At 36.4% G+C, this 72089-nt stretch overlaps 1 long non-coding RNA gene across 1 annotated transcript; it reads left to right on the top strand.

Moving 5' to 3' along the window:
• The first annotated feature begins 18009 nt into the window (after nt 1–18009).
• Nucleotides 18010–43994, top strand: LOC139044953 (uncharacterized). The gene is made up of 3 exons (XR_011502432.1): nt 18010–18265; nt 32723–32861; nt 37888–43994. It is a non-coding gene; the product is annotated as an uncharacterized lncRNA (long non-coding RNA).
• The last annotated feature ends 28095 nt before the right edge of the window (nt 43995–72089 follow it).

Here is a 72089-nt window from a genome sequence, read left to right on the forward strand (position 1 = left end):
TTCTACTTTACTGTTTAAGTGTTGTGCGGGATTTCTTATATGATTATCTTATGGCTTATTAAGCACTTTTACTTTTGATGAACATTATAATTACTACCATGTTCACTTAACACGGAAATAAGAAGCTTGTATATATCTTTGTGTATTTCTGCAATTTTATCTTAACTGAATAAATTTCTGTAAATGGGATTTCAATAACAAAGTGTAAATGCATTCACATTTAGACATATTGAAAACGAGAATTTTTCTGTAATTATTTTTCATTTATCCTTATGGAATATTTCTAGAGAGTGCAAAACATTCTCTTGTGACCTCTTATCCCTACGCAAGAACTTTAGCCAAAACGTCCTCTGAAAGTGCTGAGTGAGTCTGCACCCCCAACAAGAGGTACAGACAGGGCAGCTGTCTTCCCCAAGGCTTCACAGTCCTGGTACGCTCACCGGTCTCAGTCCTGTTGATGTTGTGGAAGAATATTCCATCATTCCTTGCCTTTAATTAGGTTTAAGATTGATCATCTTGTGGGGCCAGACTGGTGGTGCAGTGGTTAAGTTCATGTGCTTTGCTTTGGTAGCCTGGGGTTCACTGGTTCGAATCCTGGGCACAGACCTACGCACTATTTGTCAAGCCACGCTGTGGCAGGTGTCCCACATATAAAGTAGAGGAAGATGGGCAGAGATGTTAGCTCAGGGCCTACCTTCCTCAGCAAAAACGAGGAGGATTGGCAGCAGACGTTAGCTCAGGGATAATCTTCCTCAAAAATAAATAAATAAATAACTTTTTAAAAAAATATTTAAAACATGAAAAAAGGAAAAAAAAAAGATTGGTCATGAAACTAGTCGCATTTGGCCCTTTTTTTATTGCAATTTTTTATGTTTTTACTGATTCACAGAAAATCTTTGTAAATTAAAGAAACTAGCTCACCTTTTGCTACACTAACCTCAAGTACAGTTTTTGTATTTGGCTAAGATTTGTCAATTTCATTGATCTTTTCAAAGAATCATCTTTTAGTTTTGGTGATTGTCTAAATTTCCTTCCTATTTTCAGTTTCAATGACTTGTGCTCTAATTTTTATTATTTCCTTTCTTATAAATTGTTTGAGATTTACATTGCTTTTCTGACTCTAAGTCCTATAGTGGAAGATTTGGTTACTGATTTTAGACCTTTCTTATTTTCATATATATATATATACATATTTTATATATATATATATATATATATATATATATATATAATTTCCCTCTAACTGCTGTTTTCACTGGATCCCACAAATTTTGATGTTATATTTTCACCCCTTCCCCACTTTTTCTACTTCATCCGGACAGGAGGTTTAGGCCAAACAGTCTAGTTATTCATTTTTGGATATTCCATAATTCTCAATTTATTGGAAATATGACCATTCTTATTTCCAAATTAAACTTTAAATAAATATACACACAAAAAAATTACCATCAAGATTAGACACATGTAGAGTTGTTCATGTAGAAATGTCACTAATAAACAATAATTGTTAGTTTCTATAATTTCTAAATTGCTTTCTATAAACTCAGGTAAAGGTCTATGTTTCCAAAAACATTTGTACCTTCAATGAAATATTATTTAAAAAATAATATTTTTCTGAAGTTAATGATTTTATTGTATAGAACTTTATAAATCACCTTACAAAAGTGAGGATTAGTGTCTAGGAATTCTTGCACCATCTTGGACACTTCCAAATTAACATCACACCACATACCCAGCTTAGCGTTTATTCTAAAAGTGAAATGTTTTTAGAAAAAAATAAAGAAATGTTCAGTCAGCATAGTGCACATTTGCTGAAAAATCCCTTAAAACACAGCAAATCAACCAAAAGAATTAAAATTAAAAAAGGCAATGTTAGCAGGGGAAGGGAGGGATGGGGTGGCCACATTGGTCTAGCATCACTTCTGAGAAGGAGCTACCATAACAATATAACATGCATCAAATTGCAGGAGCATGCCTGGAGTTAACAGACAGTGTCACTATAGGAGATCTGTGTATATGATGTTGAATTTAAGTAGAGTTCTTTTTATAGATTCATTCTAAGAATCCTCACAAGAGAGGTGTGGAGTTAGAGGCATGGCAGGTGTTTGGAGAAGTGAGGATTAACTTTCTGAAGGTCTGTGTTATCAGTGAGCTCCAGACACGGTGTGAATTGTGAGGAGAGGTCATATGATTATAAGCACCATCTTCTTCATCTGCACTTAGCTTCTAAAAGGATAATGTCCAGGATTAAGATTTCAAGACAAGAAACAAATTCATAGTTTAGAAATATCTTTAATTTTGATAATGAAATTAACCTATTCATAGACAATTTTATGCCTTATACAAATAAACATAGCCATAAACAGCATAAGTTTTATCCACATAAATTTTGCCACAGTAGCTGGCTCATTCGAAAGTAGCAAAATAGACCAAAACACTAAAAGTCACTGTCTAGAAACCCCAATAAAAGCTTTATTTGATTTGATCCCTAGTAGAGAGATTTCCACTGATTTAGAAGCCACACATATGGCAGGAAATTTCTCAAAATGCTTCCACATCTGGTTCCAAGCCCCCACCTTCAATCCCTCGGGCAGCTGACTGACTGAAAAATTAGAGAACACAACAATTTCAAATTCAAGTTAAAGAATACTATCCAATCAAAACTCATACTAAATAAGTCTTAGGTAAGGAGATTATCCATCCTCCTCTGTAACATGGTGGGCCTCATCCAATCATTTGAAGGCCTTAAGAGCAAACTGAAGTTTCCTTGAAGAAAAATTCTGCCTCAAGACTGCAGCCTCCCTCCACCCGGAGAGTTTTCAACAGCCAGTCTGCCTTGTGGATCTGTAACTTGCCAGCCCCCCCAATTCTGTAAGTCAATTCTTTGAAACAAATCTCTCCTACATAGGTAGATAGATAGATAGATAGATAGATAGATAGATAGATAGATGATAAAAACAGGCAGACAGACAGTCTACTGGTTCTGTTTGTCTTGAGAACCCTGATACAGTGGGTATAAAAGATAAGCAATAAATAAAGACCAGGAATATTGATTGGCATATCTGAAAAAAAATATATTCAGAGATACAATAAGTATAATTTTTTCCTAAACTGAAACAATATATGTGTTTTCATACAAATATATCTTACTTTGGGTAAGGAAAAATTAATGAAAGACAATCAACTACGAGATATATCCTCATGCAGTTGTTCATGAAAAGGTTTAAAGAAAGAATGCTGTAGGTATCCTGGCAGATTAACTGAATCAACTACAAAGAAGAGAAAATCAGGATGACCACAGTCCTCTTAACGTGAGATGCCAGAGAAGATGAGCCAAGATGGATAGACTTTTGATGGGAGGAAATTAGGTAAAACATGGACTTGGAAAACACAAAGTTTTTTTTTTGTCATTGAAAATAATAGAAATATATTATCATATGGGGGAAAAAAAGGAAGTCTGTTACTCACATACCTTTCCTAAAATATAAAATCAGAGAAAAATCTATACTTCAATATCTTAGTCAATCCTAGTCTTTCTATGTGTAAAACATCTAAAAACAACTAGTTTCTGCTAGAAAAATAGCTCTGGAAAGCCCTAGATTAAAGATGAATCCCAGAAAATATGGAGATGAAGATAGACAGCTTTTATCATTTAAGGTAAAAGTTAATTTAAAAATTTAAAAATCCAAGAAAGCCCAAAATAAAGAATTGTTAAAAAAAGATTAAGTAGAAAGAGTGGCAAATATTTTAATTAGAAAATAGGTAAAAGATAAAAATAGGTACTTCACAAAAAAAAATACCAGTGAACTGCACATAAAATAACCTCTTTAAAACTCAAGAAATCCAAGGAAATAGCCATACATAGCTTTTTGCCTATAAAATTAAAAATTATGAAATGCTTGTCAACTTCAGTGTTGGCCAGGCTGTGAGGTAACAGGAATTGTCTTCGAATCACTGATAGGTGGATAAACAGATGCAGTCTGCTTGAAATCCCTTTTTGCAATATATATTTGTTATTTAAGTTTAAAATACGAACACTTCTTGCCTCAGGGTTTCCAATATTAGAGAAGTAGGCCATGGTAAATAATAGCACAAACTTGCAAAGATGCATGGGCATCGCTGCTCATGGTGCGATTTAAAATAGTGAAAGGTTATCGGTTGTTAATTGGTTAACTAAGTTATAATAGATCCATAGACTAGAATGTAATGTAGGCATTATAATTATCATGGATACCTATATCTGTTTATGGAAATAACCACAAATATAAAGTTACATTGAGAAAAAGAGGTTTACAAAGCAGCTTCTCTGGAAGAACAATATTACTTAAAAATGTATATAAAGTACAAGAGGTATCTGAAACAATGGTCACCTAACTTTCTTCTGCATCATTTTTATATTGCTTACATTTTCTATACTGCACATAAATGCTTTTTATGATCATACATATGATCTATTTAAAGAAACCCTGTAAATATTGTTGGAGAAAGGATTGCTTGATGATTTAGATAAGCGAATTATATGGAAATTGTATTTTTTTTATTTTTTTATTTTTTTTTAAGGATTGGCACCTGGGCTAACAACTGTTGCCACTCTTTGGTTTTTTTTTTTCTGCTTTATTTTCCCAAACCACCCCCCTCCCCTGGTACATAGTTGTATATCTTACTTGCAGGTCCTTCTAGGTGTGGCATGTGGGACACCCCCTCAACATGGCCTGACGAGCAGTGCCGTGTGCGCGCCCAGGATCCGAACCCTGGGCCCCCACACCGGAGCGCGCGAACTTAACCACTCCGCCACGGAGCCGGCCCTGGAAATTGCATTTTATAACACAAAACACATGCTTTTTTAATCTAGCCTTAATGTGACATTCCATTAAATAGTGAAGCATTAAGGAGCTGTGGGAAACTACAACCTAACAATACGTTTTCTTATGTTTAGTCTTATTGTGCTTACAAGAATGTTAGTAAAGAATTCTAAATTTTGGTGGAAAAATCTCCCAAAATGCTTTCCCCAAAACTCTGAAATGACGAATGGAAATGATATAGAACCAGTACAAAACATACTAATACTGACAAAACAAAGACTCATGTTTTAAAAGTTAATGAGGTAATATTCTAGAAAGCAAAAAACTATAACCTGAGAGGATATCATTTTGGCTTTGTGTTTTGTGTTTACAGAAAGACTATTGTTACCTATTATTTGCTCCATCTTTTTGAAAAAGATGGAAATTACATGAAGCCCATGTCGAGACATTAAGATCTAGTGTATCTGCTGAGGTTGGCACTTTTTTCTCTCATAGTCTATCAATTTATATTCGTCAAAGCACAATATTAAAACAGAGTCAAACTGGAATATAATTTAAAAGGCAAAATATTTAATTATATCACACACTCATCAAGAGAATAAAAATGATAATTCCAAATCACAAAAGCAAGAAAACATCCAGGATTATTCAAGAGTAAGGAATCGAAGAGACATGGATTTTCTAGTTACTGAAAAAGTCAATTTACTGGGAAGAAGGAATGAGTCATCTGACCACCTCACACTATACCATCGTGCGTCACTTAATGACCAGAATACCTTTTGAGAAAGGCATTGTTAGGTGATGTCATCATTGTGTAAACATCACAGAGTGTACTTACACAAACCTAGAAGGTAAAGCCTACTGCACTCCTAGGCTATGTGGTATAGCCTTTTCTCCTAGGCTACAAAGCTGCACAGCATGTTATCTTCCTGAATATTGTAGGCAATTGTAGTGCAATGGTAAATATTTGTGTATCTAAACATGTCCAAACATAGAAAAGGTACAGTAAAAACACAGCATAAAAGATAAAAAGTGGTACACCTGTAGAGGGCACTTACCATGAATGGAGCTGGCAGGACTGGAAGTTGCTCTGGGTGCGTCCGTGAACGCGTGGGGAGTGAACTCGAAGGTCTAGGACATTACTGAACACTGCTGTAGACTTTATCAACACCGCACACTTAGGCGACACTACATGTATAAAACAAATTTCCTTTCTTCAATAGTAAATTAATCTTACTGTAACATTTTACTTTATAAACTTTAATTTTTTTTAACTTTTTGACTCCTTCGTTTTAATACTTAGCTTAAAACACAAACACATTGTACAGCTGTACAAAAATATTTTCTTTCTTTATAACCCTATTTATAAGTTTATTTCTATTTGTTTATTTTTTTTACTTTTTAGTTAAAAATCTTTTTTAGTTTTTTGAATTTTTTTGGTTAAAAATTAAGGCACAAATACACATATTAGCCAAGGCCTACACAGGGTCAGGATCATCAATATCACTGTCTTCCACCTCCACATCTTGTCCCACTGGAAGTTCCTCAAGGGCAATGACATGTATGGAGCTGTCATCTTCTAGGATAACAATGCCTTCTTCTGGAATACCTCCTAAAGGACCTGCCTGAGGCTCTTCTTGAAGAAGACTCACTCTTTTCAGAAATATTTCCATGGTGGTTTGCTTGGTTTCTTTCTTTTTTTGATCTTAGATTTGCTTGTAAACAGATAATACACCATGAACATTCCTCTCTATTAATGAAAACCTTTTGGTTTTGAGGTCCATGTTTTCAAACTTTTTAAGGAGCTGGTTGAGGTCTGCAAGCTGTTAAACTCTTCACTGTGAATTTTTTGGAGGGTTCTTCTTTTCTTTTCCTGCAGTTTTCTTTTCTCTTGCCTCTGCTTCAGCTATGCATTCCTGTTCCAGTTCCAACAAATCCTCAGGAGCCACTTCTAAGAGCTCCTCAGTCAACCTCATCCACACCTGGGTTAAAGTCGATTGCCCTCTCAACCACAGCCTTATTGACTTTTGCAACCTCCTCATCCTTGGCAAATCATTTGAAGTCATGGATGAACTTCTTGAGTATCTTCTTCCAGACGCCATTCATACACTCCTTGGTGACTTCACCCCAAGCCTAAGCAAGGTGCTTAATGCAGTTATAAATGTTGTAATCCTTCCAGAATTGCATCAGAGTCTTCTCGGTATCTTCCTCAGTGGCAGCAATAGCCTGGGCAAAGGCCTTCCTCAGGTAGTAGGCCTTAAAAGCTGCTATAACTCCTTGATTCATTGGTTAGATCAAAGAAGTGGCATTTGGAGTGAGAAATACCCTTTGATATTGGGATGATATCACCACTAAAAGGAGCATTATCAACAATAAGCAAAACTTTAAAATGTATGTTATTTTCCAAACAGTATTTCTCCATTTTGCTGTCATAGCAATTCAGGAGGGCATCTTGGGAGAAGATCTGTGTCATTCATAACTTATTTTTCCTGTAGTATACTGGTAGTGTGTGCTTATTGATACGCTTGAAGGCCCTTGTGTTTTCACTGTGCCAGATCACAAAGAGTTTCCATTTGTAACCTGCAACATTGCCCCCAAGCAAGACTATTGCCCTATCCTTATAAGCCTTGAAGCCTGGCATTGACTTGGCCTCCATATGTATGAAAGTCCTTTCAGGCGTCTATTTCCAGAATAGAGAGGTTTCATCCATATTGAATATTTGCTCTGGCAAGTAGTTTCCCTCCACAATAAGCTTATCCAGAGTTTCCAAAAATTCTTCAGCTGCCTTCACATCAGCCCTTGCAGACTCACCACCCACTTTCACACTACGTAACGAACAACGATTCTTCAACCATTTAAACTACTCAGAGCTAGCAGCAAATTCAGCATTGTAGTCAGGTCCAGTCATTTCTTTCAACATTACAAACTTTTTGCTTAGGTCATGATCGTCATAGTGCTGAGAGGGATAAGCTTCTGTATCTGGTCTTCAATCCAAGTCATTAGAAGTTTTCCATGTCTGACATAGCCCCTTCTCAAATTTTTGTTAGTCTCATTGCCTTCTACGAAGCAAATCCTTTAACAGCTTCCATCACTTTGTTCTTATTCTTCAAGATCATAGCTATGATGAAATGGGACAAGCCTGACTGGTGAGTAATAACCGCCACTCATTTTCCACCTTTGCAGTTCCTAATCACTTTTAATTTTGTTTCCAGGTCAATCACTTGACATGGCCTCTTTTGGGCAACATTAACAGTGGATTTTGTACACTTAGGGGACATGATAAATAAAATACAAGATTAAATCAAGCACAAGAGAAGATGATGCAATCACAGGACATGTAAACCCAGGAAGTATGAGGCTGCTGCCAGTGCAACATAGCATACTGTTTTACAGTAAACTTTTTTTATACTTATAAGGAGTATACTCTAAAATAACAATAAAAAGTATAGTATAGTAAATACATAAACCAGTAGCATAGTGGTTTATTATCATTATCAAGTATTAGATACTGTACATAATTGTATGTGTTATACTTTTATACGACTGGCAGCACAGTAGATTTATTTATACCAGCAAGTAATGCTTTGCTCTACTACTTTATGATGTCTAGGATGTCACTAGGTGATAGGAATTTTTCAGCTCTACTCATCTTATTGGATCATCATCATATATGCAGTCCGTTGTTGACCCAAACATCGTCATGCAGTGCCTGATTGTAGTTGAAATATCACTCAAAATTATTCTTTTGTTACACACTAACATCTCAGCAAAATCTATTGAGCAATAGAGAGAATTTAGACAACATTTCCCTGGCCTAGAGCTTGCAAACTCACAATCTTTTCACCTATATTTTCAGTAATTTCTTAGTTGACTTAACACCTCTCAGAGGACAACCTTTTTTAATATTTTGCAAGTTGGTGGGGAAGAAGTGTCTGACTGTTAACCATGTAAACCACCAACACCAAGTTGTCAGGATCAAGAAACTGTGGCCCACCCATAATAGCCTCATAATGACCCAAGGCAATTCTGACCAAACAGATCCTGATATTCCATCTGGACCAGCCATATAAATGTAAGTGTGTCTATTAGCAGACCTGGTCCAACAACTTCAGTAAGTTAAAGAATTGAAAGTCAAATATGATGTACAACCCCCCCCCCTAATTTATAGGCTCCTTATATAAGAGGACAAAAAGAAAGGTGGAAGAATGTGGTTGGGTTGAATCGGTTTACTGAGTGTGAAGGTGGCCTCTTGCACAGCAGGGGGTCAGCCAGTAGTCTGGAATCTATGCTTTAAGTGTAAAGCAGCCTTTTCACTGTGCCTCAGGGGTCATTTTAAAGGTGTTCTATAAACATTTTATAGGTATTCTCTGGCTGTTGCTTTTTTATAACTGTCCATCTTATTTCTCTTGGAGATGCTGACCCAGCAGGGGGTGAGGTAATGGCCAGTTATGAAGAACGGAATGGATTGATTTCTTCACCCACTCATCTTTCACCTACTGTTTAATGACCACCCAGCTATTCCCAGCAGACAAAGAGAAATCAGCAGGAGTAGCTTAGCTTTGCAAGGACAAACTGGAGGATGTTTAGACCTGGAGGTCTCCCCAATGCCACTCAGTGAATGAATGGCCAATCCCTCTGTGCTTCTTTGAATATAGGCAGGGTTGTATTTAATCCAGGAAAAACACAACTAAATCTGATATGAGAAGAATGATGGGCAAAAGACCTGGAGAGATTCCCTCCCTTGTCATTCTGAGGAGTAAGTAAAATTCTTTGTGTAATGCTCACATAATGGTTAAGAAAAACTTCAGTGCCCACAGCACAATTTTGAGATTGTGTGTCTACTCAATCTATGCTATGGAGGGAAAAATGATGCTGAAACTTATAGGCTTTTCTTAAAATACTGAGGACTTCACTTTCTTTAAGTCTGGCTCTGTTATATTTTAAATTTCACTGAAAATGTAGTAAATAATATAGATAAAAATGTACAGCAAGAAGAGAAATTTTGGTTATTGTGATGGCTAGTCTTACATATTAACTAGGCTATAGTTCCCAGACATTTAATCAAACATTAATCTAGGTATTACTGCAAATGTATGTTGTAGAGGTGATTAACATCTACAATCAACTGACTTTAAGTGAAGGAGATTACCCTTGATAATGTGGATGACTCTCATCCAATCAGCTGAAGACCCTAGGAGCATAAAACAGATTTCCCAGAGAAGAAATTCTGCCTCAACACTTCAGTTTAAAATCAACCCGAGTTTCCAGCCTGTTGACTTGACCTTCAGGTTTTGGTTTTTTAGCCCATATAACTGCATGAGTCAATTCCTTACAATAAATCTCTTTGCATATTTCTATCTATCTATTTTTATTGATTCTATTTCTCTGAAGAAACTTGACTGATGCAGTTATTAAATTTTAAGTTTGTCAAAAGATATACATAAATATATATTAGGATATACAAAGTATGCATATAAGACATTCTAAGGAATCCACACACAAAAACAAAACTATTAGAGCTAATATATGAGTTCAGCAAAGATGCAGTATACAAGATCAATATACAAAAATAAATTATATTCTATACTGTAGCAATGATATATTTGAAAATGAAATTAAGGAAAAAATTCACTTATAATAGCACTGAAAATAATAAAATATGTAGGAGTAAATTTAACAAATGAAGTACAAAGGTTATACACTGAAAACTATAAAATATTGTTGGAAGAATTAAAGAAGACCTAAATGGAATGATATCCCATGTTCATGAATCGGAAAACTTAACATTGTTAATGCCAATACTTCTTAAATTGATCTATACCTTCAAAGCAATCCCCATCAAAATTCTAGCTAGTTTCTTTGAGGAATTCATGAGCTGATTCTGAAATTCATATGGAGGAGTCCAGAATAATAATTGTGGGAAAAAGGACAAAATTGGAGGATTCACAGTTCCTAATTTCAAAACTTAAGACAAAGCTACAGTAATCAAGACACTGCTATGTTCTCACCAAAAATGAAAGAATTTTAAAAAGGTAAATGTGTGAGGTGATAGATGTGTTAATTAACTCAATGGGGGAAATCCATTCACAGTGTATACATATATCAAATCATCATGCTGTACACTTTAAATATCTTATAATTTTATTTGCTAATTATACCATAATAAAGCTGAAGAAATAAGGATCAGGGTATTAACAAAATTTTTAAAAAACAAAGAAAAGACATTGTGGTACTGGTAAGCACGGATACATAGATCAATGGGATAGAATTGAGAGTACAGAAATAAACTCTCATATTTATGGTGAATTAATTTTCAATAAAGGAGTAAAGAGAATTCAACGAGGAAAGAATAGTCTTTTCACCAAATGGTGCTGGGACAACAGGATATTCAAATGCAAAGAAGGAAGTTGGACCCTACCTCATATTATATACAAAAATTAACTAAAAATTGATCAAAGGTCAAAATTAAGAGCTACAACTCTAAAACTCTTGGAAGAATACATATATTGTATGTTCACATCTTCGGTCTACGTAACAGTTTCTTAGATATGACACCAAAGCACAAGCAACGAAAGAAAATTAGACGGACCTCATCAAAACTTAAAAACTTTCTGCTTCAATAGATAGTATCAAGAAAGTGAAAAGACAACACATTGAATGTGTGAAAATATTTGCAAAGGATAAATCTGAAAAGACACTAGTCTCTAGAATATAAAAAGAACTCATTATAACTCAACAGTAAAAAGACAACCCAATTAAAAAATGGTCAAAGGAGTTCAAGAGAAATTTTTCCAAAGAAGGTGTACAATTAGCAAACAAGCACACAAAAAGATATTCAGCATCATTAGTCATTAGGGAAACGCACATCACAATCGCAGTGAGACACCAGGACACATACTTCATGTAATTAAAAAGACACACAATTGTCCATCAAAAAGACAGATTAAAAAAAAGATGGATAATTACAATTGTTTGAGAGAATGTGCAGAAATTTGAACACTCATACATTATTAGTGGGAATACGAAATGACACATCTGCTTTGTACAATAGTTTGACAGTTCCCCCAAAAGTTAAACATAGAGTTACCATATGACCCAGCAATTCCACTCCTAAGTGTATACCCGAAAGAAATGAAAACATATGTCTGCTCAAAAATTTGTACACAGATGTTCATAGCAGCATTATCCAAAAGGGCAAATAAACTGTTGACAGAAATAATCCATAATCAATCTATAAATCAAAATTGCGGTGAGTTTATTATGAGCCAGATCTGAGGACTAGCCTGGGGCCTTCCTTCCCCAAGGAAGGAAGGGCACCAAAGAAGTGGCTGTACAGAGTGGTGATAAGTCTTCTGGAACAAAGAGCACACATCACATATGTAGGAAGGTCTCTTTTACAATTGTCATGAGGTGCTTAGCTGGCACTGCAGATCAGTGAGCACAGCAGGCTGGCGGTCACAAGGTGAACCGTCACAGGTTGAGCAGAGCAGGTCAGTAATTAATCCTGAGTTTAGGGAGAGATGCTTAACAGGCCACATCAGACCCTTTTGGAAAAACAAGGTCAGGCCGAATTAGTTTTACGTCAAATGGCTTCCGCGTGTACTCCAATAAGTCCTATTGCTTCTCATTGATTTATCAAAACCAAATGTCCATCTGTCAGGAATAGATAAACAAAATCAGTATATCCACACAATGAAATATTATTCAGCAGTAAAAAGGGATGTAATGCTGATACATGCTACAATATGGATGAACCTTGAAAACATTATGCTAAGTTAAAAATTCAGACACAAAAGCCCACATATTCCATTTACATGAAATGTCCAGAATAGATAAATCCATACAGACAGAAAGTAGCTCAGTGGTCACCAGGGCCTGGGGTGGGAAGGGGAAGAAAAGAAATGACTGCTAACTGGGTAAGTGGTTTCTATTTGTGTGAATAATAGAGCAAAAGAGTGTTGTGATTTTGATTAACTCACCTTCCACCACCTTCAATTTGAGATATCTTGAATGCCTTTTAAATTATTTTAGATAGGTAACAAAGATTAAATTTAGTCAGATTTCTTATTCTTCATTTTTTGGAATTGTCACTGGAAGGCATAGTCATGATATGGCTCCTATTTACACAATTTGGCTTTGATGTAATAGTGTATTCTATCATTTTTCTCCTCTCCCTCTCACCTCCAATTCCACCTCAGCATTCCTCATCATGCCCGCTAGCAACAGCGCTTTCTAACGCAAGCTGAGGAGAGCAGTAAGGCACATGTGATATGCTTCTGGTACTTGCTCCAGTCAACCTCTTTTCTCTGAAGTGTTCCCTAACCTTTTTGAAAATAAGGGAATGAGGAAAGAAGAAACAATAAAAAGTGACAGAATTAGGTCGAACGGCTTTAATATGAGAAATTATGACAGTTAGTCGTTGTTCATCGCAAATATACTGCTGGCAACCCTTGCAACAGGGTAAAGACTGTTGTCTCATTCTCAGAAACCCTCTGCCTGGGGAACAAACTGCCCTCTGCCCACACCTTGCTAGGTGTTTGTGTTTGCCTGGTTAGAATCTCTCTCAGTCTTCTCTCTCTCTCTGTCTGTCTGTCTCTCTCTCTCTAACTCTCCCTCTCTCTCTGTCTCTCTCTCTCTCTCTAACTCTCCCTCTCTCACTTCCATTGTCTCTTCTTTCCTCCTTCTCCTATTTTCAAAAAGGTTAGGGAAAAGAGGTTGACGAGAGAGACAGAGAGAAAGAAAGAAACAGAAAGAGATAATAAGAGAAATTGGAAGGGATACAACGTTGATGTCTAATTTAAGGAGTTAGAACACTAGCAAAAACATAAATATCTCTGCTTTGGTTACTACTTTATATTTTACAAAGCATGTTTATCAGCCACAGAATGCACTCTCTCTTGTTCCACCCGCTGTTCTCTGACCTGAGCTCAGCAAGGGGATTTATCCAGGGTCACGTGCTTCTCCTGGAGCTACACCCAGGCCTATGGTCTCCAAATCTAACGCTATTTTCATCAGACATATGGGAATGGCAGAAATAAATATTTTTCTCATCAATTTCCAACTTTAATTGAGTTTATTTGTGGCAAAACATATATTAGAATTTTTTTTCTATCTTACATCATAAAATGGAGAATTTCATAGATTAAAAATCACTGAGTTATTTTCAGGGATGGTACTTTTCTTGCCCTTTGTCCCTAGTGTCAGTTTTCAAGGTATCACTCCATTTTAAAATGAAGGTTGTGTTATTATTCAGGTCTGGTGAGGCCAGATCAGGAAAGGACTGCCACTGAAAAGATAATTTGTTACTATTACTAAAGGGAGGGAGCACACCATGCTAAGGAAGGCCACATGGATTTGCTTAAAAAATGCAAGGCCAGAGGAGAGTTTAAAAAGATTTAGACGACAAATACAAATCTTCATTTGAATGATAACTCCCTTCCTCCCTGGGGAAGCACTAGAGTCCCTCGGAGGCAGAGGGAGTAACGGGAAAACCTGCGGGGTTTGCGGGAAGGAAGCAATGAGGCCAGGTAAGGCGGGTTAGGGTTGACTAGTTTGAACGACCTCAGCAGACTCAGGGGCACAGGAGCATTCTTAATTGCCTGGTATCTGCCCCTGGGGTGATGAGGACAGGGGACCATTGGCCCAGAGTGTAAAAGCCCCATAGAAGAGGTGGAAGGAGGGTGTGCGCTCTGAAGTGGTTAGCTTGCTAGAAAAGGAGCGCCCACAGTCCAGTTCTTCACTCTCTCCAGGAATTGGCTAGCCCTGGGAGGGGCAGTCTCTCCAGGGTCCAAAGGCTGAGATATTAAAACATCGGAATGAAAAAACATGTTTAATACGCCTTCCTTGCTCTCTTTACTTTAAAATCTACCCTCTGATGCTTTTACTCTAATGTTTAAGTGGCTGACATATTAAAATGTTACCGTCCCCAGGAGAGCGCACACACAGGCAGGCCTCATCAAATAGGTGAGTTAAGTACATGCTATATAGCAGGTTCTTCCAGAGGTTCCTCATCACCTGGGAGTCGGACTGTTCTACTCCGTTTCCAAGAATAACAACTGCAGGCGGAGCGAACACAGTGTAAAGCACACTACAAATATTGCCTTGTTGTTTGTTTATTTCATGACTCTCCTTTGTGATATTTGGACAGCCTTGTAAGTGAGAGTCTAAGCCAAACGCAAACCAGCATTCTCAAATAAATATGCAAGCAATAATACAAGGCTTATCATTAGTTAACCACCAAGCAAATGTTTTTAAGTTGTCTCGGTGACATTAGTCAAACACAAAACTTCAGAGAACCAAAAAATCTCCCCAGGCTTCTGGCCCTTCTCTTCCCTTCCTTTAAAATGTTTGTTATCTTTCCCTTTTTGTCAGGGAACACTTTAAAAAAACGTTTTCCCTAGACTCTTTATAAGAACTTAAACTGCAGAAGTTCTATTGAAATTTTTCTGCCCACTATTTCCATCTTCATTTTAGTTAAATTTAGAGAATCAACCCAGTAAAAGGTGGCATCCTGTATCACAGCATAATTGAAAGAACAAAGCAGACGTGTTTATAGAGTGCAAGGCCAGATGAGACTGTAAATTTAAAGGTCAAATAAAAATTATCATTTGAATGTATTAATAACCTTATTCCTGTTACTGCACAAAGGACACAATCTGCTCGCCACAAGACAGAAGCCAATCGTCAAGAGGCAAGATAGTGGCAGAGAAAGGGAATTTATTAAGCCATGAGGCAGCAAATTGGAAGATGAGTGGACAAAGTGTCCTAAAGAACCATCTCAAGGAGGGTGCAGAAACTTGAAGCAGTTATATAGGTCAGTGGGTTATAGCGGAGGAGACTAGGAATGTTGACCCTCTGGTGTTACAGACTGGGAGTCTCCACACCAGGTAGACTCTCTGTCCAGGGGTCATGACATTCCTAAGGAACTCAAAAGCATAAAGTCATCATCTTATTGCAGCTGGGAGGCACATACACAAGGAGGGGTTATAAAATCTACAGAGCAGGTAGATCTGGAGGGTGCATATCCAGTTGGGTTAGTTAATCAGAGGTCATTCAAAGCTACAATATGGTTTCTTTACAATATGGCTTCCCTTATGTCAACCTTGTGTTGAACGGGTATCATTCCCTCTCTCAACTAAAACATCCATATTTAAATATGTATATGCACTATGGTAAAATTTGTATTCTTGTCTAGCCATAGTTTTAATTTAATTCTCAAATATGAGAGCTTTCCTTTTAATTGTCCACTCATAAAATTTTATTAATCAGCCAAATTTCTAAAACATGACAATCGTACTGCTGAAAATCAGCCACAGTTTTGATTTACAGGTCTGCAAAGAATTACTTGGTAGCAATCAGAATGAATTGCACAGCTCATGGCCAAAGCTTTCTCATATGGTATAAACACAAGCAAATGGTATGGTAATTCTCCTTGATTGCGCTAGTTGGGGGAATTTAGCAGAAGCAGCCAAAAGCTAGCTAAAGGTATGCTATCTGCTGGACTACATGTCATAAAATAGCTAAGCATGTGTACTGTCGATTATATATATATATATTTAAATTAAATATAGAGTTTCTTTCTAAGCCATGTCACTGAGAAACAAGTGCTATTAAGAATGCAGAGCCATCTGGTATACAGATACTGAATTTCAGGATTTGCTTGAGCTAAGGTGGAATTCAGCATATTTAGTATAGCTTTCCAATTCTCCCACAGCATAGTGCTGTTCTTCCATGAGTTTTGTTGTTTATAAGTATTGTGGATATTCAAGGACAATAGAGGAATAAAATGAATAAAAGAGAGTTGACTTTCTCATTTTAGAAATACAATTCTTGCTCCATATTATATGTCTGTTAACATGTTTTTGTAGCCAATTTTATGACTTTTGCACCAAATCAAACTTCCGGAGAGCACCCCAAGGTGCTAGCAGCTCATACTCACTCTGAAAAAATTAATATCTTTAACAATATCAGCATAAATATCTCTAACTCAAAGTGTAAACACTAATAACATGGTGCTTGGGTTCAAAGTAGGATTTCAACTTTCAAAATATATCTCTGCCCATCAGCTGGAGTTCTAAAGAATCGGGTCACTGATTTCATGATGTCCTTAAGAGTATAAGGAAAGAACTACAATTCGTAACTATTAGAGTTTTCATATTAGGTTAAAAAAAGAGTGTAACAAATCATAAGCATGACAGATATATGACTTAAAAAGACTTCGGGTGAAGTTTCCATCTACTTCTGGAACTAAGGCTGCTTCATGGGTCCTAGGGTGCAGGGGGGTAGTGACAATACACTAACACTGTAGGAAAAAGCTCCTCCAAAGTCTATGAAAAGAGTGATGCTGGATTCTACTCTCCCATAAACGAATAAAACAGCAACAATAACAACAAAATACAAGATTATCCAAATGCATAGCATAAGAAAAGACAAAAGGTAGCAACTTAAAGTAAATTAGCACTTTTAATGCTGAAAATAAGCTCCTTATCTATTTTTAGCCTTTCTGTTGGGGAGAAAAGATGAAAAACCAAATTCCTAATATTTAATGTGTACATACCATGTACCAGACCTTGTGTAAAGAAAATTATAAACATTATGTCATTTATTCCTAGAACAACTCTAAACCATAGGAACTGTTAATGTCCTCTTCTTACAAATGAAGAAATGGCATCTTAGAAGAATAAGTAACTCCCCCAAGTCCAACCTACTGAGTGAGTGAGCCAGGATGGGAAGGGCTCAAAAGCTGTTTCTAGGGGTGACAGTTAAAAATACCTCTAAATGCTGTTGATAATTTATGCTTCATTTAGAATAAATTTCAGAGCATTTCTGAAAGTCTTTTTCATATTGTTAATTTTTACAAAATATGACTACCGGTGTAATTTAATTTCCCCTAACGCTATATAAATAGCCACGTTGAGACAAATCCCTCGTCACACAGCTAAAACTATAAGGAGGCATCTTCAGTAGTTTTTTAAAAAGAGGTGGTTCATTTACCATCAGCAACTCCTGAGTCAGCTCACATCAGAAAGGCTGCCTGAGTGAGCAGGGGATTGTTTTTCCAGGGGTAGAGGTTACAGAGGGGGAGGAAACAATAGAAGCTGGAGAGTTTTGTCATGATGCTGGTTAATGCCTTATATGGGAAATTTCTCTCTTCACAGGAACAAATTTTAACCAGGGTCAGTGGAAAATAACTTTGAATCTTGAGAAAATTGCAGGGTTTGTCTTACACTCTTGGAAGGTACATCTGTCAGGACACTCAATCAAGCCATCATGTTATTGCTATTTCTTCAGAAAAGCTAAGTAAATAAGAATACAGAGATTCCATCAATTCAAGCACAAGTTCTTATCCAAGGCTCAATACTGGATGAAAGCAGTCTGGAACTTCCCATAAGGCAGATGTTGTTTCTACTCTAATGGCTGACTTGACAACGGAAGGGAAGAAATGAAGATAAGGTGGAAGGAAGGTAAAGTTTAGATTGTCCTGGTTTGCAGTTCTCTCAGTAATGACCAAGGATGACATCTTAGGTAGGATATTATTTAGTCTGTCTGATAGATAGGGTCCTCATTTATAAAAAGAGTATACACAATATTAAAAGTTGTTATACATATATCATAAGTTGTTATATATTTATGTTATTGTTTATTGTCATATTTATGTAAATTGTTTATACATATATACATATAAAGGTTGAGAGCTTCGAAACTAGTAACTATTATTATCAAAGCAAGTGAAGCCTTAGCTGCATAGCTATTTTTAGTGGTTGCTTTGGGTGTCCCTTTTAACAGAGCTTCCTGAAACTTATTTCTCAAGTCTTTGAGAATAAAATTGGGTTAAGCTTTCAACCTTCTGAATTCTATAAGAAAGCAAAAGCTTAGGAAATTCTCTTTTCCTTTCCTTTAATTCATGTAGCCACTTCTGACCGATATTCAAATAATGGAAGTAGTAAAAACCCAATTTCTTGCCCATAAGCCTGAAGAGACTTCAGAGTTAAATAAAGGATAAAATCCCAAAGATAAAAGGGTAGAAAATCTCCTTATCTCCATCCTGTTTATTTACTATATAAGAGAATCCTTTGATATAAGAAAAAGTCTATCCCAGGCCAGGGGGCGGGGGGAAAAGAAAAGGTTGGATATTTTATTTCTGTAATGGGTAATTATTACAGGAACTAAAATAAAGAACAACAACAACAACAAAAAACTGTTAGTAGAAGATTGGGGGAAGAACATGTAACCTAAAGCATATATTCATTCTTTTGATAAAATGAGTGCCTGGTATTATTCTAGGTGCCGGACATAGCACAGTTATGAAAACAAAAGCCATTTTTGCATGTGCCTTAATATCTGCTTATTTTCCTTAGAAATCAGAGACATAAGGTAAAAAGAGTAGAAAGATCATACCTGGGAGAAGACAGTGGAAAGCTAAGGGTCTCGAGATGTCAATATTTATATTGTCCTTCCTTCATTAATAGGTGTTTCCCACAGTGTCAAATGATGCTGCGAGAGTAAGGAGAGGAGAAAGATATGAACACACTGACAACAGTATTTAGTGCGGTGGGTTGAAAAGAAAGTGTTAGATGAAGAAATGAACACACTGTTTGTGAACATCTCATCTGAAAAGTTTGCCTCTGAAGACAAGAAGAAACTAGAGCAGTAACTGGTGTGTTTATTTTATTTTAATTGGACAAATGCAAGTGTTTAATGGAGAAATTTAAGACTTAAAAAGTGAGTGCAGAGAATTGTAGTTGAGAGAGAAATTAAATACGCTGGGAAGAGAAGGAACAATCTTAGTGTAAATTTCTGAGAAATTATGGAGAGAAAAAAGTGAAATTTGCCTTAAACAGGCAAAGAAACTGCTTTTCAAAGGAGAAAAAGAAACGATGCCTTCTTCATTTCACTACTTCTCTAACTTTAACATGTACAAAAACAACTAGGGAGCTTGTTAGATGCAGTTTTCCATTCAGCAGGTCTACAGTTTCTAACATTTCCAAGTGATGCCCATGCTGCTGGGAAGCAGAGCACATTTGGAGTAGCAAGGCTTATTTCTATGTTTAGTACTGAGGAATGAGGAGCTCCCAGCATCTGTGTATAATTTTCTATTAATTAGAAATGGTCATCAAACATTTGGAGACAGGAGAACAAGGATAGTCAGAGCAACAGTGGTTAGAGAGTTGACATAATTTTTCAGAGAATGAGTGAGTTGATTGGACTTGAAAAACACGGCAAAAATTATAAGCAGTGTATTGAGTGAGTGGTCGTCAGTTTATAACAGAACTTGTCTCCGTTGACGCGCCTCTCCCCACGTGCTCTGTTGCAAGGCCAGAGAAAATGCATGGTTGGGATCATCCAGGGTTAGGGTTGTGTGGGGAGATATGACATAAAAATGACAGACAGGTGAGAGTGTACGTGTAAACTAAGCTAGTTAAAGAGGGCAGTTACGAATAGATGGTGCTAATGAATTGAGAGCAGTAAAGGGATCAATGTATATAGGTATTACTAAAGTCAGAGAATCTTTTTTATTTTTGGTTTTATATTTTACTCTTGCCATATGCTTATACAGTGCTATTTAAGATAAGCTCATTAGAGTCTGATTCATTCAGCAGACATAATTAAGAAACATAAAGCTGGGAAATTTCCATTTCTGTTATGTTGATTAGTAAAGATCTTTAACCTAAAGGCCTAGATTCTAATGTTATTCTGCTCATGTTCAGAATGTACAAGGTAGTTCTATGAGGTTAGCATTCTGATCAAAGATCTAAGGCATTGGTTAAATGCCTACAAGTAGAATATTGGGAAAAGGATGGAACTGTTAATAAAAAAAACGACTGTTGTCAGAATCAACTAAGAATGTTTATTAATATTAATCAGCTAAGCAGGATTCAGAGTTCATAGTACAGAATAGAGTTCATTACCTGGAGAGAAGCTTTACTTAAACTGTATTTAGCAGATACAGCTGGGAGAATAGATCATGCTACAGGTCAGCATACCAAACACCACAGATCTGCTAAAGACCACCAACAAAGACTTTGGTCTTCTCTTCTGAGAAGCACTGACCCATGAAGATCATGTGTGAGTCAGGCCAGATTGGATAGCAAAACAAAACTGGGCATCAGAAGAAAAAAAAATACTGCTCAAAAAATCCTCGAACAAAAGTCTCCTTACTAATGTTCTACTGCTGATATTTGAAATACAAGATTCTCTTTGTGCAAGGCTAACCACCTGGGATTTACCAATCTCTTTTCTCTTCTTTGAAGTACTCTTCCTGTAAAATAGACACACTCCATTCATCACAGAATAGTAGACACAATTTAACATAAAAATATTTTATTAAATCATAGGAATTTCAAGGTATTACATAACAATTAGGTAGCCAAAAGTTAGAATATTTATATTATTAAATTAATTTGGGTTAAAAGGGAATCTCTTTCGTTGAAGTTTTGAAAACATGGGAGCCACTCTGTGTCAAAAATTCCTAAGACCCTGTCCTATGGATCTGTGTCCACTACTCAAATTTAAATAAAATCTGGTTTCAAACCCACATGTATGCCTATTCTGTCCCAGTAGAACTGGATTTTTCATTCAAAAATACCTTAACCTCTTTTGTTTTCCAACACCACAAACAAGTTTTTACTTTTTATCTCTGCTGTTTTTATTTTCTTTATTCTTTATCAATACTTATGAACTTAGAACTTACCTGAATGATGGTATTACATTGGGTTAAAAGCATAGATTATGGAACTAGATAACCTGGGTTAAAACCTCAGGTCTGTGCCTTCCTGGTAGGGTTAACCTTGAGCAATCGACTTAATCACTTTGGGCCTCAGTTCCTCTTCCAGAAAATGTAAAGATGAAAGCAGTGCCTAGTTTATGAAGTTCTGGTTTTCACAGTCTTGGCAAGCTGTGAATGCTATGTAAGTGTTTTTAAACCAAAAATTATATTGTACAGAGTTGAACAAGCAAGGGATAATTTATTCAAGGCTGTTGCAATAGGAGCGAGAGACCAGAACTCAGTTTGAACTCAACTCTGCTGAAATAAAAGTTGGGAGAATTTTTAAGCACCGAGTTGAGCTAGTGAAGACGTACTGGAGGACCCGGAAGACTTTAGTGAGGGAGATTGGTCAATATGTTGAGCATGTTGAGTTGCGGAGTTATTCCTGAGTTTGAAAATGCTTTTTCTTTCCCCTCTGTGATTAGACCATCTTTGTTAATTGGCATCCATGGAAATTAGGCCCTACAGAGACTGAGAAATCAGAGTTCTATCTTCCTTGATGATTTCATTTAAATGGGATGGCCTCTTGATCCTTGAGGAAGTTATTCTTGGGTTGGAAGAGTGGCAAGAGGCTTTTAAAAATATTTACATCTCAAAGGGATAGAGCAAGAATTTAAAATTACTAGTTTTCTGAAGTAAGGAGATGTCAGGGCCTGGAGTCAGGAAGAAGGCTATCTAAAATCCAGTCAAGCTCAGGGGAAATTTAAGGTCATCTTGGTCAGTGTCCATTGTTGCTTTAATTATTATCGTCTGTTTGAAAGTCTGAACTAACTTTCTCCACCTGGGTATTGAATGCACAAAAACAGATTTTTAAAATATTCTTGGGGTGCTATCAAATGATATTAAGATAATATTTTTTTTTCAGGAAGCCCAGAAATGTCTGAATTTATCCCAAAACCCTTATCTTTACTAAAATTTCCAAATATATGACATAGGCATGAAAATCAATGGCAAATAGAAACCAAAATATCACATGATTGTAGGTGTAAGGGGGGAAGACAATTCCTCTAGCCTGTAGGTAGTTCTGGCTGGTCTAAGAATTAAAATGATGTGAGACAGAATAACAGGGGAAAATAAAACAAAGTTCAATGACATGTATATATGGGAGAGAGCCAGGAAAGCTGAGTAACTTGCCAGAATGGCCAAAGCCTGTCAAGTTCAATACCATTTTCAGCTAAAGACAAGGGAGGATGTTGGGGGTACTGGTTGGGGCCTTTAAAAGGGAGGAAGGCAATTTACATGGAGATGGAAATGCAAATACACCAAGGATAGGCAAGGTGCCCTAGGAGACACTGTTTGCATTACACTACAGTTATCTTATGGATTACTTCCTTTCTGGAACAGGACTTCTATCTTAAATTCTTTTAGGCAGTTATGGAGGAAGGTCAAAGATTCTTTGTCAGAATGTTTTGTCCTTAAAAATAATCAAGGCCAGGAGAAACATTTTGGGGTGGCCAATTCTGATCTGCCACAAAGGATAAACCAAAATCCCAAAGTAGAGAACTCTAATAAATAAGATTAAGTCTTATGGAATAACCCTGTTTCCTAAACAATTAAACCTAAGTAGAATTTAATTAAAGCAGACCATGCAGCTGAGGACTACTCTGTCTTTTCCAGCTAAACCTCATTTACCTTGGAAGAATAAATAAATAAATTAAATAAATAAATAAATAAAATGTAGTTTACAACTTTACCACACATTGGCCACCAAAAAAATAAAAGTACACATTACAGAGAAAGTTTGGCCTTTGACAACTCCTGTCATGAGTGAATAAGATAGGATGAGAAGACACATCTATGTACTCTGGCTTTTTAATATTAAATGCTCCCTAGAATCCAAAAACTCTGTAGCATTTCACCTTCTATGGAGAGACTATTAGACATAAGGGGAGTTGGTAGAGGGCAGAAAGAAGGTAACACCTGTCGATGAAAATAATCCATAACCAATCTATAAATGAAAATTTGGGTGAGTTTATTCTGAGCTTAAATCTTAGGATTATAACCCGGGAGAGTCTTTCCACAAAGGAACAGAGCACTCCAAAGAAGTGTACACAGGGTGGTTATATATCCTCAAAGAGGGTGTTTCACATATATTGAAATGTCCCTTCCACAATAGCCACAAGATTGCCCTCTTGGCACAGCACTTGAAGGACACAGCAGGTAGTGGGTCGGCTATCTTGGTGGGCGTAGCAGGAGGCAAGTCTATTGTCTCCAGCTGGGCGGTCACAGGTGAGTGCAGCAATCAGTTTCTAGCCTAAGGAAAGATACTTAATCCTTAAGGAGACGCCAACATTGGGAGGGGGAGGGAAGTTGCACCTTTATCTCAAGGGCCTTTTGCTCTTGCCATAGGGAATCTCTAAAGCAGATATACAATGCATGCTCAAGGGCCTTGGTCAGCTCCTTTTGGCAAGACAAGGTCAGGCCGAATCAGGTTTACACAAAATGGCTTCCTCATATACTCCAATATATCCTATTACTTGCCAATTTTATTTGTCACACCTCTTTTTTTAAAGCCGTGACCCCTTGATTATCATTATTTCTCTTCTTTACCCCATTGTACTCTTGGACCCATTGGCAGATGATAGGCCAATATTTAAAGAAATAAAGTCTTGGATAGCCCTTCTTGTCTTCAAAGAGGGCTAGTCTAGAGTTTAGGCTTTCAATGTCTTGCCTAAGCCTCTTTGCTATTTCAACTCATCAGTTTGTCATCTTCTACTGTTCTTCCTTTCTCACAAATGTCCTTGTCCAGGATTCCCAAGTTCTCTAGACTGCTGGAGTCATTTTGTTCTTTAAGATTAAGATAACTGCTCACATGACCATCTCATGAATGGTTTTCATTCCTCCTAATATTACCAGCAATGTTTGAGGACTTATGTTTCTTCTCAGCAACTCAGTATGTGCTTTTATGTTCCCACTAAATTATCAAATTCTTTCCTTAAACTAACTATAATTTGTGACCCACAGTCTGAAGAGGATCTCCTCCAAAGAAGACACAGGCAGTGGTATAAAAAGTAAAAATTGCAAATGGAAATACAAGTGTGCTTTATTTAAAGATGACTTGTCTCCCATCATCAGTGAAGTGCACTGAGCATCCCATTTTCCTAAACTAGTTAGACGTAAAAACCTTTAGTCTCAACATCCAATCCCTTTATTGGGTTAAGACATAGAGAAACATATAGAAATATACTTAAAAAAAAAAACCTAAAGACCACCAAAAATCTCTTAGAACTAACAAATGAATTCAGTAAAGTTGCAGGATACAAAATTGATATACAAAAATCTGTTGCATTTCTATACACTTGTAATGAATTATGAGAAAGAGAAATTAAGAAAATAATTGCATTTACATTGCACCAAAAAGAATAAAATAACTAGGAATACATTTAACCAAGGAGGTGAAAAGTCCATATGCTGAAAACTATAAGACATTGATGAAAGAAACTGAAGAAGACAAAATAAATGGAAAGATATTATGTACTGATGTATTGGAAGAAATAATATTGTTAAAATGTCCATACTACCCAAAGCAATCTACTGAATCTGACAGGAGATTCATTGCAATTCCCTATCAAAATTCCACTGGCATTTTTCACAGAAATAGAACGAATAGCCTAAAATTTGTATGACATCACAAAATATCCCAAATAGTGCATTTTTAATTTTCTGGAATCAAGTGCAGGTGGGAAAATTGGGAAGAAAGTGCCATGCTATTAATTTTTGATGACTATGTTGTAAGATAAGGAAATTGTAAAGAGAGGTGTGTATAGTTTAATCAAAGTGTTTAGAAAAATGTAATAGACTATGATTTGTGTGTATCAATGTGACAAGTGGTTCTGCAAAATCTTGTCATCCAAGCAAATGTTTTATATTGTTCATTATAACAGTATAATGATGTTAGGTTTAGATCTTCAGCAGGGTATGAATACTTGGAGTTTACACTTATTCTGGAGGATAAAAAGGTTAAGAGAGAACAGTAACTAGGGCCTCTTTCACTAACGTGAAATACCAGGTGAAAATGGTACCATAAAATATGGGGAAGCAGGAGAAGATGAAACTAGGGCTATAAAGGAAGGGTTTACTCATGTAATGTGGGAAAAGCGCCACTTTCACTGAGATTAAAGTATTAAGGGTGGAAGCAAATGCACATAAATTGGGACAAAAAAGGTAGGAATTCGAGTCATATCCAAGTAAAGGCATACATTTTCTATGTATAGTAGGATGGGGATGGTTTGTAGGAATCAAAGAGAAGATATTAGAAAAAAGGGCTTAAGAAAACCGATAAAGATTGAAATAGATGTGAGAAATGAGAGAAGGATTTGAGAGAGGCAGCACAAAGTATTTTATGCATTTTTGAAAATCCAACTGAAAGTCGAAATATGAGTTTCTCGTGGGACAAATCAATAGGGCATGGGATTCTCTCCATTGTAGGTATAGGATTCTGGGTTAGTGTTTCACAGATAAGTGTGGAAGATGAGCTGGTCATGGTGGGGGTAGTAAGGAGTAAGGCCTTTGAATGTATTGGCAGAAGAAAGTGAAAGATTAGGTGGCATAGCCTGGATGGACAAGAAAGTAAACAATAACTGGGAGAAAGATAAAAAGAAGAGACTGATGATTGATGACATTAGAGAAAAAAATAATTAGAGTAAAAGAAACGGATTGCTGCGGTCAGAGGGTGGGATAGGATATTTGAGGTTTGAGCAATAGTTTCACATTGAGGGATTTTGCATCTTTTCTTGAACTTATTGCTCTCTTCTTATTGACGTTCTCAACTCCTTTCTATGTTCTCTCCTTTGCTCACTTCTCTCTGCCAGTATTCATATTGTAAAGATAGAAGATGCGTTCAACCCTTTCATCTGTCGAGAAGCACTTCTTGCTTGGAATATGAGCTAATATTTAAAAAGTAATGGACACTTTTTATATAGAAAGACTAAATATCACAATAGCAGCAGTATTTCAGGAGCTTCATATCATCAGACATAGTGAGAACTATATTTTTAGTCCTGGTTTATTAGCTATACCACTGCTGAAAATAAGTAAAATATGGTAGAAAATGCATAAAGTCTTAAAACAAATTGACAATCTGGCAAGGTATACTAAGAGGCAAAAAAAGAAAAATGTGATTGAGAGATGGAAAGAGCATCAAAGCTGGCTTTTCCTGGGTGGGATTTGCTGAATCCTGGTGAGCTGTCTTTGCAGAGCACAGGGGGCAGAAAGAAAAAACATCCAGAGCTTACCCAAAGTTGGGAACGTGAGAGGAAATCCCCCACATTAATCTCCTCATTGTGTGGGGTAAACTAGAAATAAACCTGACTCCCACCAGAAAGATTGCAAGGGAAATTGCTTCCTTAGACTGTGCACAGAGTTAGACGGAAGAGAAAAAAAATCTCTCTTGATAATTTGTCTCACAAGATGGCACTCATATGTGTTTACAGAATTTTATACTACCCTAAACATTGCAAGCTGATAACTTTAGTTTAAAATGGTCTCAGGTTGTTGTCCTCCCGGAGGCATAGTAAAAGTCCTCTTGAGAAAGCCACAGTCACTATTAGCTGCAAAGGAACCCCAGAGACCCAATTCCAAGAATATAAAGTGGCAAACAAACAAGCAAATGAGCGCCCATTAGACAACTACCAGAAACAACACATAGCTGAATCTTTAAAGCATAAATAAGAAAATTACTCATTTGGTTCTTCTCACATATCACAAGATGATGCTCATAGATGACCCCAGCAACTTAGATTGGGCTTCGATGCAGCTCAGATTGGATCCTTAGATCTGGGTTACATATGCTAGCAGTTGCAAAATGTTCTTGGCCACACACTACATTCAGAGCGCTAACTGTACTTGGTCCTGAGCACATAGTGATACTGATCTATAGGTACTTGGGTGAGGAGGCTATCCTCACAGAGCTATCACATAGTTGGGAATAAAAACATACACATTAAAATCAAACTGAATTGAACATTGTAAATAACAAATATGGATGATTTTATCTGAAAAAAAAATGTGAACATGTCTTCTCTATGACTCCTCACGTAAAGTTAGCCTATTGCTGTCCTGGAAACTCTGCATAAGGAGACAGACTCTAGATAGAAAATTTACTAGGTCCATCCTGCTTATATCTCTCTCCATAAATAAAGAGGATAGAATTACAGTTTTTTGGAATATTTTAAGAGGCTATACTATCTGTGCCAGTCCCTCCCTTCCATTCCTGGTATCTCTTTAACATGACACCACTGGACCAATTAGATGAGTACCTCATGCTTAACCCTGGTAGCATTTTGTTTTCTTTATCTCTTCACCAGATCTGGGGCAAACCAAGATCCAAGGTATTAACCAATAGCAAACTACAGCCTATCATTGACATTGCACTTTAGCCTGACAAATGACCAGTTCCTTATCCAGCATTCTTGGAAGCAATGAAAGCATCTTCAATAATCTTTAAAATTACAGCTTAGGTTTCCATAAGCTAGATTTACCAGCAGACAGTTTTTATGTCATTGGACTAACTGAACTGCATTGCAATATGATTCTCCTCAGCAAGAGATTCCAGGATTCATTATGCAACTATGTTCCCAAATTAGAGCCTTTATGTACGATGACATATGACAGGTCAGAATGTCCACGATTTTCCCAGGATGGAGCTCACAGCAGAAGAAGAGAACATCTCTTTAAATTTTAGGAGAAAAACAGTCTTGCTCAAGTCATACATATCACAAGTGTATTGTTTCATTAGGGATACGTTTAATAAACTCATTTTCATTTGCAAAATGAGGTTGAGAGGATAGCTTTATTTTGTGAATCTTGGCCCACGTGACTGGAAAAGAGGAAGGCAACTCAGACACCAGTGGTAGACTGGCTCTGTGGCAGATAGGATTGCTCTCTCCAAACTCCAGGATCGGGTATGTCTTTACTTCTAAGGACAGCATGGTCATATGATAATCCGAGGACCAGAGCTAGAATTTAAGTTCTGACAGTCCACAGGTAGTCTTGGTGCCCTTACTTAGTGAGTAAGCACTGAAAGCCAAGCCCTACTTTCTGTTAGTAAACAATGTCCTGTTTACTTCCTGTCACTTCCTGGTGATGTCAAGTCCTGATTTCAATTTCTGAGCCAGTTGTCCCCAGGCTGGAATTTAGCCCATTCTCACTACAGAGGGTAAGTATGGCCTCATGATCATAACTTGTAATGGCTAGCTCAGTGTCTATTTAAAAATGTCAATAGCCACCTCAACATGGTTCTCACACAGAAGAACAGTGTTAGTTAATCCCTGGGGAGAGATTTCCTGTGCCTGAATGTCATCAAGGAAACTTCATTAAGTATTGTGTCATTATAGTAATGATCTACTTTCCTGTTTGAAAGTTAATCTAACGCAGGAAGAGAGAAATCCTGCTTTTTCTTCCATCCTGGGCATCAGTAGTTTTCAGAATGTTGCACACAGCCCCAAGGTAATTAAAAGATGCCTCAGGGGGCTGCTGTGAAAATAAACAACCATCAAAGAAGGTGAAGTTCCCGCCCTTCCATCCCACACACTTCAACTACAAGACCTTTTTTTTTACTATCTCCTGCATCTGTGCAAGATTTATTTGAATAAAAGATTTCATTGATTACAAAAAGAAAAGCGAAAACCACTGTTCTATTTAATCAACTAAAATGATATTTTGTTGCAAATTATTTGGATAAGCACAATTGTGCAGACCTCATTTTATGCATAAATGATAAGTTTGGAAAGGTTTGTTTGAAACCATAACAACAAAACAAAACATCATTGTTGTTGTCCTTAAGTTGCCAAAGATGACCGACTATGCCTGGTGGGAACACGCTGTATGCATATGTGCGAATGCCTCATACTTTACAACTATGAAAATGAAAGTCTGCGCATAAAGTAATGCATAATAGCAAATTATTCACTAACGTTTATAAATATGTCAGCCCAGCCAGTAAGTTTTGATGGAGCTTACTGGTTGCTGTCTTCTGGTAAAGAATGATGGAGATCAGTGATGACACACAGATTTTGTAATTTTCACTTCTTAGTTCTATCAAAGGTAGGGATGAATTTTTAGGTAGTCTCCGAATGAGTTTAGCATGTGAGCACAATCTCTTGCAATTGAGAATGAGACACACTGTATAAGAACTCATGTGAATCTTCCCCAAGCTGTTATCCAGATTTCGTGGGGTCTTGGAAGACATACGTTCCAAAATCAATTTGATGTTCTTGATTGCTAATGTTTGCTTTATGGCCTTAACACTAAACATGTGTATACACATGTGGCCACTTAACAGTCTAATGTCTCTGCATTTGTGCAGACTGTCAAACTGCAGTTAATTCACCTAAGGGGATCTTTCCTGTGAGATGGGTCTTTCATCTTCACGAATTTGAGATGACGGAATTTGAATAAATTGTATGACTGGATTTAAGAGACTCCTTTTCAAAGTGTTCCATTTGAAGATCTCTTGAGAACAGGCTGAATACAATCTTCTGCCTGCACTGATACATGTTAATGAAGAAAATCTGTCAAAGGCTACGTGACTTATCTCACATCTGATTATTTACATTGGTTATTTACTCGTGTAAAACTTTCTCAACAGTGATATATGTTACATGCAATACTTCAGAGTGAATGTTTTAAATTAAAATAGTGTTGCTCTGTAAAACTGCTTCACATTTTAAAAGATTGCATTTTTACAATGTTTAATTTAAAAGAGTCAAATTGCACTTGCATATCTTCCACATCTTCATCTTCCCCTATTTATCTTTGGCTAAAAATATTGAGCACTCTTATTGTTATGAGGAAAGTATATAAACATTGAGCTGTATATTATCAAACAGCTCTCTTTTTTCTTAAGTTTTTTAGAACTAACATGAGGTGCTTTACCATAGAATTAGAAATAGAAGTAAATTGCCTTATTTCACTGCATTGTTAGCTTTCATGTTGAAATCAACTTCAGACTTTCCTGGTAACAGAGAAATATATGATACTCATAGAGAATTTTTATCTCATTCACTTCCAAGTGTTTACCTAAGAGATCAAAATATGTATTCCTATAATATAACATTGTTTTGTCTTCATGGAAGAAAAGTGAGCTATATAATTTGTTGATTTCAATTCATTTTGTAAGTTTCTCAGAAAAGTTCATAAATTAGTATTTATTTTAAGTGTTTGAAGGGTATTGAAAGATTTCTATATAACCTTTTCTAACCTCCATAAAACTCATTTTCATTACTTTTTTCTCTACTTCACTCTAAAAATTATGTTTGTGTTTCTCTTCCTTCTTCTTTGGTTCCTCGCAAGTGCAAATGTTTCTAAATCAGCTTTTGTTATCCATTTTACTTCTTTGACTGTTTGTGCAAAACCTGATGCTCACTTTCTTCAAATGTAAGTGAATTGTATTTATTTTAGCATACACAATGATTTTATCTATTAATTGGGTACAGGTATCCTCAGAGTTAAGTTCTGAATAAATTTGATGGCTAGTGAATCTAATTTTACTCTTATCTCTGAGATCAAATCAATTATATGTCAGTTATCGGAAGAGAGCATAAAGGGAAGACTCCATATGGTATAATGCATTTATTGTGTCCACGTGGACATGACCTAAGACTTTAAAAAATCAGACTAGCCTGAGAACTTGTCAAATTATTTTTTTTCAAATCTTGCATCATTATTTAGATCTAGCTAAGCAAGGAAACATGTTCTGCAAACTTCTAAATTGTATTTCTTAAACTTACATTCATTCATTTTTTTCATTTATTAAATATTAGTTGAGCAACATAAACCCCAAATGCTGGAGAAGACCCTGGGGATGTGTGGGCTGTTTCCTACTCTCCTGGAGCTTACAGCCCTGGCTCCATCATGTTTGAACTCATCTTTGTATTTCTTCACCTTTCTGCCTCACTTTCCTTATCCATAATGTGTGAATCATAATAGTATCTACACATCATTTCTGCAGATGAGAAAATTAAACAATGACACATATGAAGTGTTTTAGATCAGTGCTGGGCTGAGAATGTTGGCTCTTACCACTAGTAGTAGTGTCAGCAATAGCAGCTAAAAGAGATAAATATAAGAAATAATAATTAATTATAAATGCTGGAAGTTCTATAAAAGAGAAGTATAGCAGCTAAGGAAGTGTATAATAGGATGACCTCACAAATCATAACTATTTAACTATAGATAATTTGCCTAAACATGTAAAAGTACAACAGAGACTACTGTATATCCGAAGTCTTTGATAAAACATCAAATAACACTAAAATTTGTAAATGAAAACATCATATCTGTAGGTGTATCTTTTCATTCCTATTGTTTTTCTAAATATTTACCTTTAATTTTTCTCATTTTAACTATTTCTGGATAAACTGTAAAGAAGGAAGTTATTATGAGCCTCAGTAGGTTGGAAAAAATAACCAAGTTACAAAATACAAAATGGATAAAGGAATATATGAGAAAATGCTAAGATAGGTTTTCACAGCCTTGGTCTCAATAGCAATAATAAATCGGCCATAAAAATTCCGATCACATTCCCATCACTCCTAATAACCCCTCTTCTCTTAGATGTAATTACACCAAAGAAAACAGTGGTCTAATTGTGTGGAGGAGTCCCTCCATTTTACCAAAGTATCTTTGAAAATATGTTTGTGTACTGATAATTAGAAAGGTATTACGTCCCATGAAGCATGTCACCACCTTTTATATACTAAATGCTCAATGAACATGTGAGTGTAAAGGAGGAAGGAAATTATACATGAATTATTGTATTAATAATGAAATTGATACCTGTTGTCGAAATAACTTTCTAGGCCCAAGATGGAGCCACTCCTGCTCCGGATGCCACAGCAGCAAAATGAAACTTGGATAACTCTTGTGTCCCTGTAAATGTTCTGCTTGACCAGAAATGCAGTATATCCAGTCAGCCAACCCTCAAACAAAACAGCAAGCCAATTCTGGGCCTCCTCATTCCAAACAAGGTCTACTACTGGCTCCAGCCACTCAGATATTTTCTATTTTCTCTTCTTCTTTGTTCTTTCTCCTTGATCCTTTAAAATCTTTCTGCCTTCCACCCCATTTTGCAGTAGATAGGAGACTATCTACTTCATGAATTGTTACATGAAGTTTGTTCGTATGATGTAATTGGTCTTTAATCATTTTTTAACAGTTTTGGGTTAAGCGAAACTGGTGAGGAATGGACTCTGAAGCTCACTGCTAAAGGCCTGCAGGACAAGGAGATGCACTGGTGAGGCACCCACTGAACCTTTGGAGCTCATTGTTCCTTTTGTCATTACCAAGGGCCATGGGTAAGTCACTCTCAGATTTGAGCTCCACTCTCTTGTGTGCAGCTCTCCAATTCAAACAAACTTTATATATACATATACATATATATGATATATATTGTTCCTAGAAAGGTTCTGGAGTCCTGAAGAGATTTTGGGGTCCTGAAAAGGTTCTGGGGTGGTTATATTGGGAGTTCACAATTGGGTGACAGCCATTAGTGAACTCACAAAGCCTCGCGGTAAGTACACAGCATAAACAGTTGGGAGACTTGGGGAAATAATTTAAGACAATAAATTTGGGCTGTTTTGACCATCAAAATCAAAATCTATTGGGCACAAGGCAGACTATAGGGTGTCCACCACTATGAAGAAATTCGCTAATGGGAATCTAGGAAGCCAGAGCCACAAAATTGTTTGGCATGGGTCGAGAACTTCAAAGCTGTTAATGTGCTGGCCACTGAACTCTAAGACGCCCCTTGATGGGATAAGCTGGTCACGGTTAGTTTCATGCTAGGTCACCTGCCAACCTCAAGAAAATTTCTGTATAACGAGGTACACTGTAAACACCACAAAATTCCCAACCCAGTGGCACATCCCTCTTAGGTATTAATTTGGCTCTGAGAGACCCAAGGCTTAGCTAAAGAAATGGAATCCTTAAGTTTCAAAGAATTGAGCATATCACCTTCCAACACACCTGCTTATTTTATGCCTAAGAAATGGTCCCAGAAGCTCTAGATGTCCAAAAAATGGCAAAATCTTAGTAAGACAAGCTAGAACTACAATAGAGACTGTGGGGAAGATTCCAATTAGACAAGATGACTCATTTAGGAGGAGTTGAGAGCAACAGTTCCCAAATCAAATAAACAGAAGTGGATACCTATTTTAATTGTCATGCAGAAGCCTCCAGAAGGCTTGGAAATTCCAAAATACCTTCATTTAAAGATTCATTGCAAAAAGTTAATGAAAAATTAAAGACAAAAGAGGTACCTAAAACCAAAGGCTCTAAGATGAACCTGACCCCTACAACTGCCCAGTATCCTCCTTTACCTGAAGACTCGGTCTACTTATCCTTTGTCTGAATTGTCTTTCCACTCCAAAGAGACTACAAGACACAAACAAAAGTTAAAGCTTTAGGCACCAACTCAAACACCCTGATATCTACTCTCAAAAGAGGGCCCCTCCAGGGGTTGATGGGACTCCGAGGGATTCTCTGGTAAACTGCTACTGGTTATTCCCTTAAATAGCCCAGTGGAAATGAAAATTAATAGAAAATCTTGTTAAATTCTAGTAGATACTGAGGTGACCCTCTCTACTTTAAACCCACTCACTCTGGAGCTTGAAGATGGGATCCTGGGAAAGCTGGTAGAAGCTGGCAAAGGGAATTCTTAGCAGGGTCAGCTCGCCAGATCTCTGTAGTGCCCTGTTGGGAGAGGAAGGTAGAATTTCACGCAGTCTCTTACTGGTTATCGATTCTTTTCTCTCCCATCGACAGCTATTGCCTTCTTGTTTGTCTCATTTTGTTTGCTGAGAACTTGGCTTGGCTTTCTGCCTGCCTGGGACAAGCAGGTTCCTGGGTTTTGCATATGCAGGCAGCTCAACTATAATTTTGGGGGACCAAACATACAATCAGACAGAAATGTGGATTGCACTCCATTTGCAGCTAGGGTCCTACAGACTGTTGCCAGCTCTCGGGGGAATCGTCTAAGTCTGTCTTTCTTTTGGTTATCTTTGAGAGGGGCTCTGGAACCTGGGAGGGTAGAATCTTTTCCACCCTCTTTGGGGACTCCTCTCGTGTCCATGAGGTGGTTCAATATTGCCAGGAATATTTACTGTTTGTCACAGCTTAAATGTGACAAGATATTTTAAAGGATTTTTTTTAAGTAGCTCCATGGTCAGAAGTCAGCCAGATTGAAAGCTGATATTCAAAGCCTGATAGGAATTTTATTTTAGGCCTTCTCTAAGCTAAATGAAACTATGTACCCAGAGGGAAAGAAAATCATTTCAGTTAACCTTACTGATTCTCTCACCTTGAATATCAATATTACTGGAAAATTTGAGTTAAAAGGTTTTTTTCACATGGGTCTCTCACTTTCTCCTTGTAGATTTGTCCATTTTTTGCCATACATATGTTGAAGATATGTTACTATGTGAAGATAATTTAAGAATTAGTGTACTATTCAGGGTGGCCACATTCATTTTAATCTGCACATTTAACTTAACAAAGACTAAAGTCCATCCATAGATTTCCCTTTTCATAAGCAAGAAAAGATACTAGGAGTTTTAATTCTGTTACCCTCTTGTACAATGAAGAGAGGAATTGCTGTACAAATTTTATGTTCACCTTGGTTTTTACCTACTGTACACATTTTAGGCCTGTTTTGATTTTTACCACTGTAAAATGTGTATACATACACATTTAATATTTGTTAGATTTACCTATAAGTCCTTGCGTTTTGTTTTGTTTTTTAAATCTTCATTTAGAAATTCCTTTAGTGAGAGTTTGTCAATATGAATTAACTCAGCACTTTTTGTCTGGAAATATATTTAATTCACCTTCTTATTGAAAATGTGTATATAATTCTAGATTGACACTTTGCTTTTTGAAGGTTAACAAATCATTTTATCCCTCAAACTTTATTTTCTAGGAACCCTAGCTTAAACATACATATTTTTAAGTTTATTTGGTTATATACTGCATTAATTCAAAACATAAATGAAATTCCTAATGTCTATAATAGTATAAAAGATTCTGGTAACAATGATTATATTAATCAATAATGATTCCTGCCAGACCCAGTTTCATCCCAACTCAAGGGCAGGCATTTGTGCCTCACTCTGTAACTGACCCAGTAAGGAAACATATCATGAAATTTGTTCTCGTTAGTGGCTGGAACTTGGACCCAGTTGTGTTTCTGGCGGTCAGACTACAGCCAGAATCAACAATAGGTCCACTGCTCTACAAAGCTTTCTTCGTGGTTCCCACCTCCTTTCAAAGTCTCATGATTGCTCCTCCACCTGGTTCCTTAGGCACACATTCCAGGCCTCCACTCTGACCTCCATCCACCCACTAGGGCTGGATCCCTGTTCTGAATCACATCCAGCATCTCTGTGAGCCTGAACCCTTTCCCAGATGCTGTGCATTCCCTTGCCTTCAAGACTTGGATCTTTCCCTGCATAGTCCAGCTGGGACCTTTCTCCAATGAGATGACTAAGAATTGTGCTGTCACCACCATAAGAATTATTTCACTTTTGCCCAGTCTTTCACTCTGATGCCCTCTAACCTGCTCAGTGGTCCTTAGGGATATAGACCAACTCAAGCTGCATTTGAGAACTTGTGGCCAAGCCCATAGGAAGAGAAGTTCTTAAATTCTAAGCTTTCCCTATTCCTAGTTTTCTTCCTGTCTCACAACTTATGGAGAGTCAGCATGCCATTGCCCTAAAGTAACACAGGTTTTGACTTACACACGTTTCCAAACAAGATCTGGGATTTAAAGATTTAAAGCCTCTCATCCAATATACATCATTTTCACTCTGTTTAAATATTTCTAAATCTCCAATGGGAATGAGGTTTCCATTATCAAAGTAATTCAACATATGGGTCTCAGTGATCCAGTACAGGCCAAAACACCGTGGCGATGGGTCTGACAGACCTCAAGTTCTTTTATGGCAAATTTTACAAAATGTCGTATTAAAATAAAATTAAATTTGATGTCTATCTTTTTAACCTTTGTTAAATCATTGCAAATGCTAATAAACTTCAAAAAGAAAGTACGAAACAAATTCACTAAATATATTGCAAAGCTTAGGTAATGAATCTACCAGTCAGATGTGAGAATACTCTACATGGGAGGGTAGACTAGCCAACCTGACTGAATTCATTTCAATATCCAACAGCATTTTCAATATAACTTTTTGTTTGTCATGCATCCTTCTCCTAACGAGCAGTTTAAGATCTCAGAGAGGCATAATAATTAAACTGATTCTGATGTGGTTCTAACTATATTCTGATTATATTCTGTGCCACATTAGAATTGTCTACAATCGCTATTAGAATATTGCTGCTGTCCTTTTATTTAAGGGAATGCATATAAATTGGCTGGACTGTATCTGGGACCATGCCTATCTAAGAATGTATGACCAAAACACTTCAAAATATTCAGTAGAACTGTTAAAAATTCTTTGTTGATGAATAGAAATAACAATAACTGATACTTGCTGAACAATGTATGTGAAGCAGAATCACTGCGATTAACATTTAATCCTTAAGGGAAAAGGAAACTGGCACATAACGACATTAGCTTAATAAATCAAAACTCCCCAACAAGGATTGATGACATGGAAACTCGATTTAGGTTTCTGGATACACGATACCATGGTAGTTAAGCTTATGGGTTTTGGAATCAGACTAGGTAATTTCAAATCTTAGCATTAGTGTTACAGTCTTGAGATCTTGAGTAAATCATCAAGTTCATTAAATGTAAATTAGAGAAATTAGTATCTACACCACAAGATTGTTAGAAAGTTATATATATGCAATAAGCATTCAATGTGATGATTACGTAAACTTTTATTAATTTTTCAGCCAGGCTCTTTGCTCTTAACTATTCCACTTACTCTGTGACTTAGGGATAAAATAGTTATGAACAGGCCATGTTCATAGTTCTAATTGCCAAAGAATAGGTAGACAAATTAGTAAATAGTACACATGACAGGGCTGGCATGTGTTAAATTGTTGATCATATAAAGTATGGTTACATGTCAGATACAGAGTGGGTACATCCTATACATCTTATTACAATGTCAATCCAACCTCGGTATGCAATTGTCAACATAGTTATTTACACCTACTCTATGTTCTAGGACTGATCAGTTTCTCATTGTTCTTTTCTCACTGTGCCACTTTTCTGTAGACTCCCTGCAGCCATGCTATACCACCTCCCATATTGTTTTGCACAATAGGTGATAAGTTAATGTTCATCAAATGTACATATATGTACCTTTAGTTGCTGCTATTCTTATTCTTTTCTTTTCTTTTCTTTTTCTGAGAAAGATTAGCCCTGAGCTAACATCTGCCACCAATCCTCCTCTTTTTGTTGAGGAAGACTGGCCCTGAGCTAACATTCGTGCCCGTCTTCCTCTGTTTTATATGTGGGATGCCTGCCACAGCATGGCTTGACAAGTGGTTCGTAAGTCCGCACCCTGGATCCGAACCGGTAAACCCCAGGCCACCGAAGCAGAACGGCGGAACTTAACTGCTGCACCACCGGGCCGGCCCCCGCTGCTGAGATGCTTAATAGCAGCTCTCCGGATTTATGCAACAAGAAAGAAAACTGTGTGTCCTCCAAAACGCCTGATTCCTGTGAAAATTTTATCTGTACGAGCTGTTCATTCTGTGTTATGCTGCCACAGTAGAAGGGACTTTACAAATTCACCAGGCTTTGGGGGAGAGAAAAATATAATTTCTCAGCTGCAAATTTCTCCCACTGCTGAGATATGACTGATTCTGTGGAATATTCTAGACTGAATGATCTGTAGTATTCTGAATTTTCTTTCCCATTGTGTGGGCTACATTAACGCCTGCCCAAATAGACCGAGTTTTCCACACACTGGAAGTACAAATCACACAGAAGCATGAGGGGAATCAAAGTCAGCAATTGCTTATTTTTACAAATTGTTATTTAGGACTATGTGCACATAAATCAGAAAATTGCATCTCTAATCTGCACCTAGAACTTGATGTCTGGATAATTCAAAGGTAAGATATTTATTTTAAAAACTCCATGTGCCATTAAGGTCTACAAGGGAACATAAAGGAAGTGAAACACTTTTTTTTTTTCTGCTGTCAATATTTACATGAGTAAAATAAAATCAATCATGGGGGTATTAACGTCCTTAGTATCATTTGTATAATCTTGGGGAAAGTCTTTTATCTAACGTAAACTTTTTTCTGGCCAGAATCAGGCACCCTTTTAAAGAATTTTTATTAACCTAGGCTAAAGTTCCAAATAATTTGTAATTTGAGTGCAGCTGTATAAAGACAAATCCAAAATGCATCTGCTAAAATACGTTTCAAATTTGTATTTTCCAAAATGCGTGTTTCTGTTCTCTTTCTAACTTTTCAATTACATCAGACACAAGCTCCTTTTGACTAATAAATAACTTTATTTTCCCCCTCACTATCCTGAAAGGAAACTCAGAGATAAAATAAGGCTTTATAAATCCTGTGGTATGACTATTGTAGGATATGTAATGAAATAATCAAATGCTTTCACCAATTTATAATGAATAAGTTTTTATTTAAGTGACAAAGTCCAGAAGGTTTTCTGCATATGAAATAATGGAAAATAAAAGGCAAAGTTAGGTGAGCATTAAATATAAACTTTTATTAAGGTAAGTAGTGATAATCTAATCTTACTTGTATATGATAAGAGAAAGAGGAAAATAAAAAACATATCAAGTTAAAAGTTCACATTACTGGGGCCAGCCCCATGGCCTAGTCAGCAACTTGGCTTTGAGGTTTCAGATCCTGGGCACAGACTTACACCATTAGTCAGACATGCTGTGGCAATAACCCACATACAAAACAGAGGAGGATTGGCACAGATGTTAGCTCAGAGCTAATCCTCTTCAAGCAAAAAAAGAGGCAAATTGGCAACAGATGTCAGGTCAGAGCAAATCTTCCTCATCAAAAAAAAAAAAGTTACGTTATTAACTGCAAAAGTGAAAAAATTAGGATGTGAGATACCGATCTCATCTTGTCAGTAAAAGTATTAACATGCTAATAAAAGTAAATATATATGAAATATTTATGAAATTCTTACCAAATCAATAAGAACCTCTCATTTTATACTTTATTTACTATTAATGCTATGGCATCAAAATTATGCACTTACGGACTAGACCCCTGAGGGAATTTAAATGTTTAATAGCATCTGTACAATTTGTTCTAATTAATCTTCTCTCTACGTACTGATATTCTCCTAAAGCACTAGGCTCTTTGTGAAAGTTCCTGTAATTTTTGCTTTCAGTATTATTGTGTCCAGACGTACAGACACTTACATTTGTGATAAGCTTTGGCCACAGAATATTTATAAGCAGTGTAGTCTGTGAGAAAATTGTTTTGCAGGACTGTTCCATGCATTGCATTTCTGCCCTTTGCCCACTAAAGAAGCCTCTCCTCAATCATTATTACCAAAAACCTCCCCAGTATTTTCCACACCCGCAAACCCCCGTTGGTGTGCTGCCCGTTGAGATCACTGCTCTATGGGACACTGGGAACTGAAGGAGCTGTTAAATATATGGAAACACCTGACTTGGAATGATGTGTTGCAGTAACAGGAGACTTTGGAAAAAAGTATTCAAACATATATAAATGTCTAATTACACATATATGAAAAAAGTACAAAAATTACATATCACAGAAATCGGGTTTCTTAAAGTGACAGAAAAGTTTCTCCAAAGATTGGCACTCTGTCCTAAACTCTTCCTTCTCTTTGTCCAAGAGTCTGATTTCATACAAGCCTTCCTTTACTGCATTATTCTTCCTTGTACTCTCTAGTCTTTTCCTTAATCAAGGCTCAACATCTTCTCTCTCAAAGACCAGAATATTTGCCTGGCTATCTCCTAGTGTTCAGTTAGATGCACCTTATATCTACTTTCTAATAGAGGCCTGTCCTGGACTGATCTATCTTTAATAGCCATCTCACCTCATCCATGTCACTTCCTCCATCATCCAACAGTCCTTCTCTCCCCAGTGTTACCGTACCAGGTTCCTTTTTGCCTGCCGCCCAGAAAACCAAACACTCAGACCATGAGATTGGAGCAGAGAGAGGGTTTAATCACAGGGCAGCCATGCAAGGAAGCCAGAGAGCATGAGTCTCAAATCCACTTCCCCGAAAATAGGGACTGCGGGATATTTATGGGATAGAGGGCAAAGTGGTTTGAAATGTGGAGAGAGGTGATTGGAGGGGAGGAGAGGTGAGGTAATTGATGATCTGCACAAGCGTAGTCAGACTTCATGCTTCTTCATAGGACTCATGTTCACAAAATGGCAACGTTAGCATGATCTGAGGCTGGAGTTTTTTAACCTCTTGATGTCAAAAGGTCACCTATCGGACATCTGCTCAGGCCCAGTTGATGAGTCGGTGGTCTCAACCAGCCTGGAGTGGACAAAGGGGTTCTAATTCCTGAAAAACAGCTCAAACACCTATTACCATGGTGACCCAGGCTCCAGGGAGATGTTATCTATAGGAGCCTAGTGGAGTCAGATAGCATACCGCCTAAGCAGCACAGTTAACAACGGGCGGGTTAAACAGCTAAACGCTATAATCAGTAATTGCAAAAAGGAAAAAAACCTTTAATTCCCAGCTACTTAATCATCAATGGCTAACTCTTTGTGGGTTTCACCATCATGGTTTCATTTCTGTTGCAGCATCGGCGTCATTTTGTTCCTCCCTCAGTAGGATGTAAAGAAGGCAATGACCATTTTTATGCTGTTCAAAACTGTGCCCTCAGGGCCTAGAATAATACTGGCCACACAGTAAGCAGAGTGATGGGGGCCTGAGTGAAGGAGCGCATCTCTTATCCTCCCTGGAACACGTAATCACCCAATATCTTCGCAACTGATTTCCATTTGTCTCTAATGTCTGGAACTGCGGCTTGGCTTTCCTATAGATCTAACAAAGAGCTACATACACGGGGATGAGGGTCTTGTCACAACTTCCAAATTTATTTTAAAGAATAATGTTGACATTCATTCCAAACTCAGTTCCCTTACCCTGCAAGTGTTTGCGTTATATCTCACTAAAATATACAGCTTTTAATTATTTGAATTTTTCCCTAGAAAAGTTTATATGGTTGAAATCATTAACAAATATGCTTGTGTTACTTATTTACATTTTTACTTAATATTGGTTCTTTAAAATCTCATTTTAGTGTTAAATAATTTCCCCAAAATAAAATAGAATATGGCCATTCCTGGTAGTCAACTGATTTTCTCACGTTAGCTTTCCTTTCCAGATGCCATGGTTTTATGTAGTGTAAATGATCCTCTCATTACCAGATGGTATGAGAAAGAAACTGCTTCAGGGAGGTATATGCTATATAAGCCTGTCCATTGAGTAGCTATAAAAAACCAAAGCTTTGTAAACCAGCCAGTAAAATATCTGAACTCAGCCGTGTGGACTGCGGAATGCAAACACTGAACTCCTCATCTGACCAGATGTGGACATTCCTAATGGATGATAAGTTCAGTCAACCAATAAAATGTTTTCAGCTTAAAGCTTAAAGTGGTGATTATAATGCTAATGTTCTTTGCCTAGAAAGCACAAGTGAAGCAGAGGGATACAAAAAGAAAAGCAAATCATCTTGCAAACCAAGTATTTACCAGACTGTCTTCATTTAGCCTATTTTTAGAACTCCAGAACTTACCATATGCAAGATATAAAAGAATTATAGAAAGATTGAGATAACTGCTGATTATATTTTATTATCACTCCAAACCTAATCCGAATCACCAGTTTAAATGCAGTGATTCTAAGTGTGATTGTAGAAGAGGCATTTATCACGTAATTACTTAAGAAGATGACTCCTAAATATTTACCCCCTCTTGATCTGAGATATTTATACTTGAATTTTCAACTATTATCAGCTTAGGTTGTATAAACTAAATTCAATCTCATCTTCCTCTCTAAATTAAAGGCTCTTGCTGATTCCTCTGTTCGCTCTATCTTTACCACAGACATAAAACTCAAAAAAGAGACTGACTCTGTGTTCCCAGCCTGATGGCTCACTTGTCATCAGTGGATTCATTATTCTTTTCCTTTGCTCTCATTGCTTCACGTATTCATCTTCTGTTCCATTCCCACTCACCTGGGAGGACAGCATCAGTGGGTCTCTGGACAACAGAATGAACTTCAGATTTTCAACTTTTTAACCTAGACAAAGGATATTGTTGTCCTGAACCTGAAAGCCATGTTATCTTCATAGCAGTATTCTCTTCAAGAACAGTATCCCCCTTTTGTCCCTCTAGACTGAGTCAAAACTCATTGAGATAGTCAGGGTTCTCCATGATCTGGCTTTAGCCATTCAACCTTATTCCCCAAAGACATCAATGTAGATTTACATTCAAATAGGAGAGCTCACACCTTTTTTCATTCTTATTAAGTTTTTAAGCTCCTAGAAATCAAGAAATTTGGTTCTTAGGATCCTCCCCATCACTGCAGCACTTAAAAAATATTTATAAATAAATTACAGTCTTTTTTAAAAAAATTTTATTCCTATTTATCAAATACTAGCTGGGGTACTGAATATATTGAGTTAAAAACATAAAGCCACTTTAATTATCATTCATTTGGTGCTATACATTCAAAATACACATATTCAAAGTATTTGTTAATTTCCTGTTATGCGTCAGGCACTATTCTAGTCACTAGAAATATAAAAGTAAACAAGACATGCCAAGTTGTGGCAGCTTCCTATTGCTATCTACTCTGAGCCCTCATGTCATAGACTAAGCTTTGAAATAGCTGGTTGATTTTATACATAGATATATATATATATATATATATATAAATTGTTGATTTTACATATACACACACACACATATATATAAATTTTTTCTTCATTAATATAAAGAAACTCTGACAAAGGACAGTTTTGTGGGTTCACTTCATCCTTTTTACTGACCATGTATATTTCATTCACCAGATCAACAGTTTATCATGAAAAATCCTCAGCTGTCACTTTATTTCAATATTTTTGTGTTGAAATAAATCTGCAAACGTAGAAGCTTCTCCTTAATAATCATGGACTGAGGCTGTTTTCTTTAGCTGATTTTAAGGTAAATATTCAGAGTTATATTATTTTCACAGAAGTGGCTATATACTTATTCTCATGTTTATACCATAAAAATATAAACAAATATTTGTACTTCACTTCCTCACTAGTGTATATTACTTTTTTATTTTCATTCCAATTCACCAATCTTTATAAAATTGTCATAAAAATTAAAATATTGTGCAATGACTACTTTGTATGGTCACTAGTTCCATGACTTGAAATAAACAACAGAAAGATGTAAATGAATTCAGAGACTGAAGTGCAAAATGTTCTAGATTGGCACAAAAACAAGAATCTGGATCTATGTCAACAGTGAATTTCATTCGGATTCCTGAGTTCATAATGTAAAATGACATCCTATTCATTCAATTAACTTGTTTGAGAGACATTCTTCTCTATCTAACTCATATTTAGAATTAGAATAAAACCGAATACTCATGGTACGCATCCCAATCCTTATGGAATTCTCCCACATTTTTAAACTCAAACTGCTTCCATTCTGATCTTATCTACTCCTGGATATACATATCAGGCTCTGTAACTCCTATCCGAATTTGTGGACTTATTTGAAATTTTAAAAATTCAATTTATCAAATAGATTTTACTTTTCCTTCTCTCTGACTCTTTGTACTCTGTATGGTACCAGTAAAATTAATTCCACCTCTGCCTCCCAAATTAAACACAGTCAGGTTCAGGTTCTACACCCTGCCCAGGCCAGCCTTGGCTCCCAAGAGGGCAAGAGATTCAAACAATTGAAGATACTATTGGTTCACAATCTCCAGAGTTTCCTACATGAAATCTAAAATTAAGCCCTTTATACAGAGGACAATGAGAGACCGAAGAAAGAGGCAGAACACTGCAGATTGGTAGGTAGCAGGTTTACTAGGCAAGGGAACTTACAAATGAGGCTTGTCTGGGGCAACTGCAAGATGAGTAGATCTCTGCACCCACACGCCAGAATCTTGAGAGTTTTTATAGAGGCCTTAACTAGATTCAGTCATATGTTCAGTCCAGGTAGCCTCAACAACATATTGCTCTCTCAAGGCTGCATCCTTGAAAATGGTTCCCACTTCCCACTGTGGGATTGGTGGGCAGAACATACATTCCAAGGACAGGGGAGGGGTAAGGAGCCTCTGATTGCCCGGGTCCAGCTCACAGGTCAACAGGTGGTCATATCCTCCTCCAACACATACTAAAATGATTCATTTTATCCTTCAGAAGGGAATTACTGTGTTCTTAATTTACTGGATATGCATCTTACAATTAAATAATCAGAAAAGTATACGTGATTACAAATGTGAGTTATCAATTCCTACTTAGTTTCCTCTTTCAAGTTAGACTTTTCATGAAGTCTGTACTTTTTTGACATAAATGTAGATGCTGATAATGTTGATAGTAGTGATGAATCCATCACTACATAATGCTATGTGGAATCCATTTATTTATCAGAGGTGAAAAACTCAAAACAGTTAGTCAACCTTCAGGGAAGATTATTTACCTATATAATTATACTGTTATGATTCTGGCTCCATTTTAATGAATATTTTCAGTCCTTTAAAATATTTCCAAATATCGCCAAATTTTATTTAGAGTTAAATTGTAGCCATCAATAAAGAGTCATTGATCCTTCTGTGTAGGCTGGGATACTAAAACACAAAGAAATGTTTTAAATTATAAACAACGTTACAATCTAATTTGGAAAGCAGAACATATATTTTTTAAAAAAGTAAAACCACCAAGAGGACCATTCCTCATGTTGATGATCATTTTTAAAAACAAATGTTAGAGATATTCCTAGAACAGACATTGCAGAGGGTTCCATCGGGCTGGAAAGAAAGGCCTCATTTAGATTTTGAAGTGAGCCTTGAAGGAACAGTTATCCTTAGATTTAAAAAAAAAGAGAGAATTTTAGACTAGAATGATTAAGCAGTGGAAACTGATCTGTATAACAGCTAAATCATTGAGACAGTAATCAAGACAGATTTGATCATCACTTATCTATTTGAATTGAGTTCTTTCTCTTAACTAGTTTGAATATATACTTTTAAAAGTATATGAGTTGGTCATCTCAATTTTTTCCAGGGGGGTCTCCTTTTATCTCATCAGTGTCTACTCTGATATATATTGTTGAGTTTATTTGCTTTACTGAAGCAGACACTTAAAATTATTTTAATTGTTTTTGTTGTTTTGAACTCTGAGAATCCATTGAATTTGGAGGAAGTAAAAATGAAGAGAACATTTAACTGCTTGGATTAAGGGCAAGATGTTAAATAGGTTTTTTCTTTAAATTCGTAAACAGCAAAGCTGACTGATAGCTCATTTTTTGACTCCACCATTCCCCTTCCTTGTCATTATATAATGTCCTGTTCTCATCCCCTCAGGGCTTTTAGTAAGTTCAATGATTATAAAAATGGCGATAGAAGTCATCATGTATTTATATGATATCATAATGTGGGGTCCATGTACTCATCTAAGAAAAATAGTCAATAAAACTTAGTTCTCACTTTGATTTTCAATCTGAACAGTCAATTCTAATGCTATTTCTGAAGAATCTGTCATAATCAAACAGTGACAATCAGCAACAAGATTGCAAATAGTGGCCAGCCCTGGTGGCCTAGTGGTTAGGTACAGTATGCTCTTCTTCTGTGACCTGGGTTCGGTTCCCGGGCCCGGACCTACACCACTCATTTGTCAGTGGCTGTGCTGTGGCAGCAACTCACGTACAAAAAGAGGAAGATTGGCAGCAGATGTTAGCTCAGGGTGAATCTTTCTCAACAAACAAAGAGACCAAAAAACAAACAAAAATATTACATATACTCCTTAGATCATACGGTGGTATATGGTTGGAACTTAAAATACCTTTATTAGTAAATTCAAAATCTATGTTTAAAAAATATAATTGCAATATATATAATATTTATTATATAATAATATTATATAATACAATCACTAATAAGTTCCCACATATTAATTTTCTCAGGCCCTTGTTAAAGCTGAGATTCAGAACAGTGGTGGATAGGAGGTTAAGAAAAATAGCTGCTAACAAAATTAAAGCATTCTCTGTGTATGATGTAAATTTCAAAGTAAAGAGAAGATAAATATAATGGTTTATTTTGAGAATTTCTAAAATTAGAAAGGGGTTATGATTGCATAATGCTGTAAATATACTAAAAACCACTGAATTGTATACTTTAAAAAGATGGAGTTGATGGTACGTGAATTATATTTCAATAAAGATGTTCTACAGAAGGAGAGGAAGGAGAAGAGAGGGGGGGAGGGGAAGGAGAAGGAAAAAGAACCAGCAACACTCGCAGACCCAGTTTCTGGTTAATTTTAGACAATGGGACCTAACATAAGGACACCACAACGTGTCTAGTGGTCCAACTACAATGGTTCACCATTCTGGTGTCTTTACCCCTCTTTGTCACATTTTAATCCCTAAGGAAAAGGCATTTCATTGGGTTAGTTTGTGACTATCTGATATGGGGGGGTCTTGCTAGGTAGGAAGGGTACTAGCTCGAAATAAGAATGAAGGAGACCAAGAGCAAGCGGCAAGAACACGGCAATCTGCTGATACTTTCTCAGGTGCCAGCAAACTGTGGCTCAAAACGAGCCTGCCTCCTGTTTGTGCAAATAGTTTCATTGGAACACAGCCATGGCCATTTCTTTATGAGTTGTCTATGACTACTTTTGCACTACAATTTCATAGGTGAGTAGTTAGGACAGAAAAAAAGTTAATGTCAAATTTTAGGAAATATAATATTTGGGCCTGGTGTAGAAAACTTTACATCAGGCTCAGGCCTTTAGTCAACTATTGTCCTTTGCTAAGAAGAGAGGAAGACGATAACATGAAGGATACCCCCCAGGAAGATTACTGATGCTTTCCTGTGGCTATGGTAAGTGATTCAAAGTACTTTCCTAGTGTAATTTTTTTTTTGAGGAAGATTAGCCCTGAGCTCACATCCGTGCCCATCTTCCTCTACTTTATATGTGGGACGCCTGCCACAGCATGGCTTGATATGGAGTGCGTAGGTCCACACCTGGGATCTGAACCAGCGAACCCTGGGCTGCCGAAGCAGCATGTGGATTTAACCGCTGCACCATCAGGCGGGCCCCTCCTTGTGTACTTTTCAAGAAAAAATAACTCTTGCAAGTTTCATGCTGAGGAATTTAACAATTTCTGATGAAAATTTTTAAAATGCTAGAATAGTTAGAAATCTATTTCTTTAGCAAAATTATAATTTTGGTTGCAGTTTTTCTGAGGTCTATTCCTAAAGTAAGAGAGAATAATCTTCCATTCCAGCCATAATCAAGTTATATTTCTCAAGTTTCCAAGACGGAGTTCTAGCTTTGATTTTCCAAAGCTTAGGAAATAGTCTTAAGTCATCAGTACAGATTGCCAGCTCTTTAGTCTCTCACTAAACTCTGCTATATAGTTGTCAGAAATCTGGCTGAGGGAATTATTTAGGGAGATGACAAAAGGGATATTCTTTGTTTTTATTCCTTTAACTGCTCCTGTTTTATTTGCAGAATTATTTGGGGCACCAGGAATTGTGCCACATTATTAGGCCACATTACCTGACTTTTATGCAGAATCGTTTTCACTAAAACTTATTCTATAACGTTGTCTTAAAGTTGAAAAATACTATAATTCCAGCTATTTGACACACACTTCCATGTGCTTATTAAACTGAGGGGACACTGTCTAACACGTCTAATGGCGCCATCTGTGTAGTATTCCAATGGGAAGCTTCTGTAACCGTGGGCCCTCTGGGACCAGTTCAACTGACCCCATCTCTTATCAACAGACTGGTTAAGAATTGTCTTTCAGAAGATATACAAAGTCACAAAGCCAGGGCACACACAAAAGAAGAAATCTTGACCTGAAATGGCTACAGAACCAGAGATCCTCTTTCCCGTGGAACCCAAGGTTTGGGACATGACTGGAACTTGAATGTCAGACCCTTATCAGAAGTGAGGGTTCCTTCATTCAGGAAGATCTGGTGTTAAAATTCCTTTCTCATCTCATCAAAACTGTTTAGAACCCTATCATAAAAGTTTAGAACCTCATCATAAATGTTTAGAACCCTGTCAGAAATGTTTAAAACTTTACCATTAATGTTTGAAGCCCACCAATCAAAACCTGTCCCACCAGCATTTCTGCGTGCCAGCTCATTCTCCCCTACCTCTTAAATTTCACCCCAAATCTTGAATTGCAGAGACAGATCTGAGGACACACATTCCCTGTTCTCCCTGCAGATTGATCTCACAGAATAAAGTTGATCTTTTTCCCCAAATGTTGATGCCGTAATTAATTGGCTATTTATGTGCCTTGGGCAAGAGAACCCTGATTTTATGCAATAACACTTCTATTGGACTTAATGTCAAGGAAAATTGTTTTCTTCCTGAGAAATCAGCTTGTTTCTTCCCTTATAATGAGAGCAGTGTAACATCACAGTTTCCACTTTGCCTTGAGTGCCAGATATCTAAAGGCTTATTCACAGCAAATCTATTGACAATTACTCTCAACATACTGCCTTTTTATTTTTGTCTAAATGTTTTCCATATTTATTCACATTTTCGTAATGTGCTTTGTGTGATACATTGGTCACTGTTGGGATTTATTGTGAGGAAGTTTCCACAACTCATTTGGGAGTGTGGCAGAAAAGAAATATAAAACAAAGCTGCAAGAAAATTAAAAAATATTTGGGGAGTGTGTATTGTGTATTAAATGCCTTTTTATTTCGTATGGAGTCTGTGAAAATGGTGCCGGTTGCTTGACTGTTTTAACAGTACAATAACAAGGTTACAGATTTATTTTCTTCATAGAAGCTTTTAGTTCTTGCTTTATTAACATTGAAGCTATGTTTAGGGATAATTTATCACTATCTTAGTTTATAGATTAAGAGACAGAGCAGAAAAGCTAAATGCTCAGTTCAAGGTCCCACTGCCAGGAAATGGCCGAGCAGCGCAAGTACTTCCTGGGTCAACTCTAAGTCTTCTCTGATGTATGTCTTTTGTTAAATTCTTCATTTAGGGTTTTATAATCACAATTTAAAGGTTATTTTTCCTCTTTTAAATGAAGAGAAAATTATCACTCTATAGTCAATTGTAATTTATAAAGCAACTTCAAAATTAAACTTATTTCATTACCATAGCATATTCTCAAAATGACCCTTCAAACGCTATGTCTGCCAACATTTAGGTTTTATTTGTTTTTATATGTCACTTGACATTTTACGTACAAACATACAAAATTGTTCAAACATTAAAACATCCCCCTTGCATCTAAACAAAGGATATATGCTCCTAAAGCCCCTTTGCATGTAAACTTCCCATTTTTTGTCTTAGGGGAGAAAAACAGTCTATTAGCTTCCAATCGGAAATTAAAATTCTCTTTGCACAGAAAATATTGAGTAAATGTATTTTTAAATGAGACAATCATCATATTCTACTTAGAGTTTTACTGTATGCTTTGTAATCAGTATTCTTTTGTACCAGTAATTTTTCAGTTACATTTTTTTAAATTAACAAAAATCTCTATTAACCTTTTGTGAAGAGGTTAATTGAGAAAAGAATATCTATTCATAATAATATTCACTTGAGTCAAGAAGTTTGAAGGAAGAAAATGACATAATGAGCAATGTGCTTTGAAGCAGAATACTTCAGGAAGTCTGTGCTATATTTGATTGAAATTGGATTAATTGGGACTTAGCAGTGATTTCCCTTAGTTCACATATAGCTCAAAATTCTAAAGACTCTATTGCCCGACTAATCCAGTATATAAAAATCTTTCTTTTTTTTTTCCCAGTTTTCAGGAGTGGAGGGGACAGTAGGAGGAAGAAACCTAAAAGGAGAATTCCAATTTACAGTGATCAGACATGAGCTCTGTTTGGGAGTATATGGGTGCATAGATACCTTGTAATGTAAGATTCTGGTTTGCACACACTTTGAAGACCAATGAGTTGACATATAAAGTTTACATAAAGTGTTTATAAGAATTTCATGATTTTTTTTTTTTAAGATGGGCACCTGAGCTAACATCTGTTGCCAATCTTTCTATTTTTCTTCTTTTACTTCTCTCCAAAGTCCCCCAGTACATAGTTGTATATTCTAGTTGTAGGTCCTTCTGGCAGTGTGATGTGGGACGCTGCCTCAGCATGGCTTGATGAGTGGTGTCACGTACACACTCAGGATCCAAACTGGTAAAACCCTGGGCTGCCAAAGCAGAGCTGGTGAACTTAATCACTGGCCACAGGGCCAGGCCCCTGATAATTTTTTATATAATATAACATTGCTACAGTAACAAAGGGTATCCATATACAAATACTACAATTGTTTTAGGTATGTTTATATTTCTTTACAGTTTACATCATAAACTTCATATATATGTCTGAGAGAGATAGTGTTTTTTAAATGGTCTGAGTAAATGCAAATTAGATGACATAAAGCAAATTTTAAAACATAGAAACATAGACCCAAGGCAACAAAAGGAGCCCCAGTATAGCACTTGGTGTATATATTGCTGTTTGAAAATATTTAAGTTTTAAAACCATTCAAAACACATGATCAACTAAAGTAAAGAGCAGCTAGGGATTTTCCAATTTATTATTTCCCAGTTATTTCCAAATATTCCAAATGTTTCCAACTATTTTTATCTCATTGAATTTTTTTGTGTCTTTATGAAGGAGATTGTCCCTGAGCTAACATCCGTGCCAATCTTCCTCTACTTTGTGTATGGGACACTGCCAGAGCGTGGCTCGAGAGTGGCATGTAGGTCCACACTCGGGACCAAACCTGCAAACCCTGGGCCGCTGAAGTGGAGCGCAGGAACTTAACCACTATGCCACTGGGTCGGCCCAGTGAATTTTTTTTTAAATGCAATAATAACAATTACTGTTTACTGTTTACTGAGTATGTGCAATGTGCTAGACTTTTAAAAGTAAATCGCACACATTCGCTTATTTTACTCTGAAAACAAATCTAAGACACAGGTAATTTTAGTATCCCATTTTAAAGATGAGAAAACTGCAATATACAGATATATATGTATGTAAATATATATATATTTTGAAAATATATATAAACTTGGCATCAGATGAATGAAAAGCTTCTTAAAAACAAGAAATCAAGGCATAGCCTGAGATAAAACCAGGCTGAGTTATTAATTCTAAAAGTTGCAAAGTAAATGTTAATAACACTGCTGAAAAGAGAATGCCACCTACCCTCCAAAACAAACAATCAAACAAAGGAAAAAACAGCTTAGGAGGGAAAAAAGGAAATAGAGGAAATAGGAATAACATATTGATATGAGTTTGTAACACTGTTTTTCAGTTTCGGATCACGCTCCTACATGTGGATGAGCTGAGGTTCCACCTATATTCACAGTGGGACAGAATTAAGAAATCCTCTCTAGGTATCATATTTCTTAGGAGTATATGTGTGTGGGGAGGGGTAGGTGTAGGACTAGATATTTCAAAAGAGAATTTCTAAATATATGATAGGTTGAAAACCCATGGTAATTCACGTATTTTATTTGACATGATCTTGGGAACCAGTAAATTCATAAAACACACAATACCAGAATTATGTATTAAGGGTTTCTTAGAAGTTATTTAAAAGATAATCTTGTCACCTCTTCCACATCCCCATTCTCACACATGCTTAATTTTCCAACAAAGTAAATAAAGCAAACGGAGCTTGGGAGAATTGTCTAAGATCACACAAATGACAAGCTGCACACATCCACACTGGCATTCACACTCCTGCCTGTCCTTCCAGTTCCTTAGCACCTCAGAACTCCAAACAGCCAGAGACAACTTCCGTTCACTGGGGAGTGTTTTTCAGGCCTTGGAATCAACTCAGGTCTGAACAGTCTTCAAAGCAATCACCAGTCAGCAGATTCCCCAGCAACCCGAAAAGCACCTGGGAGATCCAGATTGTCACAGAATCATCTAAGTAGTTTGGAAATGTGTTTTAATGAGGTGCTTGTCCTTTGGAAAAAAGGCTGGACTCTAATTAAAGGTGAAGCCAAGATTTTTTTTGCAGTTTCATTTAAAGATGATTTGGGGAGGTCTTTTCAGTTTTAAAAGCTGCATGACTCCATCTTTGGACAAACTTTAGGCAGAATTTGCAATATTACCAATATATATCCAAACAAATATTAAGGGAATTTATACTTTACTTTGTGAGGAGAGTGTTTTCAAATGGTGTTGAGAGAAACATGTGGATTTCAAATTTATCAGATTACTGGAATTTGGAGTTTTAAAAATTTCAAACCACTGAGTTGTTATAATGGCTAACAAGTGATAGGTGAAGAGGTCATTTTAGAATGTCTCCTCCATTGCAGTGGAAGCTTGAACTGTACAAATGTACAAAAATATTTATTTGAATCTCTTGCTCTGCTTCTAAATTTACCCCAGAAATGGATTTCAGAAAGTTTTATTATGCCAGAGATAAAGGCGATTTTAAGATAAGAGTTCAAAAGTTTCAAGCTCATTTCTAACTTTAGAAGCTGTTATGTTATACTGTTAGTAAAATTTTTTCTCTGAAAAAAGCAGTCTTGCTTTCCTACTGTTGTTAACTTTAGTAATTATTGAAATGTATCACATTGTAGCAAATGTGTGTCTTTAATTATATCTCCCTTTTATTGTGACATACATTTTCAATTTTATTAGTGAGAAAAAAGAATAAAGAGTTAAGAAAAAGTTCAGGAGAGTATGTAATTATCATGCAGGTAATTTTCCTAAATTAATGTCAATCCCATACCAGTTCTGTGATTCTTAACTCCATAAAGGAACAAGGCCAATTTTGAGACTTCTTTAGGTACCACTACTAAACTATACAATGTAAGAGGACAGAGTCCCTTGGTAAAGATCTTATGAAGTGACAATCAGAGTCTCTCAATAATTCCTTACAGTTGTAGCACACATGTTGCTGGTTGAATATTGACCGAGCACCAAGCAGCAGACACCGTACTACCACTGGAGATCTACAAGTTTCTAAGGCTTGATCCTCTCATGAAGGAGTTTAAAGCCTAGTGGGGGACAGATAGGCTTACACATAAATAATTACAATATTTTATTAAATTATTTATCATAATCCTAGGAGGTCACAAGATATTTGTAAATTACAATAAGGGAGATCAGGGAAAGCCTCTTAAAATCAATATGTTAGCCGGAAAACGAGTAGGATTCTCCAGGAAGAAAAGTGGGTTTATGAACAGGCAGAATAGAAAAAGCCAGACACAGTAAAGTAGGTAATTTCTCGTGTTTTTTTTAATTCAATATATATGCGGGAGCATGGTATGGCAGCAGATTAAATTCTAACGTGGTGGGGGACAAGTCATACTAATAAATGTATAATTTATTCTCTGAGTGGTGGAAAGACATTTAAAGATGACAGGACAAAATCAGATTTGCCTCTACAGAAAGATCAGCATTGGAATGAGAAAGTCACCTTTGATGTTTTGTGAAAATCTGGGGAAAGAGAACCAATGTAAAGGCCATTGAGATGAAAAGGGTGAAATTTGAGCTTGACTTACTAAGTTTGGCTTCACAAGTTTGAGTTCAACACAGTGTGGTACTTGTGTGAAAGAGTTTTAATTTTTTTCAATAACTCTACCAAATTTTTGTCAAATGCCCTATCTTCCTGAGTAGCAAGAACAATTAAGTTGGGGCCGGCATGGTGGCACAGTGGTTAAGTGCACACATTACGCTTTGGCAGCCCGGGGTTCACTGGTTCGGACCCCGGGTGCGGACATGGCACTGCTTGGCAAGCCATGCTGTGGTAGGCATCCAATGTATAAAGTGGACGAAGATGGGCACAGATGTTAGCTCAGGGCCAGTCTTCCTCAGCAAAAAGAGGAGGATTGGCAGCAGCTAGCTCAGGGCTAATCCTCCTTCTCAAAAAAGAAAACAAAACATTAAGCTTACCAGTGACAACTCGGTCTACTCCAATAACTTTCCAGTAAGTTCTAGCTTAAAACTTAGTTAAAGACAATTCAAAGCATCCTCTCAAAGAGCCCATGTCGAATTTCCTGCAAATACAATGAGTTGTTACCTGTAGAAAGACCTGAGGATGGGGAATAATTCTTGGTACCTTGAAGGTTGGCTTTCTCAGTCATGGTAGAGTACAATGCTATTCTTTGATGTGACCCATTAAAAAGCAATTGAATGCATGCTGATGACTGTAGATATTAAAGTTTACAGATATGTAATAAAAATATATACATTTAAAATGATAAATCTAAAAAATTAAAAATTATAAAGGAAAAAAGATAAAATTTTAAAGAGAACAAGCTGATTTCTATATAAAAAGTAAAATTAACTAGAAATAAACAAATGATGTCACCAAATATTTAGTTAAGTTTTAATCAGGAAAGTAGAGTGAATATGACTAATGGTAAATAGAAATTTATTATAGGAAGAATATCTTACACAAATGTGGAAGGAACTCAGAAAGCGAGAGTCTGGAAGTTGATATACAATGAGAGAAAGAATTACTGATCCATCTGCCTGAAGTACTAGCACAGATGGAAAAGCAGATGTTTGCAGGGAAATGCAACTCACTAAGTATATCCAGGCACTAGATTGGAGATGCAAAATGGGGGATCATAGAGCAGCTTATGGTAAACTCCTGCCTTGGGGAGTCCACAGTCAAGCATCTGGTGGTGGGCCTTTAGCCAGTGTTAGCAGGGCCAGCATTTGAGAAAACAAACTGGGAAATGAGTAGAAGACAAACTGGGACCCACTGACAACCTATGTGTCTGAAACTTATCTGACCACACAACCTTCTGAGAATAATGACTTTACTTCCACCTTCCAATGTTCATGCATCTTTCTCTTTTGGCCAACTCTAATCTGTACCACAAAATCTAGCTATGCCAACTTGGCATTTTTATAATCATCTTTTAACTATATATAATCTCCAAAAAAGAGATCATCAAAATCATGCTTCTGTCCACCTTCATGCAATTCTCTGTCTTACAGACAAGAATATGCTAACACTGAGGCAAAAGAGACTACACAGAGTCTCCCTTTGTCTTTGAGTAAGGCCATTCTTCTTCTAGTTGAGTCACACTCTTCCTCTGATGCTCTATAACTCAAATATTGACAAATAAGTTTCACTGCTCCGCACATACTTTATGTAGACAGTGGAGGAATGAGAGATGAGAAAAAAGGGAAAACAGTTGGGTAATACACACCCACGTGCATGCATTCATATCAAAGTAAAGAATAAATATGGCTACTAAGGTTTTTTTCCTGCAACTGGTCATGTGGTCACAGCTGCTATTTAAACATTCTTCTTCCCTTTGCCTTCAGCAAGTAGCTCATCTGTTCATGGCTCATTGCTTATACATTTATCCAAGCCTTCATTCCTTGAGAGTCTGTCCCAGTAACAGTCTCGTCTGTATCTAGTTGTTTTATTTTCCTATTGAAATTTATCACATGATACAGATGCACTAGGAGGTCCCCCAGAGGGTCCTTTGCCTTACAGATATACTCCTCCCTGTCATCAAGAATGAAATTGAATATATTAACAACCCATTTTACCCTTGATAATCAGGACAATCTCTTCCAGAAAGTAACTTCTTTTTGGTCTATTGGTTCAGTGGTACAATAAACCCAAAGTTTCCAGGTAGCAGTTTCAGCTTCTAATTTAGTGGAACTGTTGCTTTGTCCTTTTGTGAATGCAGTCCTCCTTTGAAAACTAAGGCCTTTAAACTAGCAGAGCCCAAAGGTACACACTCAGAAAGAAAAAAGATTTTTTATAGAGAATCTTCAGAGGTGTGAGGGAAGCACTCCGTTTGCCACATCATGATCCCTAAATCCAGGAATCTGGTTTTGAAAAAAGAGTGCCATATATTGGTTGCTCAATCAGAGTATATACCGTATTTTTAAGGACATTATCCCAACCAAGCAAAGTACTACTTTTCATGAATCATGAGTCATACATGAATCTTCAAAAGGTCATTAAGCTATTCTATCAGACCAGCTGCTTCGGGTGATGAGGAACAGAAACCACTGAATCATAACAACAGGAGCCCATTTCTAAAACTCATTTGCTTTAAAATAAGTTCCCTGGTCAGAAGCAATGCTCTGTGGATCACCACGATGATTAAGAAGACATTCTATAAGTCCATGATTGGCAATTTTGGCAAAACTATTGTGAAAAGTAAAGGTATATCCATATCCCCAGTAGTTGTCTATTTCAGTGAGAACAAAGCCCTTTTAACAGAGGTGTTCCAATGTAATCAACCTGCTATATCATGGGATCAGTGCTGGTCAATCTTGTTGACAAATGGGCACTCAGCAATGTCTAGTATTTTTTGGTCTTGTTGGGTAAAACTCCACATTTCTGAGCCCTTGTAATAAGCTCGAGTAATAGGCTTGCTTAATAAGACTATTAAGCGAGAACAACGGTGGCTGAGGCAAGAGGCCAACTGACATCCGGGGAATAGGTCATCTTAGTTACCAGATTAGTAAGATTCTTCTCAGCTGAGTTTGCTTTCTGGTGAGTTGTTTAATGGAATAAAAGTACCTTTACATTCTTTGTCCATTTGCAGAAGACTATCCACAGTCACCCTCCTCAGATTACCTTGTCACCAATTTTCCAGTGGTGTTCTTTGTTTGTCTCTAACCATCCAGCCAAATCGTTATCTTCTGCCAATAAATCACTGAAACTCTGTATCTCTTTCTGGATAAAATAAATAACATGCATTGCTCAAAGTTCTGCCATTTTGAGAATTTTCCTTCACCATTTCTTTCAGGGCCACCCTTGAAGCAATAGTTCTAGATTTATCGAGTTTGGGGTGGAGCCGGCAGAATCGTGCAGAACAATCACTAAACTGAAGCTGACATTTTGTTTTTCTTTCTCAGTCAACTAATCCTGGGGAACTTGCCTTGAAGCTATAGTTCTGCACTGAGAGAGAGGAGAGGGTGAAGCAGGAGGAGAGGTGGTGAGGAATATGGCAGGGAACACACTCGCTCACACAACTTCTTTATGGCCTCACGTCCTGCTCAAACCCAATCTCATAGATGACCCCCAGGCATACCCAACTGTATGTCTCTGTGGGTCAAACTACATGCTTTTCGTGATACATCTCTCAGGTCTCATAGGAACTTGGTGGCCAGTGTTTAAGTATTCAGTTTCTACTAAAGCCCAGTAGTAAGAGAGATGTTTGTGAGGTTACTTCTTGTTGTTGTTTGTTTGTTTTTACTGAGATCAGACAAAGACAAGTACCACATAGGCGTTTTTTTTTTTTTTGTATTTTTTTTTTCTCAAAAGGAGAATAGTATCTACAGAGGATGGCGTTATCTCCGCTATAAAACCTAAGGGTCTGTGTTGTGATTGACATATAGGTACCAGCCAAAGTCTCCCTACAGCATCTCTATCAGTTGTTGATAGCTCAAGCACAATTGTCTCTCCTGAAAAATACATGAACAGAGACTCATTGATTGGACATTGGAGTCCCAGAAAAAGAGGAGAGAGTAATGGAGCAGAAAAAAATATTTGAATAAATAAGGACTGAAAAATTCCCAAATTTGGAGAAAGACATAAACTTACATATTCAAGATGCTCAATGACCACCAAATAGAATACATTTTTTCAAAAGAAAAAATATATCAAGGCACATTATAGAGACCCAGAAAAAAAATCATTACATCTTTAAATATGTAAGAATGACAATACACATGGCCAAAGACTGAAGTATTGTGGTCTGAAGTTTCAAAAATTAAACGCTTCCAGTTGACAAGCTCCCTTCAAGTATACGGAATTCCTATTCCGTTGTTCAATGCCTTTCTCTTAAAGAAGAATGAATGTATAAGAATTATAAATATTTGAGGAAAGTCAATGTCTTACGTTGGCTTCCCTAGAAAAAAAATATGAGACAGCTTACACACAACTGATTTTTAGGGAGTAATAGGAAAGCCCATAAATGAATGAGGAAAACAGGATAGAGAAGGGTAAAGTGCTAAGTAAATATAATGTCTCAGGAAAGTTTAGCTTTGGAAGGATAACATGGGGACTATGAAAAATAAAATGACATTGCAGAATTGTCTTCGCCTTAATGAAAGGGGCCCTTTTAAGCCCTGTGTCAGTCAGTCATTATCTGTGGTCTGCCCAGAGAAGAAATGTAACTTCCCAGGCAATGTGACTGAGGGCAATTCTCCCCAAGAGAAGGCAACTATAGGCTGTGAACTATTAGCCAACACAATTATCAAGTAGAGAATGGTAAAATTAGCCTGGTAAAGAGGGACTGGTTAGGGTGCAAATAGCATTTACTATAGACAATAACATGAAAGAAAAAATATCAAGACAAAAAATTTTAAATCTAATGCTGATTTGATAAGAGATAATTGAGGAAAAAAGAGAATGTGGAAAAGTCCAATTATTTATCTTTAAAAAGATTAGAGAAGATTTTCAAACAGTTAAACAAAAGTGGAATTATATTTTAAAGAAAAAAGATTACTTACCAATACTCATTATAAACTCAGGGTGGTGGAGGAAAGAGGAGAAGGTAAATAAATAAAACAAAAATAACTGAATTCACTAAGAATTCACCAAAAGTAAACAGGTATTAAAGGAAATGCAACAATTCAAAAAAGTGTTGAACAATAGGTGAGGTTGACATCTAACCTCGTTTTTCCTTAAGGACATTATCCAGTTTACACTGGACACTAGACAAGGCTCAATCATAAAATGGCAGCCTCAAAGGACTGAGTCAAAAGTCAGAGTTCTGAACTGTCTGGAAGGTTCGAGGGAGTCACATTGGGTAGAACCTCAAAATACTCATGCAAATTTCACTCAAATGCTTGGGTGATTTCCAAAATGCTTGTGCATAAGACAAAGATCCAAGGAACTTCATAGAAAGCAATATTTGGCAGGTTAATTAAGCTGAGCAGATAATCTTTTTATCTTTTGAGGAAGATTAGCCCTGAGATGACTGCTGCCAATCCCCCTCTTTTTGCTGAGGAAGACTGGCCCTGAGCTCACATCTGTGCCCATCTTCCTCTACTTTATATGTGGAAGGCCTACCACAGCATGTCGTGCCAAGTGGTGCCATGTTCACACCCGGGATCCAAACTGGTGAACCTCAGGCTGCAGAAGCGGAACGTGCGCATTTAACCACTGCGCCACTGGGCCGGCCCCTGAGCAGATAATTTAACAACCACCCAGTGCTGGGGAGACATAATTTGGAGTCAGGCTGAGTCAGAGTGGCTTAGTAAGCACATCACATTTTCCACTGAAACTCTAGAAGGGCTATGCCTCAGGAATAAGAACCATATTTTATGGCCAGGAGATATGATCTAGTATTAAGGACATATCTACCCCCAAAAAGTTGAAAACCAAAACTCCACACCATCATAGTGATCCAGTCATTTTATTCCCTGCTGGACCAACACTAAACATTATTTGAAGGAAGACAACAAATTCCAGGGTCTCTGTAATATATCATCTACAATGTCTAGTATATTAAATAAAACTTAGCGTGTATGTCATGTAGCAAAAATGTGTGAATCATAATCGAGAGAAAAACTAGACAATATAAGCAGACCTATAGACCAATTAGTAACTCAGGAATTTAAAATAACTTTGTAAATATGTGACAAAAAATTACAAGAAAGGGAATGCAAAAAAACCATGAAAAATTATTATTTTCTCATTTCCATCTTATATCATAAAATAAAATTCCATGCATATTAATAATGGAAGGCATATTAATAACAGCACCCTCATACCGAGACCACTCTGCTATTTGCTCACTTTGACTTACCCTAAAAACTAAATGAATAAAATAGGTTAAAAAGACACTTGAATGTTTGATCAATAAATAAAACTAAATATCATCCCTACTTACTAGCAATTGCAACAGTAAAAATATTGAAAAAAAACAAGTTTCTCATTAGCTATAGAAAGTAGTTATCTTCTATTTAGAGATAAACTTCATGAGAACTGGGTTGGAACAAATGAAGAAAGTTACAACTTCTAATGGAAAAAATTTAAATAAAATGTTAATAAATAGATATACTATGTTCTTAGCTAGAAATACTAACAGCTATAGAAATATCTGTTCTCACCAAGGTGATTTATAAATTCAACATATTTATTTTTCCTTTTTTATTTTTTTGCTGAGGAAGATTAGCCCTGAGCTAATTTCTGTGCCAATCTTCCTCTATTTTGTATGTGGGTTGCTCCCTCAGCATGGCTGACAAGTGGTGTATTTCCATGCCCAGTATACAAACTGATGAACCCAAAGTGAAGTATGGTGAACTGTAACCACTAGGGCATCAGGCTGGTCCCTAAATTCAATGTATTTCAAATTAAAATGTCAACAGAATTTTAAAGAAATTACATAAAATAATTCTAAAATGTATGAGTAGATGTAAGCAAGACTATTAAATTTCATTCTGAAGATGAATAAAATTGTTATGTGGGAGAAAAAGACATAGGAGTGATGAAGTAAGACCTACCTCATATTATGATCTACTTTAGTATTTAAAACCAAATCATACCATGTCAATAGAGAAATAAAGATCAATGAAGAACAGTTGTGAGCTTCTGAACAGGCACAACTTTTTGATGAATCTCTGCCAAGTCATAAGTAAATTATGGAAAAAGAACAAAGAATAAGTAAATTGTAAAAATAACCAAAATTAATAAATCCCATTGGAAAATCCTGATAGCGATGTGATGGGGAAAACATACTTATTAGACTATAAAGATTTGCAAGGAGGGGATGAATTAAAAAAAGTTAAAAACTCAAATGATAGAACAAAGAAAAGAAGGTATAGCATTTCTCACCTTGCTGAAGAAACAAAACTTCTCTTGTTTTATGAAGTCAAGTAAAACAATAACAATAATTGAAGAACGTCCAAAGCATATTTTTAAACTTTCTTAAAATGAAAAAAAAGTTAGTCAACCTTGGGAAGATGTAAATGTACAGTATATGTATATATGAGATATATACTTATATATTTTATATTATATGTTATATATTATATCAATAAACCACACAGGAAGAAGAAGATAATAGTAAATATTTTATTGCATGATTTTTCAGACAAATTAAGTATTAAAATAAGAAAAAGATTTTTGAAAGAGCATTCTTGTTTTAGATAATTATTAGACCATTTTTGACTGCCTGAGAACATTTTGAGGGAAAAATAGCTATGGCGAAGTCATCTGTGAGATATACTACTGCGATAATAACGAGCAGATGGCTTGATAACGCTAGCCAAAGTTTAACGCTAGCCAAAGCTAAGTCCAAGTTAAATGCTATATGTGGGCGAATTTTTATATAACAATTAGGTGAGTTACAAGAGGTCAATATTGGAACACAAGAGGAAAAGCATTTCTAAATCAGGAACATGAAATTGAAGAACAGGTACAAGTCCGACAGCAAGTGCCATGCCTCAATATTTCCACAGTCTATTTATAAAGCATAATCTTTGTGAAATGACGAATTTCATAAAATGCTGAGTAGCACACAGTATATCTCCAATTGTAAAAAGAACATACACTGTATAAACAGTTCTTTATTAGGGTACCTGTTAAGGACTTTTAATTCTACATCTTTTTAATGTAGATGAATTAACATTACTGTGGGAATTTTAACTTGGAATTTCCGGACTCTTGCATGCTTAATTTCTCAATGTTAATGTTCCAATACCAGATCTGAATGACTACACATCATGAATAGTCTGTCTGCTGAAGATGTTTCTAGAATGTAACATTTAACCTTTAAAAAAAATATTTGAGAAGGAAGAGGCAAAAAAGCAGAAACAATGAGAATCTGTTCTGTCCATTAGCAGCAGATCTCTTTATTAATAGCTGGATGAGAATGTGAACAGGAATAAACACCCACAGTAGTGACAGAAGGCAGAGAAATGACAGAAAATTAATGATTGTATTGTAAAATGTCTGAAAAAAAACCCTCAGATTGTGGGAGAAATGCCCAAATGATCCAGCTTAATAATCAATATCTGAGATAAAAAATACAGAACATGATATTAATAAGCTTTCACTGACAAACAAAACAAGGCAAAAGTGCCTTTTGAGATAAAATCTATGCACACAAAGATAGCTGCCAGAATGAGGTATGATGCTAATCATTGGTACCCAAGGAAACTTCTGGGCTATTAGTGAGCCTACCTCATGAAGGATTTGGCATAAGCAACAACAGGTGGAGGTGCTTTCATGCGTACCTAAATGCTGCTTGTTTTCTGCTTGATTGTTTAAACCAGGAAAGTGGTAGAAAGAACTGTATCATTATGGTTTGTCATGTTTATAAGAGAACTTCAGGTTTGGAGACTGTGGTGACTAATTTGAAACATTATATTTCATTACCTGATTCACCCTAATCAGGCCCTTGGAGGAATCCTAGAACAGATGTACATGAGAATGACACCATTTTTAGAGTTTGATGATAACCAGTGGGGCTCCCTGACTCTCACTTGGCCAACTCCTTGAATTATTGGACACCATTCTGCCTTCCCTCCAGTCTTGTATGCTCAATATGCACACATAATTTCTATTTCTCTTTCAATCATTATTCAAGCGTTGGGGAAAAGTTGAATATGCATCTCAAAGTAAGGAACTTGTGTGTTAGTATTCAGTATCCCAAAGTTGTTGATGTGATAGGAAAATACTATCTTAAAAAATACTCATAATTTAAAAATTTTTAAAGACCTTTTTTTTCACTTTTCCTCCAGCTTGTTTCCTGACTTTAATATGAGCAGAATTTGTATTGAATTTTTAGTGAAAAACAAAAAATTATGTCTTTGGGTGTGAGTTGCATTCCAGTGAATTAAAATACACTTTTAAATGCTGAAAAACTTTTGACAGTAAGTTCGAATGACAAACTTTAGAATCTATTTGTTCAAGTGGAACAGATGAGTGTTGAGTTTTATCACCAAACCTGCCCTAATCACCAAAAGAGAAGTGTCTTGATTAAAAAATGTATTGTTTTAGGCATCACCATTATATAAATGCTTATTGAAGAGCCAGTGGGCTCACAAAATATAAACAGAAATACAAGCTGACATCCTTTGCCACTATAAACCTAAATCATCGAGGGAAAAACTATAGAATGCATTAAAACAGATTGGTAATTGAATGCTTATTTATTCTTTCTAAACAAAATAGTGAAGTAGGCAATGAATGCTTGTTGTGTCCCTGCCCTACTCTTTTTGGATGTCACCTCTCCCTTTGGATATGACAGACTCCTCATTGCTTAGCAACTTGCTCTTTCCCTCAGATGCCAAGCTTTCCCTGTTTGCCTCTGTGGAACTGCAGAACATGCTTTTGGACTTTGCATTGCTCTCTTCTCATCCAATTATATTCAAATACTCAAGTGTTAATCAAATATTCTACTCTTTATTGCAATTACTGAGAAAGATATGTAAATTGGAAAAGAAAATCACAATCATTGCTCCCAGAAATTCGAATCCAGTATAAGAGAAAATATGTGTAAGCAAATAACTATAACAAATTAGAAAATGAGATCAAAGACATTGCTGGAAACTGGAGGAAAAGGAGGTACAGACAAACCAGAGATAAAGAAAGACGTGCTAAAAGCAGAAAAAGCAAAATAAAAATATGGAGGCAAAAAGATTCAAGATACACGGAGAATAACAATTATGTTGCTCTTGAATGGTGGTTGAGGGAAAATAGTCAAAGTGTGTCTGGTAGAGCACTCTGGTTCAAATCATGAAAGGCTCTGAATATTATGGTGAGGACTGTAGGCTTCCTCAATGGGCAAAGATAGGCAAAGATTTTTGAGCAAGGGATAGACATGATTAAACTTGTGATTTAACCAGTGGTAATTAACTTGAGCAAATAAACACAAAATAAATGCTTTTAAAATATTTTATGACAATTGGTGAGAGCTAAAATGAAGGTGTGAACTAAGTTAGTAGTAGTAGAAAAGGTATGTACAAGATGAATGTGAGGAAAACTCAAAAGGTGAATCCAAAGATAGAAACACAGAAGAGTTTAATTGAGCCTCATAGTGTCCCACTAACTCCCTGCGTGACTTACAGTCAAGCCTAGGAGGGAAGGGCTATGTTTTGTTAGGCTGATTCCACATTGCCTAGAAGCGCGGCTGGAACATGGTAGGGGATTAATAAAAACCTGTGGAATGAAGTAATCTAAACTATCTTGATATCAACAAAGATTTTATACTAAAATAATACCTAGGTCTCCTTCAGACTCAGAATTGTATTAACTTTTATCTGATTTTCTAATTCTCAGTCAAATGATTTAAATAAATTAATCACTGTCAAAAAAGTGATATTGAGTGTAAGTACAAGGCACTATCTTACATCACTCACAAAAATGAACATGAAAACGATTAAAGACTTAAAGACCTGAAACCACAAAACTCCTAGAAGAAAACATAAGGAGAAAGCTCCTCAACATTGGTTTTGGCAGTGATTTCCTGGACATGACAACAAAAGCACAAACAACAGTAGCAAAAATAAATAAGTGGGACTCCATCAAACTAAAAAGCTTCTGCACAGCAAAAGAAACAATCAACAAAATGAAAAGGCAACCTAAGGGATGGGAGAAAATATTCGCAAACCATATATCTGATAAGAGGTTAACATCCAAAATATATAAAGAACTCATACAATGCAATAGCAAAAAAAAAAAAAAAAAAAAAAAACCAAAAAAACAGAAAAAACTCTGATTAAAAGTGGGTAAAGGACCTGAATAGACAGTTTTCCAAAGAAGACACACAAATGAGCAACAGGTATGTGAAAGGGTGCTCAATGTAACTAATCATCAGGGAAATGCAAATCAAAACCACAATGAGAATGAGATATCACCACACATCTGTTAGAATGGCTATCTTCAAAAAGACAAGAGATACATGTTGCTGAGGGTGTAAAGAAAAAGAAATCCTTGTTTACTGTTGGTGGGAATGTAAATTGGCATAGCCACTATGGAAAACAGTATGGAGGTTCTTCAAAAAATTAAAAATAGAACCACCATATGATACAGGAATCCCACTTCTGGGTATATACCCAAGGGAATTGAAATCAGGATCTCATAGACATATCCACATCCCCACATTCATTGCAGCATTATTCACCATAGCCAAGATATGAAAACAACCTAGGTATCAGTCAATGGATAAATGGATAAAGAAAATGTGGTGTATATATACAATGAAATATTATACAGCCATGAGAAAGAAGGAAATCTTGCCATTTGCAACCACTTGGATGAACCTTGAGGGCATTTGCTAAGAGAAATAAGCCAGACAGAGAAACACAAATAGTGTATGATATCACTTATATGTGGAAACTAAAAAAGTGAACTCAGAGAAACAGAGTAGATTGGTGGTTACCAGGGGCTGGGGATTGGGGGAAATGTGAAGATATTGGTCAAAGAAAACAAACTGCTGGTTATAAGATTAACAAGTTCTGAGGATCTAATGTACAGCATGGAGATTATAGCTAATAATATTATATCATGTAATCGAAAGTTGCTCAGACAGTAAATCTTATCACAACATAAAGAAATGGTAATTATGTGATGGGATGAGGTGTTAGCTAACGCCATGGTGGTCATCATTTTGCAACATATAAAGGAATTAAATCAACACATTGTATCCCTTAAACTTACGACAACGTTATACGACAATTAGCTCTCAATGAAGCTGGGGCAAAATATATCCAGCTAGCAATATTAAAATATTTTTAGCTTCTTTTTTTCCTGTTTTTTACAGTCAATTTTCCTACAATTTTTTTAGTAAGACATTAAGAGTAAAACCCACTTTGGTTCAAAAAGAATCTCTTTTACTCGATGTTTTATTCTTTGGTAAGTCAACATAAAAAAATCATAGCATATCTTTCAATCTGGTAGTCTTGATACCAAAAACTGATAGAAATAACGGTTACTCAAGGGTACCTTTATGGAGTTTGGGTTATTTGAGTCCATCAGAACACAAGAGAGTAGGTCATAAAACCTCGATAGAAGTACCCCTTCCCAAAGCTATTATCTCCATTTAGTTGGAGCCGTGATTTCAGGGTCTGTTCCTCTCCACCTCCATCCATCTAAGCAAATGTGCATTCATCATGCATCAGGCATGATAGGTGCTGAGGAGATAGTGTTAAATAAAGCAACACCAGGGATAAATAAAGAAGACAAGGCCTTCAAAGGATTTAGAGTTGAGGTCAAGGTAGTTGCCTCAAAGATTTTCCAAGTAACTTTGAACCATAGAAACATACAGATGTCCACAGTCAACATGATTTCAGAATTTCTCACAGCTAGTTTTATTAAAACAGAAGCACAGTCTCTGAGCATACTCCACCCTAAATAGACTACCTGACTCCACACTGCTAAAATAGTATTCCAAAATAGTAGTCCAAGAATTTCTGCCACCTTCTGGAACTACAGAGATTAAAGCAACATTTTAAAAGGATAATAAATTTGAGCAAATAAAAAAAGAGCAAACAAAGGAGAATGATCTGAAATTCTTTTAGCATAATTACAGAACTGAAGTGACATTCATTCCCTTCTGTAGAATTAAGCATGAAATTATATAGTACAGGAGATAACTAGAATACTAGTAGATTCAAAGTTTCTAGTTTGATCCAAGCTGTTCTAAATTGACAAAAGAAAATTTTTTTTAAAGATTGGCACCTGAGCTAACAACTGTTGCCAATCTTCTTTTTTTTCCCCCTCCGAATTTCCCCAGTACATAGCTGTATATATATTTTTTTTAGTTGTGGATCCTTCTAGTTGTGACATGTGGGATGCCGCCTCAGCATGGCCTAATGAGCAGTGCCACGGCCACACCCAGGATCCAAACCAGCAAAAGCCCTGGCTGCTGAAGAGGAGCACATGAATTTAAACACTCGGCCACAGGGCCAGCCCCAAAAAACAGAAAATTTAAAATTTGTTTAGTTTATAAAATTATTGAATAGTGTTTATAACCATCATTACTAAAAGACATGTAATATATCATATGTGTTTGTATAAGCTATAAGTTATGTTTTATATATATATCCTGATATATATTAGACTATAGATAGATGATAGGCAGGTAGATAGACAGGTAGATCGATCAATCGATCGACTGATAGATAATCTCTTGGTAAAATGTGGACTTTCCAAAAAGAGTGTCAATAAACAATATGAGAAACAACACACATTAAACCTAGTGTGTATTTTCCATAAGTAAATCATGGGGAATTTTGCTCTACTGACAGTCTGCTTTGCAATGTTTCTGGTCTTTCTCAAAAGAAGCCTTCGAAAACCCTACAGCAGTGTTGATATGCAGTGAAGCAACTGCGTGGATTTTTATTTGTTGTTGTTTCCAAGATACAGATTGACGAGTGTCTTGCTTGAGAAGATAGCCAGTATATTTCTAGGTAACTATCTTCAGATGTGCGTGAAGAGCTGTAACTTAGAAGAGGATTCCAAGTGATATGACAACAGAAGAAATCCAGAAATACAAACAGACAAAGCTTATAATAGGTTTTGAAATCCAATGAAAGATAGAATTGCATCGACTGTAACCACTATCCAGTCATTTTAAATACACATCCTCACAACCTTATCTACAAATGGCAACCTGCACATTTTTTACTATTACCTCATTCTGTAGTTATGTTTCATGTCTGGGTTTACTAAAAGAAATGCCTGAATTTACCTTTGAAGTTAGAAAATGTCCTGGACCCTATAGATTATTTGCTGAAATCTGGCAAAGGCCTGGAATGATTGTATTTTTCCAGCATTATCAGGCATTTAACCACCCCAAGCCCCTCTTATTTTGTGGTCTCTGGTGTAATTTCTGGTATTTCAACATGCACATCACTAGCTACTAGCAATCTGGTTTCCTTTTTTCTTAAAATTTCTCCTACACTTCAGCACTTGGTTTGCTTGCTATCCACAGGCTGACTGAGCTTCACGTGTGAGCTGATAGAGCGGCTTCCCCTCTCGGAAGAACTAAATTCAGGAAGTGAGTTCTGACAAGGGCATGGAGCAAAGCATTTCTGACGGCTTCTACTCCTCTGGTTAGGAAAATCTGTAGGCATGTTTTAAATTGTGTGTGTGTGGAAAAGAATTGTTTTGTTCAATATGTTTACTTGCCATATAAAGGAAATATAATTCCAAAGAAATTAAGTGAATGTTTCAGAAATTTGAAAATATTTGCATTTTGATCTAACATTTCTAACGCCCTCTCTAAAGGAAAAACTTGTTGAACTCAACTTGTTTTAAGCACATTTCAAGTCATAAAACAATTGAAAACTACTAGTTTCATATTAAAGCTATGAAAATAAACCTACATTGATGAAACACTTAACTAACTTTGCACCAAATTTGATGAAAGCTTTCCAAACATTTGTGAAACTTTTTACAATCTTCCTTACATGTGGGATTGGCAGTAAAACCTGATACCAGGGGCAGATTTTCAAATAGATTTCAAAACTAATAAGACCTGTCAGTGTTCCATTTGAATCATTAAGTGCACACAGTCTCTTCCCATATTTACCAATAGCTTCCTCACGCGTTGCGGTTTGTCCATCTCCTCCTGCTGCTAAACGCAATCCCACCCCCAATAGAGCCATCGCCTGCTGTAAAATACTTTGTTTCCTGGAAATGAATTTCAAAGAATCAAAGCAGATTAAGGACTTTTTGCCTTTTGCTCGTATCCCATTTTTGTTGACACAGGATTATTTTTTCTAGATATTGGAATAAAAAGAAGACTGAATTCAGTCAGAAAACCTGTAGACTACAAATAGTAAACAAATTATTTATAAATAATAGGGGACTAACTAATTTTGTGACATGGAAAGAGTCAAATAAGAGTTTTAAGTTTTCGGTATTACATTTCGTAAACAGGAAAAGATCAGCAGAGACTCAGGGATGAAAAATATGTTTCATTTTGAGCAGCAACTTTAATCAATTGGTTGTGGATGTCCGGGGCACTGATCTGAGAAAGATTTTGAGAAAAATGCATCCGGGCTCAGGAGAAGAGTGTCAAGACTCACTCTGCTTGAATGTCATGGGCATGGGTTGTGATACCTGTGGCAAGGGTGCCATGTAGTTACCATCTCTGCCCAAGATAACGTGTAAGATTGTTTCCAGCTCTAATAGGCTATGATTCACTTATTCCTCTCTCCTAAATTATTTCTATCACCCGAAGGAAATAAGTCTATTCTTATTTTCACAGCTGGGGAAAGTAATGTCAAAGTGTATTTTGAAAGCTATAAAGTACCCCCTGTACCCCTTCTTAAATGGACTTTTAGTGATAATGTTTATGCTCAAATAGAAGAGTGAACTGGTTATAAAAAATAAAATAACAGAGGAATAAAAGGCTTTGCCAGTACATGTGCTCAGATATTACTTCCAATTTCCACAATAAAAAGTCAGTTTCCTCCACAACAATTTAAACATGGCCCTGCTAACTAAAACTACTCTCAACTTACTACAGAAGATAGCTTTGCCCAAGCAAGGGAAGTGAGATAAGGTTCTGAAAATAACTCATCATAACAACTGCTGCATCTCTTACTTGAGTCTTAATCTTGACTAATTTGTGGATATTTATTAAAGGAAAAGCATTTTGTCAGACTCCTAATAACATGGAGTTCTCAGAACCCACTTTGGAAAAGACTGATATAAAAAGCAACAATTTATTCCATGAAAATAATATTAATCCTAATTCTGATATTAATGTAATAGTAATGGTAACATTAGTAAGAGCTCATATTTGCCATTTACTTTGTGCTACTGTGCTAAAAATTTTGTATGTATGAATTCATTTAATCCTCACAATAACCTTAATATGTTTTCTTATTATCATAATTTTAGATGAAGAATGAGTGAATAATTTGTCTCAGATTATTTAGCTAGTTGAGTTCATGATTCAGACATAGGGATCTGACCCTATGATGTCTTTAATTTGAAAGACAAAGCAAAGTCACAACAAAAGACAGGTATTGTGTTTATGTCTTACAGGATATTTATTAGACTAGCATATCTGTATCTGACAATGTATTTATTAGATTAGCATTAGAATAAAACCCACAAAATTGTAGTACTTGTGGATCTTGGTTTATTCCTTTGTTCAACAAATTTTTTTTAGTGTTTACATGTGCTGAAAACTAAGACAGGTGCTACAAATACAACTTACGGGAAAAGATGCAAGATTCCTCATTGCACAGAATCTAGAGTTGTCTACTTCTGGCCATAGATGTGACACTGAGACCTGCGCTATGCAGGTAAGGAACATTATATTCACTATAATATGGTAGAGTATGGTGAAGCAAACCAACATAGTAAATTATACACAGTCATACTTAAACCACACAAAAATTAAGTTTAATGACCTTATATCAATGGAGAAAAGAATGCACAAAACTCACAGCTTACCTACCTAGCCGGCTAACATTCTCCAATTGCGAGACCTGTCAGGATCTTAGAAAGAAGTGCCTGGGATTCCATTTAACAAAGCATAAACGAGAAGCAACCCAGAGACATCGATGGCAGATGAACAGTCTAGGCTGCTTGCTGACCTCAGTTGATGCCTGAACTCAGGAATGTTCCTCTTGTAAGGCTAAGACTGTTGCATAGTTGCTGAGTTCTTAATTTTTCGCTCCATTAAATTCTGTTGTAAATAATAACAATAAAACTATCTTATTGAAATACCTGGTTTATTTGGCTCTCCAAAACCATCTCTAGGTGAAGAGTTTTCCTATCCACATATAACTCAATCATGAATAGCAGTTACTGAGGATAAGAATGTAACGTTTCTGCTCCTGCAGCTTAAGTAGCAAGGTTTGGGGAACATTCAACAGGCATTCCTGTATTGAGGAGTTTGCAATCTTAGTTGTAATATTGTGGTATTACCAACACTTTACAAATATTTACTTTATCATTGTCACTCATATTGAAGTGGAAACGTCATGCAATTTCCCAAACAACGTAAATCCTCATAGTTTTCATTAATGAATATATTTTTACAGTGTAGGCCCTAAAAATGGCGGTAATACAAATGTGCTTTGTGTCTATCTTTCTCTTCGAAATTGAATTCGAGCTAGAAAAATATATATAGCAGTTATTGGAAACACATGATCTTTTTGATGCCTACTGATTGGACCATCAATTAATTTTATTTTTTAGCTCTTCCATAATCGCTCATGACATGTCATTCACTGGCACAGTGTTACTCTGCCATTTTCAGTGACCCACAAGTAACCTTCCCCAAAGAAGCTTAGGAAACTCTATTTTTTCCTTTGGGAAAATTGGAGGTCAGCTGAGAGGTTGCTTTGGTAGAAAGGGTTAAAATTCCACAGGCTAACTCTCCTGAGGGATTACATATCTCAACACAAAGGAAGCCAAATTGTTCAATTTACCAAAGCATGCAGAAAGACAGAAAAAGCATCTGTCCAG

The sequence above is a fragment of the Equus asinus genome, chromosome 3 (genome assembly GCF_041296235.1).
Source record: "Equus asinus isolate D_3611 breed Donkey chromosome 3, EquAss-T2T_v2, whole genome shotgun sequence".
Lineage (NCBI taxonomy): Eukaryota > Metazoa > Chordata > Mammalia > Perissodactyla > Equidae > Equus > Equus asinus.